The 71204-nt window shown below is 35.1% G+C and overlaps 8 protein-coding genes across 9 annotated transcripts in view; 5 read left to right on the plus strand and 3 right to left on the minus strand.

Annotated features, from left to right (window-relative positions):
- Positions 1 to 865: 865 nt before the first annotated feature.
- LOC145604958 (amino-acid permease BAT1-like) lies at positions 866 to 7756 on the minus strand. The gene is made up of 8 exons (XM_081660989.1): positions 7338 to 7756; positions 6977 to 7237; positions 5665 to 5683; positions 5322 to 5541; positions 5023 to 5204; positions 4347 to 4636; positions 4126 to 4255; positions 866 to 1461 (listed from the first exon to the last, which is right to left on the minus strand). Exons 1-8 carry the CDS (start codon positions 7436 to 7438, stop codon positions 1114 to 1116), a joined length of 1551 nt encoding a protein of 516 aa, XP_081517115.1. The 5' UTR covers positions 7439 to 7756; the 3' UTR covers positions 866 to 1113.
- Positions 7757 to 17528: 9772 nt separating this feature from the next.
- LOC145605046 (tetraketide alpha-pyrone reductase 2-like) lies at positions 17529 to 23686 on the plus strand. Of its 2 annotated transcripts, none has more exons than XM_081661163.1 (7): positions 17529 to 17678; positions 17843 to 18018; positions 19553 to 19741; positions 19841 to 20003; positions 21121 to 21310; positions 21399 to 21543; positions 23414 to 23686. In XM_081661163.1, exons 1-6 carry the CDS (start codon positions 17573 to 17575, stop codon positions 21538 to 21540), a joined length of 966 nt encoding a protein of 321 aa, XP_081517289.1. In that variant the 5' UTR covers positions 17529 to 17572; the 3' UTR covers positions 21541 to 21543; positions 23414 to 23686. The 2 variants fall into 2 exon arrangements, with proteins under 2 accessions (XP_081517289.1, XP_081517219.1); XM_081661093.1 differs by having other exon boundaries at positions 21399 to 21542; positions 23324 to 23686.
- Positions 23687 to 24619: 933 nt separating this feature from the next.
- LOC145635946 (uncharacterized) lies at positions 24620 to 25688 on the plus strand. The gene is made up of 2 exons (XM_081687345.1): positions 24620 to 25112; positions 25213 to 25688. The coding sequence occupies exons 1-2, from the start codon at positions 24620 to 24622 to the stop codon at positions 25686 to 25688; spliced, it is 969 nt and encodes a 322-aa protein (XP_081543471.1).
- A 317-nt stretch (positions 25689 to 26005) lies between these two features.
- Positions 26006 to 31627, plus strand: LOC145635949 (uncharacterized). The gene is made up of 3 exons (XM_081687347.1): positions 26006 to 26325; positions 30822 to 31158; positions 31205 to 31627. Exons 1-3 carry the CDS (start codon positions 26006 to 26008, stop codon positions 31625 to 31627), a joined length of 1080 nt encoding a protein of 359 aa, XP_081543473.1.
- Positions 31628 to 35860: 4233 nt separating this feature from the next.
- LOC145605199 (tetraketide alpha-pyrone reductase 2-like) lies at positions 35861 to 41251 on the plus strand. Its single transcript, XM_081661270.1, has 6 exons — positions 35861 to 35976; positions 39545 to 39720; positions 40070 to 40258; positions 40463 to 40625; positions 40715 to 40904; positions 41063 to 41251. Exons 1-6 carry the CDS (start codon positions 35871 to 35873, stop codon positions 41214 to 41216), a joined length of 978 nt encoding a protein of 325 aa, XP_081517396.1. The 5' UTR covers positions 35861 to 35870; the 3' UTR covers positions 41217 to 41251.
- A 1516-nt stretch (positions 41252 to 42767) lies between these two features.
- LOC145635955 (putative glutathione peroxidase 4) lies at positions 42768 to 44275 on the plus strand. The gene is made up of 6 exons (XM_081687373.1): positions 42768 to 42821; positions 42948 to 43024; positions 43232 to 43293; positions 43523 to 43641; positions 43757 to 43933; positions 44219 to 44275. The coding sequence occupies exons 1-6, from the start codon at positions 42768 to 42770 to the stop codon at positions 44273 to 44275; spliced, it is 546 nt and encodes a 181-aa protein (XP_081543499.1).
- A 10954-nt stretch (positions 44276 to 55229) lies between these two features.
- Positions 55230 to 56733, minus strand: LOC145635963 (PKS-NRPS hybrid synthetase cheA-like). Its single transcript, XM_081687385.1, has 4 exons — positions 56061 to 56733; positions 55571 to 55952; positions 55427 to 55521; positions 55230 to 55363 (listed from the first exon to the last, which is right to left on the minus strand). Exons 1-4 carry the CDS (start codon positions 56731 to 56733, stop codon positions 55230 to 55232), a joined length of 1284 nt encoding a protein of 427 aa, XP_081543511.1.
- Positions 56734 to 69879: 13146 nt separating this feature from the next.
- The window catches only part of LOC145558027 (ethylene-responsive transcription factor ERF118-like), a 2439-nt gene continuing 1114 nt past the window's right edge, over positions 69880 to 71204 (minus strand). The window contains exon 3 of the mRNA XM_081619184.1: positions 69880 to 71204. This exon is cut by the window's right edge and continues 283 nt beyond it. Coding sequence (XP_081475310.1) covers positions 70284 to 71204 — 921 coding nt within the window. The 3' untranslated portion in view covers positions 69880 to 70283.

A 71204-nucleotide genomic window follows, 5' to 3' on the forward strand; every position in this document is an offset into this window, starting at 1 on the left:
GATCAAGCATTATTAATCCAGGGTCTTCTCCTTTACTAAGTCAATGCGCACCATACCTTAATCAGTTTTCAAATGCATCATCAGATAATTATGTTGAATCTTTTATGCAGAATCCTAGCAACTTACACAGCTTACAGGTCGAAACAACAGGATTACTTCAGACTCCAGATGTTCCCAATTTTAACAGTAATAACAACAGCCTTTTGCCTTCTTATGGTTTAGATAATCAGGCTATACAACCTACAAATGATTTAGTTGGGAATATACTTCAAGATGCTGGAGTTACAGGTTCTACTGAAGAGATCCCGAATACTGCAGACCCAAGCCGCACTTATCAGCTTACTGATGAAGACGATATCTTTGAAGCATTTTTAGCCGAGGTTAAACATACATCTTATCAGAACTTCTCATTGCTTATATAAGAAAAAATCTACAAAAGCTGTAAGCCTGTAACATATTATTTTGGGTGGTTTATTCGTTTATATAACTTACCAGTTGCTATTGTTGGGTGTTTACAGATAAACAATGATCCAGGCAGTGATTTCTCGAGCTTGGGCTTCAACACTGGCAATGATGCATGAAGGGGAAGATACTTCATCAGGATGGAACTGATATGAACCTTGATGATACATGCTTACAAAAATAGTTGGCCTTTTTCTTGATTTGTTTTGGCTGTCAAACTTTAGTTTGCGCATTCAGACATGTGCGCCACAATATTGACTTGTTATTGAGACAATTAGACCAGTTTATTTGCTGAATTTGGTGCTTATGAATCCTGTGCTTGTTCTCAAGCTCAACGATGCATATACTTCATTATATTGTGCTGCAAATTGTTCTACAAAATAATCATCTGTCTTCAGACCAATCCAATAAAAACTAGTCACCTAAAAATAGATTTACAGTATATCTTACAAAGTTATCTTCTGCTTTCACATATAAGATGTTGAACAGTATTTATAACCAATCTTATGGCCTATCAATGAAGATGATGGGAAAAGAAATAAGAGAAAATGTAAATGAGGCAAAATCAAACTATCATAGGAAGACATAAACCTGCTAGTAATTGAGACTGTGTTGTCATTCATATTACAAAGAGAGAACACAATTCATGAATCAATTAAGTATATTTGTAATAGGACCTGTAAACCAATGCCTTGCTCGTAAAATCCATGAAGAAACTGTGAGGATCAACAAACCACCGACAGCCACAGGTGTATAATTAAGGTTCTCTGTGTCAATGGGATAGGCAACAGGCAAGGAGAACAAAACAGAAATGGTGATTACCCAGAGTACAGCAATCCATCCAACAAGTATACCATATCGTCCCAGATTGAAAGGTCCCGGGATGAAAGAATTGCGAGCCAAGGTGACTCTGAAGAAGATGGGCAAGGCATAAGCTATATACAGCCCAATGGTTGCTATTGATACCATCGCTTCAAATGCCACCAGGCTTCCAAGAGACTGCCAGAGGAGAAGACAAAACGAAAAGAAAAAGAACAAACAATTAATAGATTAATGAATGGTGGTTGTACTGCAATAGTTGAAAGTCACATGGTTTTTTTTGGCTATTAATGTTATAGTCTAATGCCAGAAGCTGATAAACAGCAATGAGCATGCCATAGAGAGAGTTGAATCCTTAACATAAACACAATATACTTATCAACTTTACATTAATGTACAAACCATGCCTAATCCAGTAATCCTACAACTGATAAATTTGGAAAAGGACTAGGATGCAGCATGAGCACTTTATAAGTCATCCAACTAGTTATAATGTTTATACTCCTGTGAAAGCATATTTAACTACAAGTTTTAGAACTTAAATTGTAGCCAAAAAAATGGAAAATTCAACTGAATCTCCTATCATGGTGTCAGATCAGAACTTCAAAACTAAAAGGGAAGAGATCTATAATGATGCAATACTGCAAAAGGGGTAAGTGCTGACATGGATAACTTTCACTGTGGATATAAACAGCAAATTGAAAGCAGTGGCTTCAATAGGTTGAAGTGCAATAGGAATCTTAGAGGCAATGTGCAAAAATATAGTGAAATGAGGAAGAGGAGAGCTGTGCCAGGTTGCTTTATCTGAAGACGAAGACTTGAATGAGGCGGAATAGGGTTCATATAATTGGTGATGGATCTAGGTAAGCCCTAGTAGAGCCTTTTATCAACATGCTTTTGTGGCATCACATTTTCTAGGAATGATAATCTCAAGCTCATAGATACATCAGTACATTGATCGGATGGAGCAGGGTAGAAAGAAGGGGGTGGGGGGTGGTGCACTTAAAATCACTTTAAGGCATATAAAAAAATCAGTTGAAAATTCAAGGAGACCGAACTATTTTCTTTTGAAATTTATTTGTTTGTGGATATTGAGTTTCCCTTTCGAGTTTTGACAAAAATGTGGGTTGCAACAGGGTCCCCAGATTCCCCTCTCTCCGTATCCCAGGTAAAAGTGAAGGTGTAGGAATTTTCTTTTTTGTTATGTATATTTGAACTTTCCTGTTTGGTTAACGCGGTTTTGTTCAACCATTCCACTTTATGTAACCCTTCACCACCCCAGCCCTTCACTACGTTGGGTATTACCCTTACCCTCCCATCATAAAGCTGTAATCAAACTCTGAATACGATTGAAGAATATTGAATGGCAGTAAAAAATATTGATATAACATGTGAGCCATCGCAACCACGACAGCATTAGCCTAAATTATTCTTCCTGCCAGTAATAAACTTATATGATTCCAATCACCAGACCACCACTTATATCAAACTCTGAATCTGTTTGAAGAATTTTGAGAGGCAGTAAAAAAGCATTGGTATAACATGTGATTCATCGCAACCAAGACAGCATTAACCTAAATTATTCTTCCTGCCAGTAATAAATATGTATTATTCCAATTACTAGTCCACCAGTCTGTTTAGTTTCATTTTCTACTTGAAACTAATATGATTTTTACTTGTTTCTTCACAATCACACAGGCAGTTTCACAAGACTTTATTGCTGATTTGTCCAAAGTAATGATTTTAAATGGAAGGAGATTATGGTAAGCAAGTGAAACATGGTTGCATAGGGCCAAGTTAAACTTGAAGTCCAACAGTACCATAGAGATAATGGCTGCAGGTTATATATGTGCTGAAACTAGACAATGCAAAGTTGAAGTGATAACAATAACTTAAGTTTACTACTGCAAATGCTATAATGGCATACCTAAGATATAGGATATATAGGTGCTTATTCTGTAATCTGTATGATTGGGAGATGCTTTTTTCGATCTCAGAACTATCTTGATAAAAACTAATCCTAGGATGAGGCTATCAGAATTCGAAAAAATTCAAGATGGATGCTGTTTGCTTGGAAAGTTGTTAATAAAGGGATTCCTACTTTTGAAGATTTGAAAGGCTGAAATTCTGTCCTTATAGGTTCAGATGCAATCATTAATTTTGATACTGTCCATTAGCAAGTGTGCAGAGTGGCATGCCTAGCAAGCTCTTGGCTGAGGTATGAGTGACTGAGGTATTTTAACTTTATTGTATTTACTAAATAACCCTGCCAGTTTATAATTTTTCAACAAATTTTTTTTTTCTTTTTCTGTTGTTTAAGTCTTGCTTCTGTTTTAGGTGCAAGAGGTTTTATCTAATGGCTGATGAAGCTGGATTAAGGGCTTGGCTTATTTATTTCCAGAAGGGAAGGATAGAGCAAGGAAGTTCATCAATATCCTTTAGAGTGTATGAATTCATTGAGATCATGTTCTTACTCAAGGAAAAAACCTTCTGGTGAATCTTTTAGACTTTTAAAATATGCACTGAATTATTTGTTAATTTCATTTCTCACAGCTTCTTTTTGGACTAAAGTGGTATTGCAAGTGTACGATCATTGTGCCATTCAAGATAGTTCCTCCCTTAATGCATAGTACACAAACAAAGTAACATTATTATTGTTAAGATATTGTCACAATTCACAAACTACCTTTTATATTATTAAGATATCATCGCAAGTCCATAACATGTCAATGCATAAGTAGGAGCATGTAATACGCATATTTTCTAGTCAGAGAAATTATTTCAGCTTGATATTATTAATGTGCACTTTAACTAAAAGATTCGTGGACATTTTTCAGTGCATACCGTCAATGCCATGCAGAAGGAGATGAAAGTAGACATCCACACCGCATTGATAGGAACTTCTTGGTGGTTCACTTTATGCCATACTGATGAAAAAGGCATGGCACCATCTCTTGAGAATGCATAAGCCATTCTGGGTAGAAATATTAGATTTTGTGAGATTTCGTCTATCCAGGTTAATAAAAACAGGAGAAAGAATTTTCATGATCAAGAAAAGTGTATACCTAGAATTGCTGGTAACTGAACTCATGCCACAGAAAAATATGGCCACAGCAACTATGCACAGGCAAATTATTCCTCCAATTCCAGTTCCATATCTGCTCTTGAATGCTTGGTAGAATACTTGAGCTATGGCATAACCGCCAGCATCATTTTCGCTACTTAAAAGGTAAGGAATATCAGTGACTGCAAAGGTGATCCCAATGATGTAAGCCCAACCAAAGATTATTGATATACCAATGGCACTAATAATTCCTTTAGGTCCATTCGTATCTGCATCCTTAGTTTCCTCTGTCTGCCATTCAAGTTGAATTAAGTTAATGTATGCAGAGATGGTGTCTATTTTCCATTTTCCATAAGGAGAAAAATGTTGAAAAGACAATACGTATAATACAAGTTTATGCAATTAGTGTCCATATTGGCTTTCGTATAAAGTTGAAAGAAAGGCTATAGCGCAAATTGTCTGTAACTCAAAGTACTGTCATATTTACTGTAAGAATTCAAAGTTATTGTACTTTCTTCTTGTTGAAACAAGCAAAACAAATAGAATTATCTTATTTTGGATCATTAATTGGCAGTGAATGTGGTAATTGGAACAAAAGATAAAACCAGGTTATATGCTCATAAGACTATGATGCTTGACATCAGTTTCTCTTTTATAAGGAAGGACATACTCCTTACCATATGTGCAGATGCATCATAACCTGTCAGCGTATATTGACTCATCAGGAGTCCAATAAGGAAGATATAAGGCCTACTGCTGATACCATTTCCATTATCAGTGTTGAAATGCGTAAAAACAAACTCAGCACTGGCTTTTTCCTTGGCAGCCAGGGGAATGGCAATCATAAGGACAACAACACCTAGAAGAACATTTCATAAGAATGGCAATCATGTAGAAATTTGATGCTCCAATATAGGGGTTTCTACATTCTAAAACATTTCATAATAATCATTGATAATAGAGGAGATTATTATACCTCCAACATTCCAGGCTGCTGCAATCTGCCCCAAGAATGATAACAATGAAATAGGAAGGCTGTTCAAGATAGCGTGCAAAAGTAAAATTCCGCCATGGAAACCAATTACAACATATTTCGATGCCTCATAACCACCGCCATTTTTCCCACCAGTGCTAAGTAGAATAATAACTTGAATCAGCTGTGCCAGAGAGAAATCCACACTAGCTGTGACAGCCCACTGCCAATGAAAGATGATATAACCAAAGGTAAAGCCTTACTGCATAAAACGTTGAATATCTAATAGCAAATGGAGTGTTCTAGCTTAGCCATCTGAGATTCAGAGCATCATTCTTAGAATTACCTGACCAACAATGTTGAACCTGCAAGATGTAAAGGTGACATTCATTCTTTATCTTGGAGTAATGAATATGAAATATACTCATGGAGTAATAAATTTGAAAATATAATACATTCAATTAAAACAATGACAAAAAAACAAAAGCCCTAATGATTTAACTACTACTTTAAAGGGAAACATATCCGAGTAATGAAACAGAAAGTTTAAGATAGGATCATGATGAACTTTATAGAGTTAGGATACACATACACCATTGATCATACTATACTATACTAAACTATGATTTCATTGCCCTGTAAAACTGCTTATCTAAGGTGAGTATGACATTAGTCATGAACATCATAAAACAGCTAATTCCTCTGAAACCATAAATTAGAAGAAATAACCAGGACAGTATAAGTATGTTGTCCTCTATAATCAATGCATCCATTATTAAGATTAGAAGTGTAAATGTGGCGATTTTGTTTAACCGTACTTAGCCGGTCTTCCCTACATATACAGACTACTACACAACTACACAAGGGAATTAAAATAATTCTACACTGCACATTAGAGTGATGTATATTGACATTGAGAGTTACTGCACGTCTGCACTTATAATGTCCAGATAAAGATTATGCTTAAGCTTTCTCTTTCGTAACCATGCAAGTGACAGAAGCAAAGACTTACACCACTAAATATTGCCAAATTTGGCAAGAATAGCTATTTGTAGAAAGTAGCTCAAGTTCTTCTATCATTCCCTATTTGAACATTGACCAAAAATAGCTTTGCTAACTCTTATGCATATATAAACATAACGTACACAAATATTCCTCATTGATTAAACATGTTCTGTTATTGGTACTCCGTCTTATTTAAGACAAAGCCATTGCTATTAATTGATAAACTTTTGGACAGAAAAAAGCACCACAAAATCACATATAGGCCTCACGTAGCCAAAAAAGGGCAATATCTAAATGCAATCTCAAGTTTCATCCCTTGAGACTTAACCAATTAAGCTAGTTAACATTTACGAGAACATACGAGCTTTTATGACGACAAAAATGCATAGGATGGACCATGATACATTAAATTCCAATGATTTCCATCAATCAATACTTAATTTGCCAAAATAAAATAACAATAATAAATACCAATACATGAATTTCTTTCAAAAGTTACTTTTGATTAGATTTACTCCCCCACCCACCCCACCCACCAACCATCCTTAAAAAAAATACAATTATAACCGTTATGAAGTCGACAACCCCACAAAAACTAGAAAACTATAAGTACAACACTTTAATAGTTTTTTAATACAAGTGTAAAGAATTACCAGCCGGTGAGCCAAGAAGCAAAGGGAGCCCAAGAAGGACCAGCAAGCTTAGCACTCCAATAATACAGCCCCCCAGAAGTAGGATAAGACGAACAAATCTCTGCCATCGATAAACCCACAAACATGGTAAACAACCCCGCGATAAACCATCCATACACCATCACCGCCGGTCCTCCGAACTGCAACCCATTATTATACAACGTCGTAACTCCGGTTAATATCGATATTATTGAGAACGAGATTGCAAAATTCGACACCACCCTGCAAACATATTTTTATATCACATTAAATAATTAATTTGAACCCACCAAATAAAATGCAATAAAGTTTCATAGAAAAGTGCAATAGTAATTGAAATTACGAGAGATCACGCTTGAGTTCTTGTTTGTAACCAAGTTGATTGAGTCGAGCATGGCCTGAATCTACTGGAACGACGTCGTTTGTTGTTCCTGCTACTACCATGATTATTGCTCTGTAATTTTCTTTTATTTATTTTTTCCAAGATCTTGGGAAAAAGATAGCTAATGAGTGGAGAAGTGGGCGTTGACTAAAATGAAATGGGTAATTTTTTAATTCTTTTTTTGTCACTCTAATCTTGCTACTTTGCAAGATGCAAGAATTTGAGCAACAGAAAGAAGAGAAGAGGAGAGAGAAAAAAAGGGAAGAAATGAGTAGAGAATTAGAGATGGAAAATGGTGGAGTAGACAACGCAACTGAAATGAGAATGTGTTGGCTGATTTCGTATTTTCTTGACAAATTTGCCAACCTTCTTTGTTGACGAATTTTGCCCATCAGAGAAAAAATAAATTAAAAAAGTATTTATACAATTGAAATTTTGAAAATGATTGGATATAATCTTTCCTTTTCATTTAATGTGCCCAATTTCCTTTTTTTGTCCTAAATTATTCACCGGGTTTTGGTTGCCCCTAGTCACATGGTGCAACAAAATGTCACATCATTAACCCCTATGTTAACATCAATTAAGTAATCTCTCAAATAACCTCTTAAAAAGAGTCTGTTCATATTTACTGAGTTGAGCTGAACTGAATTGATTGGAGCTGAACTGAATAGAGATAAAATGAATATTTTTTTAGAGAGGGGAATTAGGAGCTAAATTGATTAGAGCTAAACTAGACTGAACTGAACTGAAATTAAATTGAAGTGAAGAGGCCCTAACCCCTCTATTATTAACCCCAATTAAGTAATTCCTCAAGTAACCCCCTAACAATCCCTTTAGTAACCCCACTTAAATAACCCCTCTATTAACCCTTTTAATAATCCCCTACGGCCTCTAGTAACCCTTAACCAAGTAAGTAACCCCTAGCAACCCCTTATTATTCCCTAATCAAGTAAGTAACCCTTAATCCTACACCACCTCAAAGTCTTAAACTCCACGCCACCACCACAATTCACCAAAACCATAACACAACCCAGATCCAACCAAACCCATAACCAAACCGTAAAAATAAAAAAAAAATAAAAATAAATAAATAAAATAAATAAATAAAAAAAAAACAAACAAACAAACAAACAAATACCTTAAAAATTAAAAATGACTTCGAATTTTAGTTCAAATATGGCTAAAATAAAAGAGGCTAAATTCGACCATGAAAACTCTAAATCTAGCTAGAATTTACATAGTCGAATTTGGCCTTAAAAACACCACCCATGAAACCACCAAAAAACATCACCACCGACGAATGAACCACCGATAAACAAATTACGCTAGAGAAAGGAAGTTTGAAAGAGAAAATGAAAGGAGAGATGAGAAGAGAGGGCAGATCTTAGAAGAGAATAAGAAAATAGGAGAGAGAGAAAAAAAAAATTAAAAAAAAAAATATTGCGACGTTGCAGCTAGCCGTATATAAAAGTTTGCGTAAATTATTCCTTCCTTTTGACATTAGTTGCAATATTTTGAATGACACATGTACCAAACTAACATTGATATGATCTTAATTTCATTTCAGTTTAGTTCAGCTCCAATCAGTTCAACTCCTAATTTTCCTCTCTCATAAAATATTCTTTTCAGCTCAGTTCAATTCAATTCAATTCAGTTCAGCTCCAATTAGTTTAGTTCAATTCAGCTCCAATCAATTCAACTCGATTCAATAAATGTGAACGGGCCCTTATAATAAAAGGTATAAAAAGTTGATATAGTGATTAACATGTATTCTTATGTGTGGTTGTGTGTGACCATTATAGGGGTTACTTCGTTAGTGTTATAAGGGTTAATTGACCGATGTTATTTCGTTAGTGTTAATGGGATTATTTAGTCAATATGACAAAGATAACTCGATCAGTATTGTGTAGAAATTACTCTGTTCTTTTACAAGCAGTCTTAGGGTGTAATCAAACACATATAAAACGCGTTAAATGATAAAGAAATAGATAGTCTTTTAAAATATATGGAGTATCACATCATCACATGAAAATATTTGGTTTTTATATAATGATAAAATATATAGTCAAAGTAATTAGCTTATAATGATGCAAATATGCAAATGCGGAGTATCACATGATAACATTATTTTCTCTGTGTATAGTTGTATTTTTGAAACTTATCAAAGGCGTGGACTCAACCTAGCTAATAATAATTGAGGTATAAATTCGTTCAACGTACTAGACTAGATCGAACGAATGAACCTTCCTAAGCTCAATCACGACTCGACTCATCAAACACCCGTAGTTAGAAGCAAGATTCAAAATCCCGTCTCTATTACAATTCTAATATCAATCAAGCACCAATTTAATTTTGCCATAAAATATATTTTTAAGAAGTTCATATTATAATACTTCCTCCGTTCTTTTATTATTGCACTACTTGCTTTTTTAGGAAGTTTCACAAATATTGCACTAAAAAATTATTTGGGTTCACACTATAAATACCCAACATACCCTTGCTTTTTCACACTTACTTTTTAATTTATCAATATGTCACATGGACAATTTTGTATTTTTACCTTTCTCTCTCTTACTTTTATCCACTACCAAATATTTATACTCAATCCCTATGGTGCAATAATTAAAAAAAAAAAAAAAAAAAAAAAAAAAAAAAAAAAAAAAAAAACAAAACAAAACGTATTCTTTCTTCTCTTTTTGTAATTAATATCAGGTTTTCTTTTTATAGATGAGTTATGTTGATGTCGCGACTTTCATTGATAAGATAAACCTACACTCTACCACATTGATGATTGAATGAGACTTTCTCTAATCTATGACTTCTTTGAATGTGAATTGTTGTGCATGGGTGCCATACTAATTAAACAATCAATATCTTTATATATTCTATGTATTAATTGTATTGTGCTCATACTATTATAAGTCATTGACTAGAGAAAATCTTCTTTAATATTCTACGGTACGGTGTAGAGCTGTTAATTTGAGAAAACGGATTGAGTTTGAGTCGGATTAGTATGAGTCGGGTCATTTCGATCGGGTCGGGCCAATACGGGTTAATGTCATAACATATGCGAGTCGGATTCAGTTTGGGTCATGCTTGAGTTGGGTTACGTCGGGTCATACATCTTATCGGGTTTGGGTCGGGTTTAGGTCGGGTTAGCAAAAGTTCGGGCTACATTCGGGTCGGGTGAAAAATAGGTCGGGTTAAATTCGGGTCTTTACGCGTTTAAACGAGTTAGGGTAGTTCTCGGGTTCGGTTCAAGTCAATTATTTACGAGTTATAATCAGGTCGGGTCATTCTTGGGTTCAAGTCAGGTTCGGTTCAAGTCAATAATTTGCGGGTTATAATCAAGTCGGGTCATTTCCAAGTCGGGTCATTCTCGGGTTCGAGTCGGGTTCGGTTCAAGTCAATAATTTGCAAAAAACATGTTTCGTCCCTGAAATTCGTCCCTAAAAACATATTGTGAAACTAACCTCTTAAAATTCAAAGTGAAATATTGAAGGAATAGAGTTAGATTCAATTTCTGTTCCAATACCAACATGAGATAACGACCTATACATATTGATTCAATAACAAATTGGGTTGAATTTGGGTCAGGTCAATAACAAGTCGAGTTGATTCGGGTCGGGTTGAAATTCGAGTCGAGTTTGTAGCAGGTCGGGTTAAATTCGAGTCGGGTTAGGAACAGGTCGGGTTGAATTCGGATCGGGTTAGGAATAGATCGGGTTGAATTCGGGTTTTGACGGGTTAAAACGGGTTTGAGTCAATTTTGGTTCAGGTCGGGTTCGGTTCAGGTCAATAATTTATGGGTTCGTTACATTCGGGTCGGGTCGTCTCTAGGTCGGTTAATGTTCGGGTTTGGGTCTCAAATACTCGGGTCAACTCGGTTCTAGGATTGGTTTCAGGTCAGGTTCGGGTCACCATTTTTACGGGTTCAGACGGGTCGATTAATAGGTCGAGTTAGGGTCAGTATTTCGGGTCGGGTCAGCTTTTGACAGCTCTAATACGGTGCATCATATTGTGCATTTTTTTTATTGTTTAGAGAGCCACAAGACTGGTGATGAGAATCGATTCCAAAATCTCTTGAAATCAGGAGAGAAGCTCTAATCACTTGAGGTTCACCGACAACGTGTTGGCTATGTCCACATGCAAGCAAGAGTAATTATTTTATTGATCTTGGAAAACAATTACAAATCTATCTATCTATATATTATACTAAAAGACAAGCGCCTCAATGTGAGGATGACAAATGTCACTCTCTCATTGGCTTATCTTATGTATAAAATATATTTATATAATTACTGTTTACATATTTAAGCAGAGTTATTTTTGTTAAACTTCAAACAATAAAAGCAAGTTTCTATACATGCATAAGATTTTAATGATTTCCTAACATAAATATTGATTTAATTTTTTATAATAAATATATATTTTCCAATACTACAAATAATCCATAAAATCTTTCCAATCTTTATTTATAGTTAAGTTAAAGAATAATAACTAATTTGAAGCAATATGATTAAAGTGGCATAATTAAGGAAACAAATATTTCGTATTTTAAAAGGCTAATATTGTTTTTTTTTTTTATGAAAATTAAATAAAATCGATAATATTTAGTTTGACGTCAATTATGAAATCAATACAAACATTTTAAAAAAATGTACAATAAAATATTGTGCACCTATTATAAAAGATACCCTGTAATGAATGAAAGTTATTTATGCTTTATTGATAAAAGTTACCCAAAATAGTTTACAAGTTATCCTAAATTCAATTCAAGTAACCGGATGAATACAAAAGTTTTTTATAAAGAAACAAAATAGTGTAAAAATTACTTTTATCGTTTGTTGTACTCCTTGAATGCTGAGCCGAAATATTGTCTTGGAAAAAAATACATAATCTTGAACATAAATTTAATTTTAATCGGCTTTTCATTTTCTACACAATGTCTTTTACAATGACCTTTTGTTTTTATTGCATTAAAAAAAAATGAACCAATAACCAATCTAAGCAAGAGGAATAAAAGTTAAATTGAATTAGACATTTGACGGAAAAGGGATAGATATAAAATGTATTATAACTATTACTCATGTTTTAAATTGTAATATTCGTATTAACAATGCTATTACTTATGAATTTTTTTTAGAAAAACTAACATTTTGATTTAAAAATCGTGCATTGCTCGTGTACTATACTAGATATACAACAATCATGTGCAATAATTTATGTTGTTTTATTCATAATAATACTTTTAACTATAATAGTATGTGTATAAAATATAATATTTTTTATAATATAAAAAAGTATACGTATATTATATAATATTTTATAACACGTGTCATCCATACCAAGTGTAGTCCCAATCACCACTACACCAATTGGTTGTTGGTGTAGTGGTGATTGAGACTACACTTGGTAGGGAGGACCTGTGTGCTCCCCTGCAACAACAATCGGAAGGGGAGTGGAACCTAATAACCTAGAACTGATCCTCAAATCTTGATTAGCCCAAAGGGTGAACCGGATAGAACACCCAAAACTCAATGCATATATGACGGGAATTAACTTATCCTTTATCTATCTTATACAAAACTCCAAAGTCTATTTTTTTTTTTTTCAAAATATGATAATAACATTTGTAAATTTTTGTTAATATGAAAGATATAAACCTATCAAAATGTATATATAGTTAAATTGTTTAATAACTTATATCGAATGCATAGTTTTATTAATATAGATTTGCATGTAATCATTAAATGTGTTGGATGTTGTGTAGCTATGCAATGTCCAAAACTTTAGTTGAGCGACTTTGATTTAGTGATTGTACGATAAAAAGATATTGACTTCGATCTTGAAACCTAATAGTCTAATAAATTCTAAATAGAAAAATTAAAACAAAAGGAAATGAAAATAGTAAATGGCTTTAAATATTGAAATAAACATAACCTTTTAAATCAATTTAGCGAATTCAAGAGACAGTTTTAAGGCATTTAAAATTAAATGGGGGAAAATATATGTAAAAAGAACATTTTTAAATATATAAATGTCCATGCACTATTATAAGAGTTTTGTTAACCTTTTTATAATTAAGGTAGGGATAAATCTTAGTAATATATACTCCGTATATTTTATTTATATAAATTTATCAGTATCCATACCTATATACGAAGTATTTGTGTCGTATACTATATTTAATCAGCTGTTGGTTATATATATGACTATTATATAATATATAGTTTTTGGCACAATGTTTAACTTAGGAAAATATATGTTCTGGTAGGTCAAATATAAGGTTATTATTGTGTCTATAGATTTAATGAGTGCGACGGGTAAATAAAACATGTATATATTAGATTGATTGTAGCTACTGATGCGGATGGTATGATAAGAAAATTTTAGTTTTTTCTCAACGGGAGATATAAATAAATTAGTCCACTTCTTATATAGCTATGTGCAGTATTATTCAATTATTTTTCAATTAATAAAATAACATTATAAAAAATTAAAAGAAATTCAAATAACATAAAATACTATTCAAATAACGCTCCTTTAATTTATTTTTTTTTATTGACCATTAGACCATTAGTACAAGTCCTTTAATAGTAAATGAATTACCTTTTTTTTTTTTTAATTTTTCCTACGGGTTTAATAATTTGATTTATAATCCGTGCATCGCACGGGCACTATGCTAGTTCAAGTAATAGTTTTATTGATCTTGGAAAACAATTACAAATTCAGAATAAATTTGAGACCAATCACAGAAAATAGATTTATTGTCTCTCGAATGTCTAATATTATCCAGCTCTCTCACATGTCACATATGAGACACATAAGACTCTTAGATTTCTAAAATAACACCCAATAATGATGACCCTTGTGGCTAGGAAATAACCTAGGGTTGTGTTTGGGAAGATAGATTTCATTTCAAATGCATCATTTGAATTATTGAATTTGAGTATTTCAAATGACATGGTTTACCTTGTCATTTGAAATCCTTACCTTCATGGGTTATTACTTGGTAGTTGTATAATTTGGGCAAATTCTTCATTTGAAATTCTTGGACATCCAAACACTATAATTGTCCCAATTCCGGAATTTCAAATGAAATTCTAGAATCCAAACATACCATAGAGGTATTTTATAATAACCCCTTGACTAGGAAAGAATCAAAGGAATTCCTTAAATAAGGATATAAGTCCCCACACGCAAAATCGAAATAATTCGGCCCAAAAACCCTCATGCACGAATGTGCCTGCTACTGGCATAGATGTGCATCTCCAGGTACCTTTGAAGTCCGTTAAGGCACAGTCGTGCCTTATCGATCTTGGACTCTTCTCAAGTCGTTAAGAAGGCATGGACGTATCTTGCTCCACTTCTTTTTGAGTTCCCAACTCCTAGCTCCAGAGCTCCCGACTCAAGCTTGGCTATAATTCAAGGCACATTTCTTAAACTACCTCCGTTAATTATTATGTGCAACAAAGAAATATTTTAAGTCTCACAAATAATACCCCTTTGTTGCACATAATAATTAACGGAGGTAATAAAAAGAATCGATAGATAATTACCAAACAAAAATGTGTTCAATATATGAACAAACAAGTATACACTTGTTGTAAATCCAAAAACAAGATTTAACTTTTTGTCAATTTAGAAATAACTTTCTTATTGTTGTCCAAGTTAAGATAAAAAAAAATCATCACAAACTTTAAATAAGACGATTGTAAATTATATGTAAAACTATTCAAAAATCTCTACCTTTTAAAGTATGAAAAAACACTTATTATAAATAGTGTAAGGACAATTATTATACATCGAATTATTTTAGGGTAATTTTTAGTCAATTATATTGAGGTAACTTTAAATAAATCTAATATGATTTTAATTTACATAGACAATGGAATAAGTTTTATAGGGTAATATAGTTCAAAAACTTTTATATACAACCTACAATAATAATGACTAGTGCGTGGCCTGAGAGTTGCACCGGGTTGCTACTTAAAAACATAATGTTAATAAAAAAAAAAAAAAGGGGATCTAAAGAGAATATTTCTCCATTATCTTAGAATTGTTAAGGTTATTTGGCTCTTCATTTTTTTCAACCTACATAATTATTTTTAATCATTTTTGTGCTTATATATATATATATATATATATATATATATATATATATATATATATATATATATATATATATATATATATATATATATATATATATATATATATATATATATATATATATATATATATATATATATATATATATATATATTTATGTGTACATAGAGAGCATAAATCACATAAATAAATATCGGCTAAGATTAGGGATGTACACCTGTCCAAAATCGGATCGAACTTGAATGGACCGGGACCTGAATCATTGATTTTTAATGACCGGATAATCAACAGGTCCGGTTCTGGTCCAGACCTGAAAAATCAAGTTCCGGTCCGAATTTGGACCTTAATAGACCTGATTATTGATTTTTTTCATTTTTTTTAAATAATATAAAATTGTTGGAACTTTTTATAGTCATGTTGTTTAGACCTGTTTAGACTTATTTAATAATAAAAAAAAAAGTAGTTTCACCGGTTTCAGGTTCAGACCTGAAAATTCCGGGTTTTACCCAGACCGGACCTGAAACCCAGAATCATGGATTTTTAAAGACCGGGATCGGACCTGAATCCACCGGTCCGGTCCAAACAGGTTCGGTTTAGGTCGATTTTCAAGACCAGGCCAGTTTTTGTACACCCCTAGCTAAGATGGTACAATTGTGATTATATCCATGAGGTTTAGTGTACAATGCTAATGTAGATTTGATAATGCAGATCTATTTACTCCCTCCACCTACGATTATTTGCAACATTTACTATAAATGGGTGCTTTCTATATAGTATCTGCAACAAAAAAATTTCTTTCCACTTAGTAAATTTTAAATAGTAAAATGACCACCTTACCCTTACTTTATTTTTTAACTTTGTTTAACATCTTATAATTACACAACTGACCAACTAATTACCATCGTACCCTAGCCACTTCGCCTCCACTACCACCAGCCCAGAGCATCAGCCCCACCGACTAGCCATTCTCCGACCAGACCCCGGATCGCCCAGACGAGCCCAGAGCACCAGCCATTCTTCGACGTGGGTTTGAGTTCGGTGGGTTTCGTGGTGGCCATCGAGGATTTCGGTGGGTTTCGTGGTGGCCATCGTGGATTTCGGTTTTGAGTTCGTGGCTTTCATGGTGGCCATTGTAGTGGGTTTCGATTCCAGATCTAGGGTGGTAGGTTTCTTGGTGGGTTTCTGTGGTCTGGGTTTCGTGTGGGTTGCGTGGGGGGTTTCAACGGTCTGGGTTTTGGTGGGTTGCGTGGGGGGTTTTGATGGTCTAGGTTTCATGGTGGGTTTCGGTGGGTTGCGTAGGGGGTTTCGGTGGTCTGGGTTTCATGGTGGGTTTGGGTGGGATGGCGTGGGTGTTGGTGGTTCGTGGGATGGCGTGGGTGTTGGTGGTTCGTGGGATGGCGTGGGTTTTGGTGCTTCGTGGGGTTGCGTGGGTGCTGGTGCTTCGTGGGGTGGCAAGGTGGTTCAGCGCTGTCGTGAGTGGTGGTGGTTCTCCTCTACTTAATTGTGTTGTTTTAAAATTTGGATTAATTAACCCTTATCTCTCCTCTTAATTTTCAATAATGTTGTTTAAGAAGTTTTGCCCATTAGTCCGCCAAAAGAACGTTTCGTGCAGATAATCGTGGACGGAGGGAATATTATAAATAACTATTAAGATGATAAAAAAATTTGTGATATTATCCATGAGGTTCAGTATACAATGCTAGCACATATCTACCTGGCATATAAACCTTATACGAGTAGTAATTTTATTTAATGGTATGACATCTACTAGCCAAAATTCGAGATGCTAGATTGCTAGGTACACCCAAGGTATAATTCAACAGTTTGTCTTGTGTGTGACTGACTATACCGTGTAACTGGCCACACCGTGTGACCTCTTTTAAAATAACAAAATAAGCTTTATAATTTTGACAAGTAATTCCTGTAGTAATAATTGGGTAACTCTTATAAAAGTGAAAAAGGCTAAGCGGCCCGTAAAATAAGACTTCTCGTACTTTTCTTGTCAAAAAAATCCAAACAGATTAGACAAGTACACAAACTCACAAAGTCATAAGTAGGACAACTGAGATTGAAGAGTAACAATGCCATCATACTGTGTGACGGGGGCTACCGGCTTCATCGCCTCTTATTTGGTTAAATCTCTCCTCCTTCAAGGCAACACTGTTCGTGCCACTGTCCGAGATCCTGGTATTACTCTCTCTTTTCTCGCTCGAAAATAGACCCCGACCAAACCTCAACTCTCACAATTTTTATAGTCCACGTCTTTCAAATTTTTCATTTAACTTTACTCTTTTAATTTTTAACTTGTTAAAATCTAGCTATGTTAATAATTAATCTTGTTGATTAGCCAGATAATGTTGAAAAGGTGGGATTTTTGTGGGAATTACAAGGAGCCAAAGAAAGGCTAACACTTTATAAAGCTGATTTATTGATTGATGGTAGCTTTGATGATGCTATTAATGGTGTTTTAGGCGTTTTCCACACTGCTTGCCCTGTCTTTCTGCCTAGTCAAACCGATGATGTTCAAGTAAGACTTTAAGTTTTTTTTATTAAATTAATTAACCTGGATTAGTTTTTTTTTTTTTTGCCTAATTTAATATTATTTTATCCATTTAAATTGGTTTTTGGTCTGATGTTTTATGTATTAGGATTTGTAATCTATATATTTCTAGTTGGAACGTGTCTTGAATCAGTTAGCCCCCTTTAATCGAATCACGTAACATATGTATTCTTGTTTGTGTTATTTCGTTAATCTTTGTCGCATCTGTTATAACATTCCTAGCATTATATTCCATAAGGAACTAGCAGCAGGCTATAGAAAATACATTTGTTATAATACATAACTTTTTGATTAGATATTACTAAACATATTTGAAGTGTTACGATTATATTGAAACATTTTAATTAGGCAAGTGTTGTGATTTTAGTGAAACGAAGGAAGTACAATTGTATAATATTCAGTGCCGTATTTGAGGCAGGGCAGCCGGGGCGCCTGCCCAAGGCCCACGACCAGAAGGGCCCCATTTTGCTGAGCTTAAAAGTCTTCAGAATCAATAATATTAATAATTCATGTGCACATGTAAACATAATTCTTTCTGTGTCCTGGTGGTTCCATGATGCTCTAGTGCTCCCGTCCAAATTTTTGTTATAATAGTCTTATTTATCAATTTGTTCTACTACTACGTATTTTTTAAATATAATTGCACCCCACATTAAGACATTTGTATCTAGTCTGACTTTTTCATTACTTAACATAATTTGAATTAAGACTATTAATTCCAAGTAATAAAAATGTTCCTCTCCTACATATATTTAAAAAATATATATATACTTTAACATACTTCCTCCGTCCTTTTTTTACATTCCTATTTGTAAAATTACATGGGAATTAAGGAACTAAGAATAAAACAAATAACAATAAAACAAAACACAATGGGAAGTACGGAGTACAAAACATTAAATGATGTCTTTGAATAAAACAAAGATAGATTAATATTTAATGATGTCATGTCATCAACCCTTTGCAAAAAAAAGGGACCAATAACATGCTCGTATTGGAAATTAAGAACCAATCACATTCATCTAAATTTAGGAGCGAGAATATGAAAGTAAGAGTAAGAAAATAAGAGTGAGCATTAATTACTTCACAAAAAAAGAGGGATAATTTGAGATATTTGGGAAAAAAAATACTTACTAAAAAAGGAAAGGAGAAATGTAATTTTGGAATACCCAAAAAGAAAAACAGGAATGTAAAAAAGGGACGGAGGGAGCGGAATACATCATTATAAAAAAATAAATAAATTGCAACACTTTGACTAAAAATATGAGAGCTTTTTGGATAAAGTGTTGCAATATAAAACCGAAAAAGTATAGATAGGGCCCCATATCTTACTTCGCCCCAGGGCCTCCGAAATCTCAGAAACGGCCTTGATAATATTTATTATCGTAGTTGTTAATTATACCATTGCAAAGTCTTGATTTATTTTGCATGTAAATCTTGGAGATCAATTGGACCTAGCTCAAAAGAACTAAGCTCATAAAATAACTAACAAAAAATGTAGACTTTGTTGATTGATCCAGGTATTAAAGGGACTTTGAATGTGCTTAGTTCATTCAAGAAGGCAAATTCTGTAAAGAGGGTTGTGCTAACATCATCCTGCTCTGCTATACGATACCGAGATGATGCATCTCTAGTGTCTCCCCTGAATGAGTCACATTGGAGTGATCCTGAGTACTGCAAGCGATACAATGTATGGTAACTCGTTCTTTAAGTACTGAATTGTGTAATTACACTCAGCTAGCTTATCAGTGATCTAGTTAAAGTATACTGTTTCCGCTATTGGATGCAGCTGTGGTATGCACATGCAAAGACATTAGGAGAAATGGCGGCATGGGAAGTAGCTAAAGAGAGTGGTCTTGATCTAGTGGCGGTGAATCCATCATTTGTGGTCGGTCCATTGCTAACTTCACAGCCCACAAGCACACTGGAACTCATACTGTCACTTACTAAAGGTGAAATTTCTCTCTTCACTCGAACATATTATGAATCCAAAAGTCCATAACAAAAATATACTGATGCATTTGTACTTTTCAGATAGCCTAGACTATTATCTCCCATGAAAATTCATTAGATTGAAGTAATTTGCCAAAAAAAAAAAGAAGGAATCATCAAAATAGACTGAGATTCTCATGAAAGATCATAAAAGGTTTCATCTATTGCATTCTGCAAGAAAGTAACCTTCCTGTTGTTCAGTATCTAGGTTCAATTCATAGTATCAGGCTATCAGCTGTGTCATGACTGTTAGCTAATCATAAGCGAAACGCATCATTATGAGCCACAATGAAGCACGGAAACTCTTAATTTTAGCCACGTATCGTTTCCGAAACCTCTTACGTTTCGAAACCCGTTTCGAAACGGCTTATGGAGTTTCCTTGTTTTGTGAAGCGTCTCGCATAATTTAACAGTTCGAAAACCTGTGGGAAACTTAATTAAGGATATAAATAAGCGTTTCCCCTTTAATAGAAAGCAATTAAACCCTTATATTCACAAATTACGAGCAGTCAAGCAGCATAGTTATTTGAGTTGTTTCTATAATTGTCGTTTCCATGCTTTGGAGATCCATGTTTGCTGCCATCACCGCCTAGCTAGAACAAAGTCGATCTAACTACCACCAAACGATTTCACTAATTTGATGTTTTTCTTGTAGTTAATTTGGAAAAAAAGGAGTTCTTGCAATTTACAGAGCAAAGTATCTGTTTGTTTTTATTTTTTTGCAAGTTTATTTGGTATTTTATTCTGATTAAATGTATTTATTTATGTATTTTTAATGTGTCCCCGTTTCCCATAATTTTAAAATTTCCGTTTCCCCGATTCTCCGTTTCCCCGTCTCCGTTTCCGTTTTCCGTTTCCGTGCAACCTAGATGAGGCACATTAAGTACATTAGATATGATGTTAAGAAGATAACCTTACGAACATCCAAAGAAATTCTCTGGTACTAAGTTTACAAATCTGAGTGGTGCTGCTTGAGAAACAACCTTTCTGTCTCACTGTCAATCGTTTGCTATAATTTCACTGGATAAATGCAACTTAGCCAGCCTGACCTGTATGTTTTGTGGCTTTTTGAACCAGGTGCTCTAGGAGAGTATCCAAAACTTGTTATAGGATTTGTTCACATAGATGATGTAATCGCTGCACACATTTTAGCAATGGAGGAAACCAAAGCATCAGGACGGTTGATATGTTCGAGCTCAGTTGCTCACTGGTCAGATATCATGAAGATGCTCAAGGATAAGTATCCTATGTATCCATTTGAATGCAAGTAAGTTTAATTGTTGCAAGGACCCCAAATGGCATCTGCTAATCTTAAGGATTTTTTTCATGATAACATTATTTTTATGGTATTTTAGGCAAGGCAGTACTGAAGGAAATGATTTTCCACACAGCATGGACACTAGCAAGATTATGCAGCTAGGATTCCCAGGTTTCAAAAGCATTCCACAAATGTTCGACGATTGCATCAAGAGCTTCCAAGAAAAAGGATTTTTGTAAAGTGTATTATCCTTTGTTCGGATCATTTATAAGATGGCAAAGAGAAGACAAGAGGCAAGGAAGGATATTGGCATGGTGAAGTGTGTCAAAGATAAGAACCAAATGGTCCTAGTGCAAGAGGAGGGCATCAAGGACAGGTGGAAGGGGTACTTCGATGAATTATTTAATGGAAGTAATGGAGTTGTGATAGGAGATACCTCTATGAGTGATGAAGAAATCAACATGGAGTATGTGCGAAGGATTAGGAGAGTAGAGGTGGAGATTGCACTGAGGAAGATGAAACCTAAGAAGGCGGTTGGCCCTGATGGGGTACCGATAGAGGTGTGGAGGTGTTTGGGTAAGATTGGTATTGATTGGTTAACAAACCTTTTCAACAAGATATGGACGGCTACAAGGATCCCACAAGATTGGAGGAAGAGCACCTTGGTCCCGGTTTATAAAAACAAAGGAGACGCTCAAGATTGTTCTAACTATCGAGGAATTAAGCTTATGAGCCATACTATGAAGTTGTGGGAAAGGGTGATTGAACAAAGGTTGAGGGCATGCACAAGCATTTCAGATAACCAATTTGGTTTTATGCCTGGGAGATCTACTATGGAGGCAATCCATTTGATAAGACAAATGATGGAGTTTTATAGGGTAAAGAAGAAAGATCTTCATATGGTCTTTATTGATTTAGAGAAGGCATATGACAAGGTGCCAAGAGAGATACTTTGGTGGGCAATGTTGAAGAAAGGTATCCCACGAAGGTATGTAGACCTAGTTAAGGATATGTATCGGGATGTGTCAACAAATGTGAGGACATGCGGAGGGTTGACAAAAGATTTCCCTATTACAATCGGATTGCATCAAGGGTCTGCATTAAGCCCTTTTCTTTTTGCAACGGTTCTAGATGAATTAACTAGACCAATTCAAGATGAGGTTCCATGGTGTATGCTGTTCGCAGATGATATCGTTTTGGTGGATGAGACTAAGGATGGGGTTAATGTCAAGTTGGAGCAATGGAGGCAAAGGTTGGAATCTAGAGGGTTTAAGCTAAGTCGGAGTAAGACTGAATATTTGGTATGTCGTTTTGGCACTCAGAGGGGGACAAGCAATGAAGTGGTGAGTTTGGATGGAAAGGATTTGACCATGAGTGAATGTTTTAAGTACCTAGGGTCGATCATCCAGAAGAATGGTGACATTGATCAAGACGTGACCCACAGGATTAAGTCAGGGTGGCTTAAATGGAGAGCGGCCACGGGAGTGTTATGCGACCGCAACATTCCCTTAAAGTTGAAGGGAAAATTCTACAGGACTGCCATAAGACCAGTGTTGCTCTATGGTACAGAATGTTGGGCTTCTAAGAAAGAGCATATTAAAAAGATGGAGGTTACGGAAATGCGCATGTTAAGGTGGATGTGTGGAAACACTTTAAGAGATAGAATCAGAAATGAGGTTATTCGCAAGAAAGTAGGTGTGGCGGGCATTGTAGATAAATTAAGGGAAAATCGTCTGCGTTGGTTTGGACATGTAAGACGGAGACCCGAGGGTGCACCGGTGCGAAGAGTGGAAGAGTGGGACCATGGAGGGATTAAACGAGGAAGAGGGAGACCAAAGATGACTTGGTTGGAAGGAGTGAGGAAGGATATGAAGTGCATGGATTTACGTGAGGATGAAGTTTTGGATCGTAAGGGATGGAGGAGAAAGATTTATGTTGATGACTACACGGAATAATCAAATTTGGTTCATGTTAGCCGACCCCACTTTTGGGATTAAGGCTTTGATTGATTGATTGATTGATTGTATTATCCTTTGTTCTCTTCCAGTCAAGTTTAATAATGTCATGATGTCAACAAATCCAATTTAGATTTAGTTTGCTTATTTTTCTCAGTAGAAGGCTTAAATTCTTGATTATAAGATTATTGAGTTGCAAGAGAAGGCGACAATCTATCATTGAGTTACATCAGTTTGAAGTAATATCTTGGACGATGATGTTTCATTCCAATTTCCAAGACGTCGATAAACTTGATTTGCTAAAGATTTACAAAGAGAATAGGAAGGTAAAAGGAGCAAAACAATAAACTCTCTTATAAGTTGTATTGTGATACATTATTGCCAAGACTCGAATCTATATTTGTGAGCGTGGCATAATTCATGTGTTATGAAAAATGCAAGAATAAAACAAAATAAGAACATAGATTTTACGTGGTTCACTAATAATGCGTTAACCATATCCACAAATAAATGAGAAATGAGTTCCATTGATATTAAGGATTGTACATAATGGCTCTATTTGACAACTCATTTTTGTCATCTTATTAAATGATAAGGTGCTGAAATTTTAAGGCACGTTAAATAATTATTTAGTGTTTGGCAAGTACCTTAGATCATTTTGGACTTAAATCAAGTTGGTACTAATGCAAGCACCTTTATTTTCAGATATCAATAGTACTCGTACTACTTTACTTGGCAACTAATGCTACCAAACAATTTGAATTAAAAAAAAAAAAAAAAAAACATGCAGCGGAAGAGTGTTTATACAATTTTGGTTGAAAGAGAGAACCTTTAACCTTTTCCTAGAGGTGATCAATATTAGCCCGGCCCGCTAGCCTGATCTTAAAAAAAAAACGCATTTTTAGTTAAAAAACTCGAAAAGCCCGTTTTGGGCCACCACTTTTTTACGGGTTTGGGCACGAGAAATTGTATTAAGGCCCGGTCCGGCCCGATTTTTTATCACCTCTACCTTTTCCTAAAGTTGAATTTATAACATGTACTGAATTGCCGCTATACTATTAGGAAAGATAAATATTGTGAATATTGGGATATATATCTTAGAATATCTTGTGAATATTTTTAGGTTATTTGGTCTTGCCCTCCAAGTATCCTAGCCTATATATAATTGTATGTGGCCGATTATGTTGAATGTGAATTACAGAGAATATTATTCATTATATTTTAGCATGGTATCAAGAGCCTTGTGAGATCCAAAAAATTTCTTTTCTCTAAAAACATTGTTTTTCATAAAGTTCGTTTGTAGTTGTGAATTGTTTACATGAGTTTCAAATCAAATCAATTTTTTTTCCTTTGTGCGTGAGATATGTCAAGGGGAGATGGAGGAAAATCGAAGGTCGACTTGACTTTTCACCTAGGTTCGAGTGACGCACCAGGCAATGTGATTACCCCTATTCAACTTCGGGGTGATAACTATGATGAATGGGCTAGGGCTGTGAGGACGACTCTAAAAGCTAAGAGAAAGTTCGGTTTCATTGACGGCACCGTTGTGAAACCAACCAAATCTGAGAAACTTGAGGATTGGGTGGCCGTTCATTCCATGTTGGTTTCTTGGTTGTCAAATACCTTGGATCCGATTGTCCGTTCAACAATTGAGGACTATAATGATGCTTGCTTGCTGTGGAATAATTTGAAGAACAGGTTTTGTGTAGTCAGTGGCACTCGAGTGTGTCAATTGAAGCGATCATTGGGTGAATGCAAGCAAGGGTCGAGCGAGCCTGTGGCTGTGTACTTTGGCCGATTGGCTAAAATTTGGGATGAATTGACAACGTATGTGTCCGTCCCACATTGCTCTTGTGGTGAGTGCAAGTGCAACGTTGTGGCTCAGGTAGAGAAAATCAGAGAAGCCGATTATGTGCATCACTTTCTAATCGGCTTAGATGATGCATGCATATGCAGCGATTAGAGGCCAACTTTTGGCCCAAGAGCCTCTCCCGGGTGTTGATAGAGATTATCAACAGCTCGTTAAAGCGGAGCAGCTACGTGGTGGGGAGACGCCTCGTGATAACGCTGTAGCCTTCAAACTCCAGTCAGAACCGAAGGCTAAAGCTCGTGACAACTTTGACAAATTTTGTGTCCATTGTAATCATGAAGGACATGAAGAAGCTACGTGTTTTCAACTTCACGGGTTTTCGGATTGGTGGGGTGACCAGCCTCGAGGGGGCCATGGTCCAGGCAGAGGCGGCTCAGCAGCAGGCCGTGGTGGTGGCCGTGTAGGGGGTCGAGGCAGAGGGTCTACCTCCAATGTGCGTGCGAACAAGACAGGGGGCAGGGTGGTTCGAAACCTAGGAGCAGCTCTGCCCCATCCTCGACTGATGTTGCAGCCCTTGCGGGGGTCTCCGCTGCTCAAATTCAGCATCTTCTTGATCACTTGAACTCCATTAAGCCTAAATTGCATGGTAAGCACGATTTGGGTTGGATAATTGACATTAGAGCCTCAAATCATGTGACTTGTGATCTCTCTTATTTGACGAATGTGAAGAATGTGATTCACTGACCGGTGAGATTGCCGGATGGAAATTATGCTAAGGCTTCTAAGATTGGCACAGTCACATTAGATGGCGGCTTGATGCTTACAAACGTTCTTTATGTGCCTCAATTGAATTGCAATTTAATTTCCGCAACTCAATTAAGTTATGAATCAAATTGCATTATGCAATTTACTAACAAACTTTGTGTTATACAGGACCTAATGACGAGGAAGGTGATTGGAGCGGGTGAACGTGTGAATGGACTTTATTATTTCCAAGGTGTTCCAACAGTGAAGACTTTGAAGACAGATAGGGATCAATCTACAAAGTTGTGGCATCAACGTTTGGGACATCCTTCGGGAAAAGTTCTTGAGCAACTTTCGTTTGTGAGTCGTAGTAGTAAATTTAAATCTTTTGATGTATGTCCTAGGGCAAAACAACATAGGAGTAGTTTTCCTTTGAGTCAGAATAAAGCTAGTCGGATATTTGAACTAGTGCATTTAGATTTGTGGGGGCCTTACAAGACTTCATCGTCCTTTGGGTCTTATTATTTTTTAACTATTGTTGATGATTATTCTAGGGGTGTGTGGACATATTTATTGAGAAATAAAACGGAGGTTGAATACATGTTTTATAATTTTGTTGCTATTGTGAAACGTCAATTTTCTCAAGAAATTAAAATTGTGCGTAGTGACAATGGTACGGAGTTTAATTCTTTGAAGGAGTTTTTTTTAAGCATGGGATATATTTTGAGACATCATGTGTAGGCACGCCTCAACAAAATGGGAGGGTTGAGTGAAAACATCAACACATTTTGAATGTAGCTAGAGTGTAGGGAATAATTTCAAGCCTTAAAAATCCCACTAGCTCGAACCCCACTATGATCATACACTAAAGTACGGTGGCGTCCAAAAGGGAAGAAGATAGAGCAAAAGAGTCACCAACAAGTTTTTAAGGAACTTGTAAACCGTTCACGAGGTGAAGGTTACACCCCTTAACGATCCAAGAGATCGTCAACTCCATAAGGTCATGAACCAAATAAGGGTTCAGGGATGATGGTACAAATCCAACCTAAAAGAGATTGAACCTGCCCTAATAATAGGCCTCTACTTTATTCTGATCGTATTCATGTGCGCTTTCTGACTAACATACAATCAATAGGATTAACCCTAAACCTGTTTAATCTATGTTGGTTGAATTTAATGCACAAACAAACTATTATTGGCGATCACTTGAATTATAATCATAATTAACCTAACAAGATTATTAATTATCTTATTAAGCGTGATTACAAGTACCAAGTTCCCTTTAAACATGCATAAAAAGGTGTGATCAAGCAATAAATAAATAAATCATCAAGCAACATAATAAATAATCATCATCATAAAAATAAATTATAATTGAAATAATCATGATAATAATCATAAAAGAAAATAATCATCATATTAATATTAATTGAAATAATTATCATAAATAAAATAATCATCAAAATAATAATATTCATAATCATTATAACAATTATAATCAATCATTATAACAATTATAATCATAATCATATTCATGTTCATATTAATATTAAAGCACAATGAACATAGCAAGATCCTAGGCATGATACTAACAAGATTAATAACAAACCCTAGCATGTCACTAAGCAATAAAAATCAGATCTTTAACCCTAACATGATACTAACAATCATAAATATTAGGAAGAGAATAAAAGGTATCATAGCAATCATATTTAATATTAAAATTAACCTAGACATGATACTAGGAATATCATAATAACAATATAAACATGATTTCTACATCATAATATCAATTAATCAATTAAAGTACTTACTTTGATGCCTCGTACCTCTTTCTAATAACAAAATACACACGTCAGTAACTTCAAGGAAAATAATAATCAAAGCAATTAAATTAAATAATTGAAATAGAGATTTGGGACCAAACCCTCAGAAATTAAAACCTTTCACGTCTAGGGCGAAGGCAACTTCGAATATGGCTAGGTGTATCAAGATCTTGCGAATGCGGAATTTTGTATTAAAAAGCAAAGTTTAGAAAAGGAAAGAGAGAGAGAATAATCAAGAAAATCTTGATGAGAGTTAGTTATTGAAAAAGGGGAGATATGACCTCTATTTATAGGAAAAAAAGAGGGTCGAAGAATTAAGAAAAGAATCCAAATTCGAATCGAAATAAAACTCGTAGACAGCAGTTTTTGCGGATTTTGTTTTATCATATCTTTTGATCCAGGAATTGGAATAAGATGAATAAGATGTCGTTGGAAATATCTTGAAGTCTACTTTCTAACCCAATTGGAATCAGATTAAAATATATTGTCGAATAAAAAGATATGAACGAAATAGTGAGACGGTGTCAGTTTTGGATAGAGTTTGATATCTTATTCATATCTTTTTCGTGATAGCTCGGATTTAATATTATAATATATCATTGGAAAGATAATTTCAAGATCTATCCAACCATATAAAATTTGGATAAAAATATGAGGTACGAAAATAATATCTGACTGTCTTTGAACATGTTTAAATCCGAATAGAATTAGGACTTTAAAAAAGGAAAGTTTTATAAAAAAAGGAAAGTTTATATTTAAATCAAATTCCTTAATCTTATCTTTTAAAAAAAGGATAATTAAGATATTTTAGAAACTTACAGAAGATTCTAATCAATCCTAATTAGTTTAGGAATAGGATTAAACCTTTGGACCCTCCTCATGATCATTGGGTCGTAAGTAAAATCCGGTTTGGGCCCAGTTTAGTATTTTGGCCATAACTTCCTCAATATTCATCGGAATTGGGCTTATAATATATCGTTGGAAAGGTCTTTTCAAGCCCCATCCAACTACACCATTATTGGACCCTTATCATGGACCAAACTAAACTGGAATGGTCGTTTTCATAAAATAGAGTGAGTTTTCGAAAACAGAAAGAAAGAATTTTAACAAAAACTAACCGCAACACTAGACTTTTCACACGTTCACCTCATTCGATTATGGTTCGACGTGAAAGTAATTCATCACTGGGTTTGGTTTTGGGGAGACACAAATGGGTGTCTACATAGAGCCCTGCGATTTCAAGCTAATTTACCTATCAAATTTTGGGGGGAGTGTGTACAAGCGGCTTGTCACTTAATTAACCGAACTTCTCGTTTACTTGATTATAAAACTCCTTTCCAAATTTTATTCAACAAACAACCTTCATATGAGCATATTCGGGTGTTTGGGTGTTTATATTTTGCATATAATCTACGGAGTAAAGGGGATAAATTTGCTAGTAGAAGTCGGAAGTGTGTCTTTGTTGGGTATCCTTTCGGAAAAAAGGGGTGGAAAGTCTATGATTTAAAGTCCAAAGAATTTTTTGTTTCGAGGGATGTGCGGTTTTTGGAACAAGATTTCCCGTTTATGTCTCCACCTACACACTACTAGAAATCACCTGAATTCCGACGGATTGCTTCCGACGGACATGTAAATCCGTCGGAAAAACTAAAATTTCCGACGGATTTATATTTCGTCGAAAATTTCCGACGAATTCATCAATTTCGTAGGAAAATCTGTCGGAAAATAGGTAATTTACTACGGATTTTATATCCGTCGGAAATTACCTATTTTCCGACGGATTTCAATTCCGTCGGAAAATTAATGATTTTCGGCGGATTTTTCCGTCGGAATCATTAAAATAATATTTTTTTAAAAATATCTCATAACCCTAATAAGTGGGCGCCGCTTCTTTCTTCTTCTTTCCTCCTTCCTTCTCCTCTTTCCTCCTTCTCCTTTTCTCTTTCCTCCTCCTCTGTGGCGCCCTATCTCCTCCTTCTCCGCCGTCTTTCTCTTTCCTCCTCCTCCTCTATCTTTCCTCTTCTTTCTCCTCTGCAGTTCTTCTTCTCTTTCATCTTCTCTTTCCCTCATCTTCTTTCCCCTCTACCAATCAAATGTCGAACATCATCTTCAAGTAATGGTTGTTACGGTCAAATTCGAGCTTGAAATCCTTAGATCTAAAGGTTTCATGGTCGAATTTGACCGTATGAAACCATATTCGAGTGAAATTCAAAGGAAAAATGGTAATATAGGTATGTTTTCTTGGTTTTATTTGTTTTTTTTTTGTTAATTTATGGGCTGTGAATTTGTATGGTTTGTGTTTTTTTTTTTAATTTTTGGGTTTAATTACTATTGAATGTGGTGGATGGGTGGCGGACCGGTGGTTGGTTAGGGTTTGGGGTGGGTGGGTATCTGGGTGTGGGAGGTTTTTATGGGCTAGTAGGTTAGGGTTTGGGGTTGGGTGGGGATCTGGGTGTGTGGGAGGGTGGGCTACTGGGATCGGGTTTGGGGGTTGGGTGGGGATTTGGGGTTGGGTGGGGATCTGGGTGTGTGGGAGGGTGGGCTACTGGGATCGGGTTTGGGGGTTGGGTGGGGATTTGGGATCGGGTTTGAGGGTTGGGCGGGGTCTGAGTGTGTGGGAGGGTGGGGCTACTAGGTTTGGGGTTGTGGTTGGGTGGGCAGTGGCAACTGAACTTGGTGGTGGGTGGTGGTCAGAGTTTGGGTTTAGGTTTGGGTGGTGGGGTTTTGGTTAGTTTTGGTCAGGGTTTAGGTTCGCTTAGGGTGGCCGGTGGTGGTTGTGGGGGCTGATGGTAGTGGGGGTGGTGCAGGCTGATGGTGGTGGGGGTTTAATTTAGTTTTTGTATTTAATTTGTTGTGGTGAAGGTGGCGGTTTAGCGGTGGGGGCTGATGGTGGTGGGGGTGGTGCTGGCTTTTTTTTTTTTGGTTTTTTTAAAAGGATTTTCCGACGGACTTTTCCGTACCTTGAAAACCTCTTCTGATGCTAAAATCTGTCGGAAAAGTGTTTTCGACGGAAATTCCGTAGGAAAAGGTCGATTTTCCGACAAATACTATTACGACGACACGTTCCGAAGGAATTCCGTCGGAAACACGATTTTCGACGGAAAACAGGGTGTTTTCGACGGAATTTTTCCGTCGTAATTAAGCTGTTTTCTTGTAGTGACACCTCCTAATTTTGTTCCTAGCAGCTTAGTGGGTGAAGTTGAGGGGGCATGTGATGATGAAACTGGCAGTGCAATTAATGAGGGACATTTGGGTAATGGTGAGGAGTATGTAGACGGGTATTTGGGAGATGATGCAGCGTGTGAGGACGGGGGATCAGACCACACTGCAAATGACTTGCGGTCTGAAGAGGCTGCCCACAACCAGCTTGCGGAGGAGACTGCCAGCCACACAAATCAGCGTGCTGGGCCCTCTGCCGTAGCTGGTACAGGGGTCTTGGAGGGCGGACTGGGTGATGAGCAAACCCAGCAGCCGCGCCACACTTGCAAGCGTCACAGCTTTGGGAAAAGGCATGAGACCGAAGTATCCCTCGATTAAACTCCGTGATTATGTGACGCTTACTATACAGAATAAAAGTCCATCTACACCAACTCAGAGTTCACTCGTGACATCATCTCCCTCAGGTACTGTTTATCCTATAACACATTTTGTTGATTCTCACCGATTTTCTGTGAAACATAGAAAATATATTGCTGCTATTACAGAAGGGAATGAACCCAAAAGTTTTAGGGAGGCCATGAAACACGAGGGTTGGAGAAAGGCAATGGCAGATGAGATACAGGCATTTGAAGAACAGGGTACTTGGGTGCTAGAAAAATTACCACCTGGTAAAAAGGCACTCTGGAGCAAGTGGGTGTACAAAGAAAAATATGATGAGCATGGGAATTTGCAGAGATTGAAGGCAAGGCTAGTTGTCTTTGGCAATCATCAGGTTGAAGGTCTAGACTACAATGAGACGTTTGCTTCGGTAGCAAAAATTGTTACAGTTTGAACTTTTCTTGCAGTAGCGGCGGTGAAAAATTGGGAAGTCCATCAAATGGACGTCCATAATGCGTTTCTTCATGGTGATTTGGAAGAAGAGGTATATATGAAAATTTCTCCTGGTTTTGAGAAAGATAATTTTGACAAAGTTTGCAGGATGAAGAAATCATTATACGGGCTTAAACAAGCTCCTCGTTGCTGGTTTGCAAAGCTTGCTACAGCTTTGAAACAGTATGGCTTTAAACAGTCATATTATGATTATTCTTTATTTACTCCGACAAAGGGTAAAATGCAGCTTAATGTGTTGGTGTATGTCGATGATTTAATTGTTGCAGACAACGATAAAAATGCTATGCTCAGTTTTAAATCATATCTGGAAGATTGTTTCAAGATGAAAGATCTTGGAGTGTTGAAATATTTTTTGGGGCTAGAGGTAGCCCAGAATAAACAGGAAATTTTTATTTGCCAGAGGAAGTATGCGCTGGATATTATTACTGAAGCTGGTTTACTTGATGCTAAACCTGCAGAGTTCCCTATGGAACAAAATCACAAGTTAGCACTATCACATGGAGAGTATTTTTACGATATTGAGAAATATCGTCACCTCATAGGTCGACTGATTTGTTTGTCTGTTACTAGGCCTGATTTAGCATATTCTGTACACATTTTATCTCAGTTTATGCAAAATCCTGGGATTGAATATTGGGAATAGGGGTGGCAATTTGTGTCAGTGGGTTGGGTTCGGGTCAGATTTCGGGTCGATTTCGGGTTATACTTAAAAACAATAAAAAAAATAGTGTAAAACTAAATATTATTACGAAATATGAAAATTTGGTCAAATCGGGTCGAATTCGGGTTATTCGGGTTCGGGTCGGTTCAGGTTTCTCTCAGTAACTTCGGGTCGGGTTCGTTTGGGTTTTCGGGTCGGATCAGGGATTGCCAGCCCTAATTGGGAAGCAGCTCTGCGAGCTGTTAGATATTTGAAGAAGAGCCCGGGACAGGGAATTTTATTGAGATCTGATAGTGCTTTACAGTTAGAGGGTTGGTGTGATTCAGATTGGGCAGGATGTCCTCTCTCTAGACGATCCTTGAGTGGTTGGTTTGTGCTTCTTGGTTTGTCTCCAGTATCGTGGAAAACCAAGAAGCAACCTACTGTTGCTCTTTCTTCATCAGAAGCAGAATATCGTTGTATGAATGCAACGACTTGTGAATTAAAGTGGTTGAAGCGACTACTTGGTGACTTAGGTGTTAAACATGAGAATGAGATGCACCTTTATTGTGATAGTCAGTCTGCATTATACATTGCGCAGAATCCAGTATTTCATGAACGAACAAAACATATTGAATCGGATTGTCATTTTGTTCGGGATGCGATTACAGATGGGACGATTATACCCTCGTATGGTCCTACGACGGTTCAATTGGCCGACATTTTTACAAGAGCTTTGGGAAAAGCTAAATTTGAGTTTCTACTTCGCAAGTTGGGTGTCCGAGATCCGTACTCTCCAAATTGAGGGGGGTATTAGGAAAGATAAATATTGTGAATATTGGGATATATATCTTATAATATCTTGTGAATATTTTTAGGTTATTTGGTCTTGCCCTCCAAGTATCCTAGCCTATATATAATTGTATGTGGCCGATTATGTTGAATGTGAATTACAGAGAATATTATTCATTATATTTTAGCACTAGTTTTGTGCCCCGTGCGATGCCCGGGTTGTTTATGGACTTTTAAGATAAAATGATATTATAATTTAATTGGATTGAAAATAGAATTCTAAATTAACTTTTTTTTGCTACAAAGTCTATCTAATTTTATCCAACGTGGTACGACACTTGGTGAAAAGTTAAAACGTTATATGATGTTGTCTTGTGGCCTAATTATAAATTTATTAGTTGGTATTTTATCGAAAATAAAACTCCAAACTAACCATCTTATTGTAAAATTCTATCCTAATTTGACTGAAAATAAAATTTTTAACTAACTTTTTTTTTTTATCTTATGAAATCTATTTAAATCTATCCAAGGTGGCGCGACACTTGGCGAAAAGTTAGAATGCTAAGTGTCGCTATTTCGTGACCTGACTAAAAGTTTAGCTTTATATATTAGTTATAGAGTTAATATAAAAAATGGGTACTAAACTTTGGCCAAAGTTGCAGATTGGGTACTCAACTTTGGCTTGTGGCAAATTGGGTACTCTTACCTGCCTAAGTTTACTTTTCCGGCAAGTAACTTGCTACAACAGGTAATTTGCAAGCAAATATATTTATTATTATTATTATTATATATATAATAATCAATTTAGTGGAACTAACACATTAAACTACATTTTAGCTGTAATTTATTGATAATTGAACATTCGAATTCAACAACTAATAACCCAGATCACCATTTGACCAAATTCTCCTAAAATCAGTACAACAAACATAATGATGATCTCTGATCTAAAATCAAAAATATAATCAAACTAAACAAAATCCATATCAAAGTTGTCAAATTCATCATCTACAACAGTCACAAGCACATGAATATCCAACATGCAACTAAACAATAATTAATAATAAAACAACAATTCATAGTAACTAAACTAAACAATAATTCGTAACAAAGCCATCCTTTTTTTTTTTTTTTGAAACATAACAAAAAAAAAACCATCCTTCACAGTAAAAAAACAATTAAATTAAGCAGGAAATTGCTGGAAAAATCTGACCATCACCCAACCCACCATCGCACAACCATCTAGGCACCCACACCGCCTTGCTACCACCACTGCATCCACACTCCCATGAAATTTCCACCTCCATGAGACCCACGCCCACAGATCCAATCACCCTCATGAAAAACCCACGAATTCAACCACTCCCATGAAAGCCCTAAAAAATCCGACCACCATCACAAACCCAGGCCACCACCCTCACGAAACCTAGGCTAACACCCTCGCGAAAATGTCCTCGTAATTCCAACCAACCTTACAAAACCCAAGCCACGAAACCCCCCACAAATTCGACGGAAACTACTACGAAAACCCCACAAATCCGACAAAACCCGCCTTGAATTAATTTCTTAAAGGTTGAGACTTGAGAGAAAGAAAGAAGAGCTAAAAGAGGTTTTTTTTTTTTTTTTTTTTTTTTTTTTTTTTTTTTTTTTTTTTTTTTTTTCCAAACGGGAGCTAAAAGAGGTTGGGAGAGAGAAAATATGGGGAAAGATGAATTTTTTGGTTAATTAATTTAATTGAAGGGTTTTTTTTTTTTTAAAAAAAAAAAAAAAAAAAAAAAAAAAAAAAAATCTGTTAACCTGTTGTTAAAGGTCAAAATTCAGACAGTACCCAAGTTTAGTACCCAACTTGCAACAAAGCAAAGTTGAGTACTCAATCTGCAACTTTGGCCAAAGTTTAGTACCCACATTTTATATTTACTCATTAGTTATATGATATGATATACCCATGATGCCAAAACAAAATTCACTCTATATCATTTAGTTTCTTATACCTATCAATTTTTTTAGGTGAATTTGTGCGAAATATTATCTTTATTTGCAGTGTTTTTGCGAATATTTTGCGTACTGAACATGGGAATTCATCGAAATGTAAAAACAAGAATCTTTTATTAAACATCAGCATGAAGCTTGCCTCTTTTTCTGGTCGCATGCATACAAAACCATTTGATGGTTTCCATGATCACTTCCACTTGCTTGGATGTTCACAAAACACAAAGTATCAAAAAATTATTGCTTGGAAGTTCAATAAACCACACCAAATTTAGTCTGTCATGTGTGTAGATGGCCACATCGTGTAACCACTACTTATAAAAAAACAAAGTAACCACTATAACACTGATGAAATAACTTCTTTAATACAAACCAAATAACTCATATTACACCAACAAAGTAACCCTTATAATAGCTGGTCACACGATGTGACCAACCACATATAAGAATTTGTGGTGATAGTTAGTATATTAATTACGTATGCATATCTCTAACAAATTCTCATGACTTCCTTCACTTATATTAATCATACCATAGTAACCATACATCCAACCCTCTCTGAACGAACACCAATAAACAATTTGGCTGCAGGTTTATTTATTTATTATTCCCTTAAACCACTCCATTTCTATAATTAGTAAAAATAATAATAGCATAACAGCACTAATCATGCACTAAGTCCTATAACCACTCCAAGTTTGACCCTTCTATAATTCCATAATTGCTCTTTAATTTGTTGTCATTTCGCAAGAGAGACACAAAAATGAAAGAATACTGTGTAACAGGGGCGACTGGATTTGTGGCGTCGCACCTTATTAAGGCACTGCTGCAAAATGGCTGCTCCGTACGAGCTACTGTACGAGATCCTGGTACTATTATTTTTCATACCATTTTCTACACCTTGTTTTCTTTATTACTTTACATTTAGTATTTTTTGCATTTATGTTTTGTTTGCTTGAATCAATTTTCAATTATGTGACTCCTTATACACTGATTTTTGCCTTCAAATGAAGAAAAACACATTACTAATCATTAATTAAAAATTGTTTTACATTTTTGTCAAAGATTGAAATGATGTTATAAGGGAAAAAAAAAAAAAAAAAAAACATTATTGTAATCAAGGTAATTTTAGGGGTCGTTTGGTTCATCAGGGAAGTGAAAATTCCCATGAAATTACAATTTGTAGGAATTAAATTTCTTTGTCAAAATCATGGGAATTCATGAAATTTGTTTGGTTAAAAATGGAGGAAGTAAATTCCCATAGGAATTGATTGTAACTTACCAAGGGGGGTTGGGTAAGTTAATTCCCATGTTTTGAAGGAAGTCAAAATTCTCATGAATTGGCATTGCCCCCATTTTTACTTTTTTTGTGTCAACCAAACAAAAAGTCCAAAATGAAATTCATGGGAATTTTAAATGCCCACAAGATATTAAGCCAACCAAACAACACCTAAGGGCTCGTTTGGTTGAATGTAGGAATTGCAAATTCCTTGGAAAATTAATTTCCCATGAAATTGAACTTCCTAGGAAATTCTAAAAAGTGTTTGGTTAACTAAGGGAATGAGAATTTCCACTTACCTAGGTCCCCCTAGGTAATTAACTTTCCCCATATTATGGGAAGTGGAAATTCATGGGAATTTCTACTTCCCGTGAATTTGTCAACCAAACAACTTCAAAGAATTTCAATTACTAGGATTTTCAACTTCCCATGTTTTTATTTGTCAACCAAACAACCCCTTAGTATGTGCAACATTATACTAGTATAAAACAACAAATTTAGCTTTCTTCATTCTATAGTTTTTTAAGTAACATATTATTTCTTTTTAAAAAGAATAATGGGTATCTATGAGTATAGAAAACGAGTTTCTAGAGGAAGGAGGAAAACAAAATTGAATTTGTACCTACATTTGTATTAAAATGCTCATACTATACGCGGTTGGATGAATCAAGATGTACTACCTACATATCTGCCCTCACATAAGAAAGTGTTTTCATGCTTTATTACGTCAATCTTGATTATAGTTGCTAAGAAGATGAGGAGTTATGCGAAATTGCAAAGGCATTGTTTAGTAAAATAATAAATCTATTGTTATCTCCAACAATGCTTTAATAGTAGCTTGATGGAGATCGTTACTAATCCCTCTGTGTTTTAATAAATGTTACAGTTTGACCGACACATAGTTTTAAATAATATAATTGATTTAAATAAAATAAGAGGTAAGTAGACTAGTTGAAGTATTAAAAAATTGTTAAAGAAAAATAAATAAAATAGTGGGTTAGTAGTTTATTGAAGGAAAAATGAAAATTAAAAATCAAACCTTTGCGCGGTCTTCTCTTAAAAATTCAACCTTCACTTAATCTCACAAAAATCCAACCTTTATACCCATCTTCTCCAATAGATCCATTTACTAGTGACCTGATAAACAAGTTTTTTTTTTTTTTTTTTTTTTTTTTTTAATTCTCTCACTTTCCCTTCTCACTCCTCCACTTTCTCTCTCATCTCTCCTCAAAAGCTGAAACCACCAACCCCAATCGTAATTCAGCACGCATCGCCTCCGCCGCTGCCACCACCACTACCCAGACCCAGAGCCGAAACCACCACCCCCACCTAGGCTCGAAATTCACAAACCCCTAACCCATACCTAGGCTCGAATCAGGCAACCAAATCGAAGAACCAACCCCCACCGCCAGAACCACCCCCTCCCCTGCACCAATTTCAACCACCGCATCGGCAAAGTAAGGCCGTTGATCTTCATCAATCTTCGCCGGAATATATAATTCCACCCAACTACAGCATCCCCGATTCTCTTGTGGTTTTAATTTTTGCCGGAAAATTCCGCGTCGATTATGCATTGAATTTGGCTGGTGAATTCGTACAGGGTAAGGGGGAAAGGGGATAGGGGTGGTCGACCGGCGTTTGGGGATTGTGATTGTGATGGCGAATTAATTGGTGATTGTGGTGGCGAATTAATTGGTGATTGTGGGGTGTGTGCCGGGGAGAGGAGTGGTGTGGGTTTTCCGGTGGTGAGGGGAATGGTGCTGCTAGATTTCGGATTTCCGGTGGTCGATGGGCGATGGGGATAGGGTGGTTAGGGAAGGAGTTGGGGGGCTAGCTGGGTTTCCTGATTTTTTTTTATATAATATTTTTAATTTTGTTTTTTAATAATTAATAAAAAAAATTGATCTATTAATAACTAACACGTAGCATATAACTTAAAAAAACCGGTCATCAAACAGGTAAAAAAACTTTAGATGAAGGTGTTGTATAAAGGTTGGATTTTTGTGGGATTACACAAAGGTTGGATTTTTTTGAGAAGATCGCGCAAAAATTGGATTTTAATTTCCATTTTTATTTTATTGAAAAGTAATGAATCTAAGAGGAAAAATATAATAATAAAAAAGTAGTAGTGGTGGGTTTGGGTTTGGATGGGGACCATGAGAGAAGAGAGATATAATATTTAAATGTAAGTCTTTGTAACACTTATTAAAACACGACCAGATTTGGTAAGTGTAACACTTATTAAAACACGGAGGGAATATGTTTAATTTTTGTTAATATAGTAATAAATAGGGGTGAGCATAATAGGGTACCCTATTAAAATCCCCGGAATCGGAATCGACATCTGTTGTAACAAGTTCATCAAAATGAGAATCGGAAACGGAACCTGTTATTCCTGAAAAGTTGGAACCAAAAACGAAATTTGTTGTTCCTGAAAAGTTGGAATAAAAACCGAAGCTCGGAGGTTCCGGTCCGATTTAAGGTATTTTATCTTTTAATATATTTTATACTTTTTTGCAAAATTATTTTAAAATAATTCAAAGGTTCATAAATTTACAAATCTTACAACTTGTATATACAACAAATCAAAAAAGTTCTTTAGCAAATTTATTAAATATATTTACAACTATGTTTTTATATTTTTATTTATTAAAAATTAGGTTTGAATTAATGTATGATATGAGCTTAAATGATACTTTTATCAGGTTACATGGTACCCTACAGGTTTTGATTCCAAAAAATCGAGAACCTGAAACAAAACTTGTTGCAACAGGTTTTCCATTTTTTTTTTACTCGAAACCGGAACCTCTTGCGGTTCCTAATAGGTTCTGATTCCGATTTAGGGTACCTTTATTTTTTGCTCACCCCTAGTAATAGATCAATAGGTATGTATATATATACAACTAAAATAACAAACAAAATTGCAATCCTAAAAATATAGAAGTATTTTTTTTTTTTTTTTTTGAAATAAAAAATATAGAAGTATTAATTTAGTATTGATTTTAGTTATAATTTAATTTTTAGGAATGAAATTGTATATAGTGTGACTAATGAATGGTGAAACTTGTAGTTTTGGTAAGGAACTTCCATAATTTTTATAGAAGTAAAGTGTAAGATGTATGCCCATATTTTGATGTGATCCCATTAAATGTCCCCAGATAATGTGGAAAAGGTTGGCTTTCTATGGGAGATGAATGGGGCTAAAGAGAGACTCAAATTATACAAAGCTGACCTTCTAGTCGATGGAAGCTTTGATGAAGCTATTCAACGAGTTGACGGCGTTTTTCACGTTGCGTCTCCATCAGGATCGTTACGTGATGGTGAAGACGTTCAAGTAAATCTACTCTTTTTATCCCTTACTCTAGTTTAATTATTCTTCTTTCATTTACAATTAATCCATATATATTATATTACATATGTTGATATGTATTTTTTGGTTCAATTTGGTTGATTTCATATTTGATGATAAGTCCTAGTGTTAAGTTGTAAATTTTGTGACATGAATTGTGCAGTTTAACTATCTAGTAAAACTGTATAAGATCTGAGTTACAATACCAAAATTGATGTCTATTACGTATTAGTTGCATACTAGTAGCTTATATGACCTTATTTGACTTATTAATATGCTATTGCTATAATATCAGTAGTGTATCTAATTAACAAGTTAATGTGGTATTTTGTAGACTATGTTGATTGATCCTTGCATTAACGGTATCTTAAACGTGCTGAACTCCTGCTCGAAGGCTAACACGGTGAAGAGAATTGTGTTAACCTCCACCCGGATGGCCATAAAACAACGGGAAGACGTTGAGCAAATTCCATCTTTTAATGAATCTCACTGGAGTGATTTGGAGTACTGCAAACGAAATAATGTAAGCTAACACTTCTTATATTATAACCTTACTACTAGTCCACTTTAAGTTATCTTTTCCTTTATTTGAGTATAATAGATACTACTCTGTAGTATTGTTTTTTCTAAGTGAAATCAGCCTAAGAATTAGTTTTATAGTACAAGAAATAATGTAGATTGATTTTAATCAAGAGGTTGGGTTATTACGTTGTGTACGTATGAGCAGATGTGGTATGCCTATGCTAAGACATTAGGAGAAAAGACGGCATGGAAAGTAGCAGAGGAAAAAAATCTTGATCTTGTGGTTGTACACCCATCCTTTGTAATTGGTCCCTTGCTTGCTCCGTATGTAACGAGCTCACTCAAATATGTACTTGATCTAATCAAAGGTTAGTATCCTTTTTCCATTACAAACCATATGTAATAACTTATAATATATAGCTAGTTGATAATTACTTTTTGAGCATAATATTATTAGGTGCAAAAGGTGCATACCCAAATGGGTATTGCGGATTTGTTCATGTAGAAGATTTAGTAGCAGCTCATATATTAGCTATGGAGGAAAGCAAAGCATCAGGCAGATATATCTGTTCAAGCTCGATAGCTCATTGGTCCGACGTCTTGGCAGGGCTTAGGACTAAGTATCCCATGTACCCGTTTGAAACCAAGTATGATATAGTTTCTTGAAAAACCTTGTTTGTATATAAACTTTCATTATTACATACAAGTACTAGTATGAACATACAAGTACTAGTATATCCCCTCAAAAAAAAAATTCAAGTACTAGTATATTTGTGCTGAATTTTTTACATTGTGTGTTACATAGGCCTAATAACAACGAAGGGGACCGGAATCAGCATAGCATGGATGCTACTAAGATTCTGCAGTTGGGATTACCAAGTTTCAAAAGTATCCCTGAAATGTTTGATGATTGCATCAAAAGTTTCGAAGACAAAGGGATGTTGTCATCGGCCTCTTAGCTTAACTTGTTATCAATATAAGAAATCAGTGGTCCAAAATGATGGCATTCAAGATGCCTCTTTTATATATGTAGCCGATTGTGATCGATCATTTGATTTCTTTTTTCGTTTGATGATTCTATTCCTAATTTCAATGTTCGTGGTTCTCTTTTATATTTCTCTACTTTAAAGAGACTGGATACAAATTTACAATTAGCGCACCTTTTATTTGTCTGGTTTTTTACTCCTGTCATCAAGCACTGGCAATATAGTATGGCATCAAATGCTAATATGATGTATAGTAGTGCAATGATAAGATAGATTTGATGCTCTTCCAAGTAAGAAAAAAGTTTCATGGTGTATTTATTATGAACTCAAAACAAACAGAAATAAAGATACTCCCTCCGTCCTTTTATTAGAGTCTCGTTTCTCTTTATTATGTGAATATGAATGTATTGGAAATTGATGTAAAAGTCAATATTAGTACAAAAAAGTGATGGGAACTCATAAAAAGTGAAGAATATTTTCAAACTATAGGTCCTTAATATAAAAAGGAAAGAGGGAGTATAAATGTACAAGTATATATGTGAAAATCACACCATATTATGGTGTACTAATGTGCACCAAAATATATATATTACGTGTACTAATTATGTTTTTAATTATTGTTTTGTATCATATCGTCCTCAATTAATTATCTATTCAGTCACCTTATATGAAAAACTCATATTATCTATTTTACCAAATTATTAATTACTCTTAATTTTTGTCAAAAAAAAAAAAAAAAATTACTCTTAATATATGCATGCACAAATTGAACTTAGGAGGACATTGATTTGTAAACTATAAAGAGGGTTTTCCATTAAAAAGAAAGTCCTTTCTAAAATCCATTCACCTTAAATGAAAAACTCATATTATCTTTTTTTACCATATTACAGTATTAATTACTTTTAATATATGCATGCATAAATTTAGGAGGACATTAATTTGTATTTGTAAACTGTAAGGAATGTTTTCCATTAAAAAGAAAGTCAATTCTAAAATCCATTCCCCGTCTTAGAAAACTCGTCATGTTTTAACTTTTTTTTTTAACCACACTACTCAAATTAGAAAAACCTTTTATAGATAGAGAAATAATATAATTAAAATACACAATTATGCATGCACTTTTTTATTTTTATTTCTATTTTTTTAGATCAAAAATGCTCAAATTTTGATGAAATACTACGGAGTACCACACAACACAAAATCAATAGCAAAAAGAGTTAGAGACATATATAGTAAAGCCAACCTTTCGCAGCCCGACGTTTTATGTGAACAACACATTTGAAATGGAATCAAAACCCATAATACTACTACCATTCTCAACCATTGTAATTAATTAGCCTTATCCAATTTTAATGCAAGGCATAATTAATATATATTGATCCTTAGTTCGTATTACCTAATTTCACGCCACAATTTATCTAATAAAATCATCATTTTCATATTTCATCTTACTTCACCTGAAAGCCAATTAAGATAAGGGAAAACAAAGGATACGTTTTTTTGTTTTCTCTTATCTGAAATTAAATGGGTGTTGTTGAATCCGTACCTGAAAAATCTGTACACGAGTTTATAGTTAAGGTACTTCGAATTGAATCTCTTTTCTTATGATTAAAAATTTTAATGTTTTGTCTCTTAAAAAAATGTCAAAAATTAACTTTTATGTGTAACGTGTTGAATATAAAATGATATGTTTTGAATGAACAGGATTATAGGGGAAAAGATGTTGATTTGAGTATCTATAAAGGAAAGGTTCTCCTCATTGTTAATGTTGCAACTCAATGGTAAATCCTTTTTATAACATCATTTGTAATTTGGTGATCTTTATCGAATTTATTGTGTTTATTTATCAAATCGTTTGGTAATTATATGATCTATGCCTCGATTTAAACATTGTATTAATCTTCGCACATATACATTTGTAATATACTTGTTATCATGAATTATATAGATAATAATCATTGCTTCTGTTTTGCATTTGTTATAAACAGTGGGTTCACCAATATACAATTACCCCAATTAACAGAACTTTACCGAAAATATAAAGATCAAGGTGTGTTTTTCGTTGTTAAAATAATATTCACGAGCATGAACTTTGGGTTGTTTATAATCAATGACATGAACTTGGCCATACGACATAAATAGCACGTCGTATCCAAACAACATTGCCCTGTTTCTACAAGTTCGTGTCAATGATTGTAAACAACCCTAATGTTATCATATGACGTCGATTGTACTTAAAAGTTAAATTGAAGGTAACACGTACTATTTTATTGTTCCAGGTTTCGAAGTACTAGCATTTCCTTGCAACCAATTTCTTAAGCAAGCTCCAGGAAGTAGTGAAAAAACAAGAAAGGTTGCTTGTGACAGATTCAAGGCTGAGTACCCCGTTTTTCGTAAGGTAATTTGAATTAAGTGGTACATTATAATTATTCTACAATAGTACAATTTTATTGCAAGAAATAAATGTATATATATATATATATATGTCTAGTTACTAAGAAATCGTCTACCAGGTATGTGTGAATGGTCCGAAGACACCACCTCTTTACAAATTCCTCAAAGCAAGTAAAATCAATGGAGAGTCTAAATGGGCTAATCGTGTCAAATGGAACTTCACAAAATTCCTTGTCGATGTGGATGGACAAGTTATTTATCGACGCGGTTTAACGACACCCCCTAAAAAGATGGAGGTAAAATTGACACCCTTTTTTTAAACCTTAACAAATGGGAAAACATGATAACTGTATCGATATTAGATCATACTCTTTTCATTTCATATTATTGTATGCACTTATTTCCATGAAGTTAAAAATATGCGTTAGAACATTAAATTTTTAATTACATACATTTTTAAAAGTTTACATGTTAAATATATACATTGATGCATTACTAATTAATTATGTGACGCTAAAACTATATTAATACGCGTTGTTATAGCATATTGATTATTTCCTTCCCTTGTTCGTGATGTGCAGAGACAAATTGTAAAAGCATTAGAAGAAAGAGCAGCACGACAACAAATTATGTACTAATGCAAAGTTTGAGTAGTATTAAGTCATAAAAGATGAATGAAGCTTTGTTCTTTTGTGGTTTATAACTTTATATGGCTAAGAGGTGCTATTTTTACCGTGGTGTTAATTTGCTAATCAATTAATCTTGGTTTGGTAGATGTAAGTCTTCATACAATTACAGAATATTCAAAGATTAAAAAAAAAAAGTGTTGCCTTGATCTTTTGAAAATGATATTCACAAGATGAGAATAAGGTTGTTATTGCACTCTATGGATTTCATGGTTACATGCCAGTTAACCAATAAATAACTACTAAGAAGTATCGATCAAATAAATTTTGGGAAATACGTTGAGATCTATCCAATAATATATACTACCTCCGTTAACTTTTAGTTGCTACTTTTGCGTGTTATTTGTGAGATATAAAATATTCCAAAGTTGCAACTAAAAGTTAACGGAGGTAGTAAAAACAAATTGTCGACATTAGTGAAAGGTTATAATTCAAAAATAATAGGAGAGCAAAGCAAGGTTTTCCCAATTTGGATCAGACGTGAGCCTTCTAGATGTCATGTTACTCATGCTAAAGGCCCATACAATGTGCCCAAACTACATCAAAAATAAACAATGAATACGACGTGAAACTACACATATTGATTAATCAAGCAAACTGGCATCAATGAAACCGAAAAAAACTGGTTTACATTAACACAATCCTAACAATGACAATTCAATCACCAAAAGTACACACACTTGAAGAGAGAACAAGCATTGCAGATTTGCCACAAGACTCCTAAACTCCTAATAGGCTAAATAGTATATCAGGAAATTCCTAAATATGTACAACAGAAGGCAAAGGTACCGAACCAAAACAGACATCTCTCTCCAACGGCAATACCTCTATCATTTGAACCTGCAAGGAATTCACCAAGCATTCTTTTCCCTGATGGGGGCTCCAGAACTTATTCTCGAAATAAAAATACAACAGTTCAATGGTGCAGCATACCACTGTCGGTCCTCAAAAGTAGTATGTGGCGTCCTCATCTTCATCATCATTGCTTAGCCACTCCGGTTCATCATACTTACTGTATACACCGAGAAGTTCTCCATATTCATTCATAATGCCCAGCCTTACTGCTTCATCAAAAGTACTGAAAGGCACAAAGGGTTGCTTCTGATTTTCAGAGCTAATGTCACTTGCCTTGCTTTCCTGAACACTGACAGACCCACAGTTGACCGACTCAACTTCAAGAACTGAAGTAGGCGATCCATGAACTACTCCATATTCAAGTTCCATTGGATCATGAACCACTTCATTCTTCACCACACTGTCCATTCCACTGCTCTCATCATCCTCCACATCCATGAAAACTGATGTTGGAGAGCCATAAAGAAACCCGCCTTCACTCTTCTTAGGGGGAACAATCAGTTCATCAGGCCTTACCCTCTTCTTAGACTTAAACTCCTTCTCAAACTCGGCTGTTTTCCTATGAAAAGATTTCAATGCTTCTTCAAGGGTTCCATAAGAACGCAACCAATGTTGAGTCCCCGTCCCTGGATGAGTGACACGAACACCAAATCGACCTGATTTTGTTAACTTAACACCAGCAGGCAAATCCACATCCCCAACTTCTTCACCATCACCGGCCTTAACAAACTCAGAATTAGTAGCTCGTTGTTTCATAGCATCACCTTCACTAGGCAACATAGGAGCAGCCAATCCAATAACAATCTCCTGTCTAACACAACCAACCCCATTACTCGGGTTTTCACTCGAACTTCCAGACTCACATCCAACTCTCAGAGGCCAATCACCACTCTTAACCTTATTCGATGTAATCCTCTTCAAAGACCTATACCTCTTCTTAAACTGACCCTTCTTCATCTTAGCAGCAATCTCAGCATGATCATGACTATCATAAACACCCACAAATACATAACTCCTCAATTTCGGGTGCCAAACTCGAGCCTCAAACCTCCCATCCTCCAACTGTCTAACAACAGAACACACCTTACTCTCAAAACCCTCGCCTCGACGAACCTCCTTACCCTTAAACCTCTCCTCAAACTCCACCTCTTTCATCTTATACACCCTAACAGCTTCTTCAGCAGAATCAAAAGTTCCAAGCCAAACTTTAGCCCCGGTTTTCGGGTGCGTAATCCTAGCAGACCACTTCCCTGAACTAACCCTTTTAACATCAACAGGCAACTCAATACCAACATCAACACCCCCTTTTCCCTCAATTTCACACTTAACATCTTTAACCCTAGAATCCACTAAATCATCAGATTTCAATTCAACAGAATTAGACTTTTCCATAGTAGTTTTTAAAGCATCAAATTCAAGCTTCTTCATATAATAAACTTCATAAGCTTCTTTAGCAGTATCAAAAGTACCTAACCAAATTCTCACCTTGTTAATTGGGTCTCGAATTTCAGCAGCGTACCGACCCCACTTCCGCCGTCGTACTCCCCGGTACTTCACCGCCTTTCCCGGCGTCTCCTCCGCCGGAATTCCGTCAATCACGAGATTCTCCGGCGCTTCTTCGCCGCTTCCAACGGTCACCTCTCTTACAAATCGCTTCTTTTTCGCGGGTTTTTCACCAATTTTCTCATCTTCATCGCTTGAAGATGAATCTGTTGCATCTGGGTCTGTGCAAAAGACTCTAAATTTCTTCATCGATTGTCAAAAAGACACAGAAATTAGGGTTTTTTAAAGGGTGAAAAGATTTTGAAAACAGGGGTTTTGGAAATTTTGGGCAAATGGGTTGTGAATTTTTAGGAAAGAACCTTGAAATTTGAGGAGTATTTCTAGCCTAAGTCTTTGAGATTAATTAGGATTACGAAATCCATTATTTTAGGGAATTTTTACATAAGAGAAAAAGATCAAGATAGATAATTATGGGAAAATGTTAAGACGATATCATCTATGATCTATCCATTTATATTTCTACTCGTATTAACTTGAAGAATCTTTTTGGGACATATTTAAAATATTCCATCCGTTCATATTAATTTTTATTTTTCTTTTTTTTATGTTATTAAAATTAGGTTATTAAACTAACCTTTAATGAATAAGATAAAGTTTGTTTGAAAATATAAGTAATAATTTACAAGTATTGTTATACACCCTCCGATCCCGGAAGAACGACTCATTTGGCCTAATTTTAGTCCCAAAAGGAATGATCCATTAGCATTAAATTAAAATATCCACCAATTTGCAACAATATTTGTGCAAAATATGCTTTCCCATATAAAATTTTATTTTTCCATATACTTTTATTACTATATCTCTCTACTTTTTTGTAAACCCCATATAAATTTATATATACTTTTACTTCTTTTTATTTAACTTTATTAATACCCGCGAAATCAACCCAAAAGGGTCGTTCTTTCGGGGACGAAGGGAGTATTTTTTACACAAAGTCTTAAGGTTTGTTCACATTTACTGATTGGAGCTGAATTGAACTGAACTGATTGGAGCTGAATTAAACTGAACTAACCTGAAATGAATATTTTATGAGAGAGGGAAATTAGGAGCTGAGCTGAACTGAACTGAAGTGATTGGAGGTGAACTGAACTGGAATGAACTGAAATTAAGTAAGTGTACGTGAACAGGCCCTTATATGTGGCTGGCCACACCATGTGGTCAATCACTATAGGGGTTACTTCTCTAGTAAATGGGGGTTATTTCGTCATTGTTATAGAGTTACTCGGTCAGTGTTATAGGGGTTACTTAGTCGATATTATAAGGGTTACTTAATCAACTTTAAAGGGGTTACTTTAAGTGGCCACACGGTGTGACCGGCCGCACACAAGATGGGCTGTATTTTTTATGGTTGGCAACTTCGTGATCCCTCTGTTTTTTTAAGTGTATCAGTTTAATCGGCACAATTGCCCAGATATAACTTTAACCATTAATATCTTTAATTGTCTATTAGTAAAATTGTAATAAAATTACATTATGAAAGTAGACATTGTGAAAAATCTAATGATATATTATATAATACGAAGGAACATTTATTTATTTTATAATAACCAAAAAATTAAGTCAAACATGACATGTAAATAGTGCAAAAGTCAAACTAATGCATTTAAAAAAAAAATTGCTAATTGCAACCATTTAAAGTTCGTATTTTGCAAATTGCAGCCATTTAAATTTTTTTTTGCAAATTGCAGCCCAAAAGTTCGTATAAATTGTAAATTGCAGCCCAATTTAACTTTTTCATCGATTTACATGTCGAAAAATCTTCGTTTAAGTTTTAGAGGCCAATTTAGCCCTTAAGAGACCGAATTAAGCTTGGAATTAGCAAAAAAATAATGTAAGTGTGTCACTTTTACATTTTCCCACAAATCGATATATTTTTGTTACGCAAAACGAGGCACTTATGTTATTTCTTTTGCTAATATCGAGCTCAATTCGGATCCTTAGGAGTTAAAATGACCCCTAAAATTTTAACCAAAGAGTTTTCGACATGTAAATAATGTAAAAGTTGAATTGAGCTGCAATTTACAATTTATACTAAATTTTAGGCTAAAATTTGCCAAAAAAAAAAAATAAATGGCTGCAATTTGCAAAATACAAAATTTCAATGGTTGCAATTTGCAAATTTTCCTTAAACAAACAAAGGGAGTTTAAAAAAAAATGTAATTTTAAAAAAGTTACACTTCTCATAAAGTGAGCAAAATTTTTTAAATTCAAAAGATGAGCGAAACTTCTAAATGCAAAAATTGCAAAAAAAAGCACATGAGATTCCAGTGTTTAAGGTTTGAAATGCCTTGGCCATAACCCATAACGGCCATAAGTCATGTGGAAAGCGCCGTCTATGTTAAAGTTCTCGCTCACCAATGTTTTTGAATTCGAGTTTATGTTAGGAGGTGGCAAAGTTCCAATCATAATTTTTGTATTCATGAAAATCAATTGAATTTTTACAAGGGGAAAAAAAAAAAAATCTTTTATGAGTATGCTGACTTGTTTAGGGAGAGTTTCTATTACTTATACACGTGCAGTTAGAATCGTTAGCCTGAAAGCATCTTTTGTTCCAGGCTTGGAAATTTTTAATTTACCACCCAAATTTCATCGTGACTAAATTCCATCGGAAATTCAAATTGGGTGGTAATTTAAGTGAATAATTAAATTATTGGATGGTAATTTAAAATAAAAAAAAAATTGGGTGGTAAGTTAGAAATTAGGTATATTTTTGGGTGGTAAATTAAAAATTTTCCTTTTTTTTTTATGAAGGGATAAATTTCATAATGTCCTTGCGAAAACTACAATCAGTAGTAATTGTGTAAAATCCTCACGAGTAATGGATGATGAATTTTAAAACAATATGAAATGGGTATGGGCAACCCGAACAAGGAGGAGGAGAATTTGGTCCACAAACAAGGCTTTGGAGCTTCCATACTAAAACCAATTGGCTATAGTAGGAGTAACTCCTCTAACTTATAAAGTGGAACCACCTCTCCTCTTTCTCTAATGTGGGACACTCACAAGTGGGCTACAATGGATTTCAACAATGGAAACAATCTCGTCCTAGTATTCCATTATAACCAGTTTCTCTATATCTAAATGAAATCCTGTGGTATTGAAGTTTTAGATCTTTTATTTGCTTTTTCCATGTTAACAAAATTAACATTAAAGCCGACTATATATTAATCTAAACAGAGCTTTTTTGGTGCAGCAGGTCACACCGTGTGGCCTGCTGCCAAGTCAGTTAAATAACGGATTCTGACGCGCGTATAACGAGGTTACTGTTCACGCGCATAACGGGGTTACTGATTTTGTCAGGGTTACTTGTATTTTTCAAAGGTTACTTGTATTTTTTTTTTCAAGAGTTACTTGTAATTTCTTTTTTAGGGGTTACTCGTGTTTTTTTTTTTTCAGGAGTTACTTGTATTTTTTTTTTCAGGAGCTACTTGTATTTTTTTTTGTGGAATGCTAAATACCGCCGTCCATTTTTATCATCGCCGCCATCATTTGAAGCAAGTTGACAATTTTATCCTTAGTAAACCCTAACCCAATTTTCACCCTTATTTTTTCACCCTTATATTTTCACTCTAAAGCTAATAATTTTTTTTATCTCAATCATCCACCTTTACCACACAACCTCCACAAACAACCAAAAGCAGGGCCACTTTAGGCAGCAGCTGCGGCGGCGGCGCTAATTGCGGTGGTGGAGGCGGCGCGGATTCAAGTACCGGCGGCAGCGACGTCAGAATGAGTGGCAAGGAGGTGTGGAGTTTCTGAATTTTTATTTTTTTTCTGTTTCGTTTTTTTTATTTAATGAAATGCTGGTAACCGGCGGCGAAATCCGGTTACCGCTGCTAGCAACCGGCGACCAAATCCGGTTACCGGTGCTGGTTATCGGATTTGGACTCCGGTTACCAGCAGCGGTAAACGGATTTCGCCGCCGGTTACCTGCAGCGTTGAAACTCGCGGCGGTGTAATGTGCTGCGCTGGTAACCGGATTTTCCCTCCGGTAACCGCTGTTCACCGGATTTGACCACCGGTTGTCACGGTGACCGGATTCGGTTACCAGGTTTTAAAATTTAAATTTTTTTGAATTTTTTTTTTTAAAAAAACGTTATTATTATTTTTTTAATTATGCTTATATTTTTATTTATTTGTAATTAATTATTATTAGTAATGTCCCTAAAAAAAATGAATTATTTTTAGTAATGTTAATTTTGTTGGTATTAATTCTGTCAAAAAAATATATAAAAAAATAATTGTTGTTGTTGTTTTTTGTTGTTATTATTATTATTATTATTATTATTATTATTATTATTATTATTATTGGTTGTAAATTATTAGTTAATTTGGTTATGACAGTTGGCTAGACTCAAAATGACGTTCGATCGTATTGATGGGTCGGGTGAGCGACATACTAATTCTCGTGTAGTGACTGCTTCGGCTAGAAGACAAAGGTCATTTGTTGCTATAGCCGAGGAAGCGTGTGTTGAAGATGATTTTGAGGAGGGACGAGAGGGGGAGGATATGGAGGAGGAGTGGCACAAGGACCAAATTACGGCTTTGATGGGTGATGATGGGTGATGTGTCCGTTTTATATAGTATTTTACCCCCGTCCCTTGGTCATAATTAGTAGTGTTTTTGGCTCTTTAGAGCCACTTTTATTACTAATTGGTGTTTTCTAGTGTTTTCGTAGATTTGGTTGACTTTTGCAGGGATTTATGCTTTTGGAGTATTTTCCCGAGATATTTTGGAGCAATCACGAACATTGGAGAAGCACGACCAGAGTTTATAGCCCAGGGCCGGTTAGAGACATCGAACCGGTGATTAAGGGCTCGGTATAGGTGATACCGGGGCATTTGGACCGAGTATTCAAGACCCAAAGAGGAAACCCAGATTGGCCCGAAGAATTGGAGCCCAATCGAAGTCCAAATAGTGGCCCAAATGATCCGCCCGGCCAAAAAGGCTGGTGCCCGGAAGCGCGCCCGGCCGGGCGGGAGAAGCGCCCGGTGACGCGCCCGGCCGGGCGCGAGATTGTTATTAGAGGTGAAAAAAAGGCGCGCCCGATCGGGCGGTGCCTCGCCCGATCGGGCGCGTGTATTTTTAGGGGACGATTAGCGTCGTTTTAATTTGTTTTAGTTTAGGATTTTTGTACGGAGTATAAATACTCCTCCGTAATACGTTTTTAGATCGTCTCTTCTTTTGGGGAGATCTTCTTCTCTCTACTACTTCTTCTTCTTCTCTTAATCTTTTCTCTTAGACTTTCTCTCTCTACTTAGTTTTCTCTCTCTAAACTCTCTCCCTAAACCTTTGTTCTTATTTCTTTGATTAATTCCAAATTTATTTTGGTGACGATTTCTCTTCCCTTAATCTTAGTTATTTATTTTATTCCTTTGATCATGATTTATTTTATTGCTTTGCTTAGTTTATATTTAATTATGTGTGAGTAGTTTAATTTCTAGGGTTTATGGGGATCTAATAAATGATATGAAGGGGTAAATTATTGTTGTTGATTATCAATGCTAGATTAATTTCCTATTGATTGATTTAATGCTCTGTGACTAGATTAGGCCTATCTTTTATGCATGAGTTTGACAATATTGATTCAAGAGTCGAGAGATGAGAATTAATGTTTAGGTCTAGTTTCAATAGGCAAGTTAATTCATAAATGGTTAAGTCAAGATTCGTGAGATGAGATTTAATACCGGTAAATTAATCGTGTGATTGTAATAAGTAGCGTGAGCCCTTTACAATCTGGTTAATTGATGCATTGATGATTGACTATTATTGATTGTTGGTATTGCATGATGATTTCTTATTGGATTGTTTTAATGTTTTACAATTGCGGCTTGTAAAAGTATAGCAATATTAAATTGATGAATCGAGCAGATGTTAATTTGATATTAAAGGCTATTTTCGATAAGAACTTAGATCTAGTAAATTGCGAGAGCCTGTTAGGTCTATGTTGGTTAATAAATTGCGAGAGCCTGTTAATCATGTTATTTATGCAATGTCAATGATTGATTACCCTATTTTACCCCGGAGTATTATTTATTGGTGAACCTATGCCCTAGATCCTTTTATATATTATTTTCTCCCTTTTCCTACTCTTTTTAGTTTAGTTTCATATTCAACTTTTAATATTGGTTACTTAAATAATTTAGATTATAATATTTAATTAGGAGTGACTTGTTTCCCTGTGGAGATCGACCCTACTTCCCTATCTACTTTAGTTAGTGAATTAGGTAATTATTTTTGATTAGGGGATACGACTTTTCCCTGTCAATGGGAGTTCCAAACATGTTCGACGTCGGCGAGGTAGAGAGCAAGGCCAGGTGTCATCTGGGGCTACTTTGAGGAGAGGTGCTGATGGTAGATTTCAGAGTACAGGAGCTGTTGCTTCCCAGACTCGTAGACCTCGTAGTGGTCGAGCATCGACTGATACTATGTGGCTTGTTCAGGGTGAAATGCCTGGTGGTCCCAAGGATGGTAGTGTCATTCCTAGTTACGCAGGTCACATCGCCGCACAGATTTGGATGGGGAGTGGTGCCAGAGATCTTCAGATTTTGAGGTGTCATCCTAGAACTCAGTGGTGCCTAGATTTGCAGGAGATGTACAAAAATATGACAGACGATGTGCGTAGCCGAGTAGATAGTACTGGTTTGAGTAGACTAGCTCACATCATGCATCACTACATTGATTGGGCCCTGATTTCAGCATTTGTAGAGCGCTGGCAGCCGGATACAAACACTTTTCACTTTCCTTTCGGCGAGATGACTATTATGCTCCATGATGTCCAGTACATACTTGGGTTACCTGTGGAGGGTGCTCCTATTGTGGAGCGTAGCGATGTTGCGTCTTTGAGGGTTGACTTTCAGAACTTTTTGGGGGTAGGAGCAGCAGCTCTTGTTGCCAAGCAAGGAGCTATTTGGAATAATGGGGGGGTATCATGTCAGGCCATACATGAGAGGTGCCTGGCAGAGAGGGGAGACGTTGATATCCAGGTGCAGGGTTACTTGATGTTAGTTCTTGGCAACACTCTCTTTGTCGATAAGAGTGGTAGTCGTATTATTCCTTCTTGCATCCTAGAGGTGAAGAAGGAGGATGCTCGACTTTCTCATTATTCATGGGGTTCAGCTACCCTTGTTTATCTGTATCGGCAGTTAGGCATTGCCTCGCGGATAGATTGCAAATAGATTGCCGGGTGTTTGACGTTGCTACAGTCTTGGATTTACGAGTATTTTCCCGCATTTCGACCTATTCAGGGCTGTTTAGCCGTAGCACCGACTGATGGTCGGGCCGCAACTTGGATATGTTCAGCAGATTCCTCATCCCATTCTTAGACCTGATTATGCTTACCGGCCAGGGTATGAGACGCGGAGTTACGTGGTTAGCTCCGCAAGTGCACCTCAGTTCTGGGACATATTTCACTCTGGGTCTTATTGTATACCCTTATCGAATTATTTGCCGTTGCTGGACGAGGAGCCTACTTGTTCTGATGATTACTTGGAATGGTTCTATACGTACTCACATCCATGTCTTATGAGTACTGATGAAGTGCTTCGCCCACCACCTCGACCCGATAGGACAAACGTGGATTACGTAAGTTTATTTAAGTATTTAATTTCATTTCCTTCGTTAATTCAATTATCTTAATTAAATTTGACTCAATTAAATTTTTAATTTCATTTGTGTAGTGGGTGCAAAGATTCATGTCTCCATTGTGCAAGTTCATAGCTGAGCAGGGAGGCAACATCACCCCCACGGTGATCGAGGCGCAGGAAGCAATCATGGAGTGGAATGCCATGTTAGAAGATTGATATGTTTTATTATATTATTAGATTTGGTTTTAGTATTCTAAGTGTTATTAGATTTGGTGGTTTGATGCAATTTTAAGAGTTTTAATATTCTAAGTGTTATTAGATTTGGAGCAAACAATTATTAGATTCAATGTCATGTTTTAAATGTTATTATAATAGTATTTCAAACTAAGTAGTAGGAAAACAATACATATCCTATTAACATCATTCACTACCAGATAGATTTTTCCATGTAGCACGCCTATCTTGATATCGATCCTCCCAACCTATAACGGTATCATCACGTATACGGAACCAAGGAGTAGCAATAGGAGGAACTGGCAAATTATCTTCGAACTCCAATCGCACGAAATGCCACCCTAATGATAGTATGCAAAACTCCCTATACGGACCAGTGGCAGTTGATGGAGCAATCCAAGGTAGTACAGTGAGGCATGGGTAGACACTACAACCGTCCCTACCAATACCAAAACACATAACAGCGGCATTATAAAAGTTGGCAACCGGAAACAAGTCATCAATAGCAATCATCCAATGGTCCATGCCGCATCTCCCTCCAGTCCATGTGATACGATGTATTGCTCCATCTAACTCTCCAGCAGTGTATACTTGAGAATAAATGTCGCGGTGAGCAGCAACCTCATTTGCAATCGAACGTCGAGCTAACATCCATTCATTGTGGTTACCTATGAAGAAATCGGCAACACATCGAATCCGCAGCTTCCATCACCAAGCGGATCACTCCACCCTTGTAAGAACGGAAGCATGAAGGCTGGAATTTTGTCCAAATATGTAAATTCCTCCAAGTTCAAATCATTCCCTACAAGTTAGGAAAAATTTAGAAAAAATAACAACAACAATAGCAAAAAGAATAACAATGAACCTGAAGGTGTAAAAATGGGTGGTCTACGACCACCACGACGACCACCCCTATGCCCACCTCGACGGCCACGAGAACCCAAAATATGCTCAAATCCGCTACGATTACGTCTAGTAGACATAAACCATTGGCCTGTCGGTGGCCGACCCCGGCCTTGTAGTCTCGTTGATCTCTGGATCCGTAAAATCTGTCTGATCTCGGTGTAGCTCCTCAAATAGGACCCGGCTGACACCCCGCATAAAGCTCGGATCACGATCTAAGACCTCATCCACCAAAGACCTAAACAAGGATGCATCCTGCTCTGACTCCTCAGCAAAAACAGGAATATCAACGCCATCACCGATCACTAAGGTCTTCCAAAATGGATGGACCTGATCCAAATACAACCCAGTGCCAGCACAAATTGCTGTCCACATGGTGCACGCACATGGGAGACCATGCATCGTCAGCAACACACACCCACACCTATCAAACACGTCATCAGATAGCTCTCTCATCCTCCTTAACTCTCCTTGTAAAATATCAAGACCTCGAAATGAAAAAAAGCCGTTAAGGTGAAGTAAAGGCATGACGTTGTGCTACGAACCCATTCGCCGTCTCGAGTCCTCTAATTGGTGATGAATCTCGATCAGCATACCCTCAATATTGCTATGCACACGGCGGAAGATAGTGTCTAACGCTCCCGTAGAACTGTCGAACCATTGTTTAAGCACGGAATGTTGGCTCTCTACTCTACATGTGTTGACGTTGCCGAAATGCATAACCAAATTCGTCCAACAACGTACGAATTTATCCTTGTGGACCAACCATTGCTCCTCAACGTATTTCACCAGTGGTGGGTTCGATGCTCCCCATGCCGCTTTCATAGTTTGCAACTCTAACTCATACTCGGCAACAGTGGTCGAACACATTACTCTTCTCCATCTACCATTTCGAAATCTCTCGGCCATTACCATATCCTTCCCACACAAATAGTGCGCCTTTGCCAACACATCCTTGTTAATGTGCCACCCGCATAGTAAATGCGCGCACTCTGGGAAGACCTCTTTCAATGCCTTCATTAACCCCAACTCACAATCAGTTACAAAAAATTTTGGAGCCACCTCATATCCAATGTACAACTTTAATCTTTCCAAAACCCACTTGTAGCTATCATAAGTTTCACTCTTCAATATAGCATATCCGATCAGAAAGTTTTGGTTTGTAGGCGTGACACCAACGAGCTCGAAGAATGGCATGTTATATCTGTTCGTCTTGTAAGTAGAATCCATCCCAATGACATGTGGATATGTACGTAGCATATTGGCCATCTCTGGGTGGGCCAAAAAAGCATGGGTGATAGCACGGGTATCCGGGTCGACATTTATCCAAGTGACATACTTGTGCTCATTTGCCAAGCTAAGTGAACAAATTGGTGGGCAACATCTCGACCTTCACAAGCATCTAGCCGAACACGATTTCTCACATTGTAGATATGTCTCTTGTTAGGGTTCTCGTTCGGGAACTTCTCTTTCACGGCTGCCATAATGTGACGGGGCTTGGCTGCAGCAGAAGTCATGTCGATAACAAGTGCTTTTGCAGCTGGACTAAGACCACTAACTTGTTGGTGACCCTCTTGATATACCATGAGCGGATGGTTATGCATGCCTTTTAAACCCTTTCTTGATATAAGGACCCATCCTTCCATGTCCCTCAAACATCGAGCCGAGATTTGAAACGTACATTTACAACCCTTACTCTTCGTGTTCTTGCGTATAGCATTCTCTCTATCCCGATTTTCCCCTCTGTTCCTCTCCCCTCGATCAAATTTCATATAATTAATTGGAAGCCCGTTTCTCTGTTTCTTATACGATGAATTTGTTAAAAAAAATCCTAATGGAGTGGCAATCTCTCTTGCCCAATCAAGAGCTGCTTTGTAGGTCGGGAACACTTCTCTAGTCTGAAAATGCGGACTATAATCAACACCATCACCGCCGTAGTTCGGTAATGACGCCTGATACAAATAATTATTTTTTTAATTAATAATAACATTGATTATTTAATATTAATAACAATAATTTTAAAAAAAAATATTGGTCAACCGGAATCCATGGTAACCGGATTTGATCTCCGGTTACCGTGGACCGTTACCGGATTTCACCTCCGTTTACCATGATCAACCGGAGGGCAAATCCGGTTACCATCCACGGTAACCGGAGGGCAAATCCGGTTACCATCCACGGTAACCGGAGGGCAAATCCGGTTACCATCCACGGTAACCGGAGATCAAATCCGGTTACCGTGATATCCACTAACGGTTATGCACGGTAACCGGAGGCCAAATCCGATTACCGTGACAATAATCGGAGACAAAACCCGGTTACCGCAAAGGTTAACCAGTTTTTGTCTCCGGTTGACGTCGTCAGTCGATTTCTCCGATCAATATTTCGAATCACAACAACCGGAGAAAAAGTCATACCTGTTCTAAACGTGAGGGTGGCGTCACCGGTTCATTCTCCGTCGAGCCACCACGATCACTATCCATTTATCGTCGACTTTTACCGTCGTTGTGGCTGTCCGGTGTAGAAGGTGGTGGTTGAGATGGTTGTTGATTAGAGAAAGAAAATGAGAAAGAAAAGTTACTAAGGGCAGATTTGTCGGTTTGCTTGAAATGATGGCGGTGGCGATAAATTTGGACGGCGGTATTTAACAACCCCCATTTTTTTAGGGGTTACTTGTATGGGTTAATTCAAGGGTTACTTGTATGAGTTACTTCAAAGGTTACTTGTATGAATTACTTATTCAATGGTTACTTGTTACTTATTCAAGGGTTGCTTGTAGGTTGGTTTAAAAAAAAAGGTTGCTTGTAGGCCCCATACCAAACCAGTAACACCCTACAAGTAACCCTTGACCAAAACTAGTAACCCCCGACCAAAACCAGTAACACCCTACAAGTAACCCTTGACCAAACTAGTAACACCCTACAAGTAACCCTTGACCAAAACCAATAAAACCCTACAAGTAACCCCTGACCAATCCAGTAACACCCTACAAGTAACCTAACCCCTGACCAAAACCAGTAACACCCTACAAGTAACCCCTGACCAAAACCAGTAACACCCTATAAGTAACCCCTGACCAAACCAGTAACACCCTACATGTAACCCCTAACCAAACCAGTAACACCCTACATGTAACCCTTGACCAAACTAGTAACACCCTACAATTTTTGACGTAGAATGTTCGATCTAAGATTCCACAAAGAAAAGGAGCTCAAATTTCTTTGGTTCTCATCGATTTCACTACTTCAAATGTTGTTCATGATCTTAAGGATAAGTAATCACATTTTTTCACAACAATTTGATACCTAATTTCTACAATTTCGGGCTTTGATTGTAGCATTTTAGCAAAGAGGAGAGAGAAAATGGGTAGAGTAGAGATATGGTTGTTGGTGATGTGTGGTTTGGCTTGAAGAAGAAGCTAAGAAAAGAGGAGAGAGAAAATGGGTGGAGTAGAGATATGATTGTTGGTGATGTGTGATTTGGCTTGGAGAAGAAGCTAAGAAAAAAGGAGAGAGAAGAGTTGTGGTATTTTTAAAAAAATAAAAAATAAAAATTGTGGCTCGCCAGCCACATACAAAAATTTGTGTAATCTAAATACTCAGCGCTTTTCTCATCAATGCTAGTCTATATCACTAGGATATATATATTTCCTAAGCAATTTTATCAATGGAGGATCTTGAAACTTTCTCTATGGATAGCCAATTTTTTGCAATATAACTATAAATATGTAAATTCATAAGAAGAGTTAAACAAATAACAAAATTACACTAATTGACTCAAAACATGACTCAACTTAAACTATAGACACAAAATTGTCAAATTTATAAATTGATTTGAGGATGGACACTAAATACACCCCGTGACATGAATTTAATAAAAAAAAATGAAATTAATATTGTCATAAGAAATATCAATGTGTACAATGTTTTTAATTACCTACTAAGTTAATGTCAATCGGTTTATGATAAAATTTCATGTTAATGGTTATACTTCGATCTTAGTTCATATTAATGAGTGTTATTAACAAATGTCATATCAAAAATAAAAAACACAATCTCATTATCTAGCCAAAAATTAAAGTAAGGCTTGTAAATCTTTAATTTTAATAATAAAAAATCATCAATTAAAACTCTTATAAATTTTTTATTTTAAATATATATATATATATATATATATATATATATATATATATATATATATATATATATATATATATATATATATATATATTATATAGAAAATAAAAAAAATTTCTCATTAAACCTTAAAAAGTTATTATCACCATAATTTTTTGTAAAAAAATTTCCTCATTAAACTTTAAAAAAAATTCCTCATTAAACTTTAAAAAGTTATTATCACCACAACTCTTCTCTCTCCTCTTTTCTTATCTTCTTTTTCAAGCCAAACCACACATCACCAACAACCATATTTCTACTCCACCCATTTTCTCTCTCCTCTTTTCTTAGCTTCATCTACAAACCAAACCACACATCACCAACAACCATATCTCTACTCCACCCATTTTCTCTCTCCTCTTTGCCAAATTGCTGCAATTAAAGCCAAAAATTGTAGAAATTGGGTGTCAAATTGCTATGAAAAATTGTGATTAATTATCCTTAAGATCACAACAATATTTGAAGTAGTGAAATCGATGAGAACCAAAGAAATGTGAGCTCGTTTTCTTCGTGGAATCTTAAAACGAATATTCTACGTAAAAAAATTGTAGGGTGTTACTAGTTTGGTGGGTATTTGTAGGGTGTTACTGGTTTGGTCAAGGGTTACATGTAATGTGTTACTGGTTTAGCGAGGGTGTTACTTGTAGGGTGTTATTGGTTTTGGTCAAGGGTTACTTGTAGGGTGTTACTGGTTTGGTTAGGGATTACTTATAGGGTGTTACTAGTTTTGCTCAAGGGTTACTTGTAGGGTGTTACTGGTTTGGTATGGGCCTTACAAGCAACCCTTGAATAAGTGACAAGTAACCCTTGAATAAGTAATTCATACAAGTAACCTTTGAAGTAACTCATATAAGTAACCCTTGAATAAGTAACTTATACAAGTTATCCCTGAAAAAAATAAATATAGGTAACCCCTGAAAAAAAAAATACAAGTAACTCTTGAAAAAAAAAAATACAAGTAACCCCTGAAAAAAAAAATACAAGTAACCCCTGAATAAATAATCCATACAAGTAACCCCTAAAATAAAATACAAGTAACCCCTGAATAATACAAGTAACCTCTGAATAAGTAATCCATACAAGTAACCCTGAAAAAAAAAAACAAGTAACCCCTAAAAAAAAAAATACAAGTAACCCTGACAAAACTAGTAACCCCGAATAAGTAATCCATGCAACTAACCCCTGAAAAAAAAAATACAAGTAACCTTTTAAAAAAAAATACAACCTATGAAAAAAAAATACTAGTAACCCTGACAAAATCAGTAACCCCGTTATACGAGTGAACAGTAACCCCGTTATGTGCGCGTAATCCGTTATTTTTACTGACTTGGAAGCAGGCCGTGTGGCCTGCTGCACCAAAAAAGCTATGTATATCCTCTAATATGATAATATCTCTTTAGTGGGCTTAGTTGAAGTTTAACAAGTATTTTACAATGTTATAGACTTATAGTTCAACTAATTTTTTTTCACAAATGTTTTGGGGGGCCAAGCCCTATGAACATAACAAAAGGTCCGCCCCTAATCTTAATTATATTTCATGTTCAAATATAAAATCACCTCTTTCTCTAAAGTAACGATATATTCCGTTGTTACATTTTTTACTACTCCGTAATATGTAATTCACGATATTTAGATTAAAGTCTTGCATTGACAAATGTGTAGGTTTTAATGAGAAGAACTTTTGAAAATAAGGAGAGTATAAAAGTGTCACAGGATAAACACAGGTGATTAACAGGATACTTCTCCATTCTTTAGCTTTTAATAATTGAGTTGAAGGTTGACCTATCCCACTCATAGACTCACTAGTAGAATCAAATTTAGTCAATTGGGCTACGATAACAATGGTGACCTGATGGGCTTAGAAGCCCAATAATGGAGTTTGGTTGGGGGGGGGGGGGTTATATAACTATAATCATAATTACTTTATCAAATATGGCCCATGATACATCTTGATTTTTTGTTTAATATACTAATTTAGTGAATTTTTTCTTACTAATCTTGTTTTAGATTTTGGACCCACATTTTTTTCATGTATTTAGAAGAAATCCGTCATAACATCAATGCATGCTTACACTAAGAACATTTGCATGCATTAATAATCTTAAAAAGGCAACTTTCACCAAACCAATAAATAAATCTAAAAAGGCAACTAATAAAAGATTAACTCATTTTCCTCAAAAAAAAAAAAAAAAAAAAAAGGGGTACGTAACTAACGTAAGGGAGTTGCTTTAGCCAGAAGCTACTACTACTATGAAGCACAGAAGAAGTGCATGCAATAAGAGATACACACCAGGTGAACATTACGGAATATTTATTTATTTATCTTATTAAGTATTCAGGTTTTAGACAAGCAAAGGTTTATAGAATAATGTTTCATGAGATACCCACGAAATCTAAGTAGTTTATTATTAGATATTAGATGCTACTATTCCAACTAATCATAATTCTTAAAAGTCGCTTCCATGTGCTTTGTCTATAATCGAAGGTCACGCGACCATATCAATTTATCAGGATTATCATTTGACAAAAACCTAATCATGCTACTTTTTAACTAATGTCTCTAGAGGAATAGTAGCCTTCTAACTTTTAGATTCTTAGGATGACTTGTAAAAACATGTTTTATGACTAAGTTGTAATAATAGATTTATTTGCTATTTTGCCTATTTATAAATTCTTGGCCAAGGATTTTCTCTTATGATGGAGTGTATATGCATTATTGCGCAATCGCATTTTATAAGTGCATGTATATGTGACACACTACTATTTAAATGCATATAGTATTACACGTGTCACCTTATGACCTTAATTTAGAGCATTTGTTAGATAGTAAAAGTTTCACAACTTATTTTTGTATGTATGTGTGATTTTATCATATCATGTTCTTATGTGATTATATGGTTCTATCCTATATTCCTATCATATGCACATATTATTTATGGTCGAACTCATATTACAAGTCTTTTAACAAAATCTCAATGCGATACGAGAAATAAATTTGTGTTTGTTGATGCCACCTAGCATCCTTTTAAGCAGTAATTGCATCATCCTAACCATTAAAAAAAAAAGTGTTGGATTAGTATTAAAAGACACACTGACACAGTCACACTATCAATATGTTGTGGGCAAGTAATGGCAATAAATAAATTGTGACAACAAAGACTTTCGTATTTAAGCAAGATATAATTTCTAAGCCCCACTACCACAGTAGCTACCTGACCACCTTCAAGGGGCTTCAACCACTCTTACCAAAACGTACGTGGTGTAAATTGAATATGTAAGCACTTACTCGTACGTCCTAAATTTCCATTATTAACTACTACCAATAGTACTATAATTTCTATCAAGTCAACGCATCCAAGTTAAATACTCCACTGTAGTACTCTTGATGATTATTATTGTTGTTGTTATTACTTCGTAATCCGTATTTGATATTAGGGTCTGTTCTAATTGATTAAAATGAGTTAAACTAAACTAATTCATTGGAGCTGAACTGAACTGAATATTTTATAAGAGAAGTAAATTTAAGTTAAAAACTGAACAGAACTGAAAAAAGCTGAAGAGAACAGACCCTAAGTATCAATAATAACAATAATGATGATGAGGATAATAATAATAGTAATAATGGTAATAGTGTGACAGTGAAGACATAGTTGTACAAGTATGATCATCCAGTCATCCAAATTAAATGCCTCTTGTGGTTAGTCAATCCAAGCAAATGTCAGTTCGTCATCTTTGCAAAGTCCATCATACAAGCTTTGTATTTCATATCAAACCTTCAAATTCAAGCCCTAGTCAACATTATTCTCAATTGGTCGTCTCTTATTGTTAATAGTAAGTTTTAACATAATAATTAAAACTCTAAAAACTAAAAACTACAAACATCATTTTATGAACATAGCGATGGTAAATTTAATTAGCTAGGTTTATTTTCATCAATACTACGGAGTACGAAGCATTTTATAAAGGAAATTACGAGCTACACATTATCCTTTCATCTAAGTCTTACTTGACCAGTTGAACTCCATCAGAGATATTCATAGTACAATTGGCCTCAAACTCTCAACGTGCTAATTAAATGTCTTATGAAATGTTTCATCCAATTTATAAAATTCGAAGGAATAGTGAATGAGATACAAATAGTTAATTGAGTTGCATGATTAATTTTCATATTCTCTTGCAATAAAAACCTAGAAACAGAACATCTTTATGAAACATAATAAAGAATAATATTCTCTCCTACTAAATTTAAGATGATTTTTTCTACCTAAATACTACTCCGTAATATTTCTTTACTATGTCAAGATTCCAAACATAGTTAATTAGTAGACTTAGGACTATAAATTTAAATGACACAATGATAGTGATACACAATTCTTTATCGGATTAGTGCCTTTAAAAAGAAGGGAAATTCACTTAAACATATTCAAAGAAAATGACACTGAATTTCATTGCGGACTTTCTTCATAGCAAGTTTGTTCACTTAAACATGTGCAGGACTTCAATTCATGACTCATGTCCTAGTCGTTGTCTCGTTGACATTACGTTGGGGGCAACTACAAGAGTCAAGACTACATTTGATTAATTAAATTATTTAAATTAATGACAAAGCTAAGGTTGTTAGCTATATTCCATATATATTAAGTTGCTTGTTTTGAAGACTTTACACGAAAAAATTTGCTTAAATTTTATGTTACATAGTTTGAAAGCACGTAATCCTTCCGTCTTTAAATATAGTTTCCTTTTGACTTTTCATTGTCTCTTAAATGTTTAAACGCCAATATCATCTCTATTTTCATACGCGTAAAAATTATAAAAAATTAAAATTAATAAAATATACAATGTGAAGAATCAAACAAGATCCCACATGGACATATAATCTCTTATAAATTAACAGGTTTTTATGGTCAAAGTTTTTTGAGTTTGAGCCAAATAAGTCAAATGAGAACTATATTTAGGTACTAATGGATTATTGATTAATGAAAAACTCCCCGATCACATAATTTTAGTGTTTTACTCCCTCCGTTTTTATATACTTCACTTTCTTTTTTCGGTCGGGTTTAAATACTTGCTTCATTTCTTTATTTTGAAATCTTTTACAATATTTAATTCATTTCTCTCACCTACTAATTCTTAAATGAACTTGGTTCACACTAATTTATCGTGGACCACTAATATCAGAGAAACTATGTTTATTTTATTAATAAAAAAAAGGGTTACTATAATAAAAATAAGGTCACTATGTTGAAATAAAAGTCATTTTGGTAATATATAGGCTATTTAATGAAATATTTGTATACACTGGTCAGTATGAATAATAATGGTCACTATGTTAAAATTAGGGTCATAACGTCGTATTCAAGTACATAATAATGTTAAACGTTACACAAGTTATAATAAAGGTTACTATGTTAAAAATAAGGTTACTATGTTTAAAATAAGGGTCACTATGTTCAATATAATGTCGGTTGTGTGTGTATAACTTTCGGGTCCACAATAATATTATTGTGGACCAGGTCCATGCAAGACTCTTCTTCAATTCTCTCTACTATTTTTGCTTTTACAATTTTTTATTCTTCCCCTACCCCACTACCTCCATATTTTATTATTTTTTTCCAATTTCTCCTAAAACTCCGCGTACGGAGAAATGGAGCAAGTATGTAAAAACGGATGGAGTACAATCTAAAAAGGATCTATTCTGCTCAGCTTAATTTCAGTTCAGTTCAGCTCCAATCAGCTCGGTTCAATTCAATTCAATTTAGTTCCTAATTTCCTTCTCTCATAAATAATTCATTTCATCTATATTCTCAGTTCCTAATTTCTTTCTCTCATAAATAATCCGTTTCAACTATATTCAATTCAGTTTAGCCCCAATTAGTTCAGTTCAATTGTTTTCAGTAAATCGGAACAAGCCCTAATTCTCATGAAAGTCATGATTAATTTTATACTCTATCAATAAAAACTAGAAAGAGAAACATCTCTATAAAATGTGATTTTAAAACATAATGAAACATTATTAAATTATTAAATTGGGTAGTACTATAAGTAGCTCTTAGGAGGACTATAAATAAGTATTTAATATATTTTCTTTTTTGATATAAATTTAGTGAAAAAAAAGCATGACAAAATCACGTGCAGATCAGTGTAATTAATGATATATTTCATTATTAATTCCTCTTTTAACTCCTTATAATACATCCCTTACGACTACCTATACTATCTTCCTACTAAATCTGTGGGAATAACTGAAATATACATACTTTCCAATTGATTCATCTTATATCAGGAGGGTATAGGAGATAGTGTACTCAATTCTTTATCGAATTAATTCATTTAAAATGAAAGAAGGAAATTTCATTAACATCTTCAAAGACATCATGGACTTCATAGCAAGGTTTACTAAAGACTTCATGTCCTAGAAGGCTAGAACTTTGTCGTCGTTGTCTCGTTGACATCACGTCGGAGACAAGTATAAGTAAAGATGGCCCTAGGTGGGCCGACTCGAAGCCCGACACAGTAAAAAAAAGCACGACACGACACGGACACGAAAAAAACACTGCACAACAAGGCAGTATTGTGCATGTGGGCCGTTATTATTTAGGAGAAGCACGATAAGACTCGGCACTATCGGCCCGACACGACAAAGCATTCTAAAATCAATGCAACACGTGGGCCTGGACCATACAAGGGCCAACCTTTTGAATACTTTGGCGGTTTGGCCCGACCCAGCATGACATAAAACTCGTGGATCGAGCCTAACTAATACCAAAGCACGTGGACCTGATACGACTTAAAGTCATTTTAAGTACAAGAGAAATATTTTAATTAGTTTAAGGGTATTTATTTTTTTTACACAAATTAGTTTAATTATTCAATTAACTAAAATTTGTTGACTATGATGATTATAGAAATAATCTTTAAAGTGTTAATTTGTGCTACAATCTACCCGTGTTAATTTATGAGATATATCAATTTTCTAAGGAGGATAATATAATATTTAAATCTTTTTTATTTTCTCTATTGAAATCTTCTGAAAATATTTTGTTGTTTGATTAATACTTATAAAGATAATTTCCTCTTTTTTTTTTTTTTTTAACTAGATTGATATGTTAGTAAAAGTAAAAACGTTATAATAAAAGAGGGCATTTGGCGTTTGCTCTCCGCTTTTTAACCCCCACTTTTAATTAATTGTATATTTGTATAGATAATGATTTAGGCTCTATTTAGGGCTTGTTCACATTTACAGAATTGAGCTGAACTGAACTGATTAGAGCTGAACTAAAATGAACTTAACTAAGTGAAATGAATATTTTATGAGAGAGAAAAATTAGGAGCTGAACTGAACTAAACTGAACTAATTGGAACTGAACTGAACTGATTTGAACTGAACTAAACTGATAAGTAAATGTGAACATGCCCTTACTTCATCTTTAAAAAAATAATAATTAGTAAAAATCGATTTTGTTCAGCAAAAAAATTCCAGTTCAGTAAAAATCAGTAACTATAAAAGAAGAAATATAATAGAGAATCAGTAAAAATAATTTCAGTTCATCAAAAATAATTTCAATTCATTAAAAATTATTTAAGTTCAGCAAAAGTAATTACAGTTCAGTAAAAATAATTTAGTTTTGGATATATAAAAGGCAATCAAGTGATTTAGTTTGTATTTTCTGTAATACGAAGTACTATTTAGTCTTTGTAATACGGAGTACTATTCGGTAAAAATATAATAGAGAATCGGTAAAAATAATTTCAGTTCAATCCTTATACTATAGTTAGCTTGTATTTTTTTGTAATACGGAGTACTATTTAGTTTTGGAAATAGAATAATCCGCGTATCATAATAGCAACCAGTATGTATGGAAGAAATCTTGATTTCCTTTGCATATATTTGGTCAATAATATTTGCATCAATCAATATGAAAAAATCTTGATTTCTTTTGCATATATTTGGTCAATAAAAAAATTTGATTTCCTTTTGCATATATTGGCCAATAATATCCGCATAATTAGAAATTTTAGGATTTGATGTTTTGTACTCCAAAAGACCAAAACCATCCTTTATAGAAAGAGAATACTCATACTTTGTATTCAACTACCTTAATTTCTTTCGAAGTATAAACATGATCTATCCGAAGAATATGAACATAGAATGATTAAAGTACTTTGACAATTTTCATGATGCATAATTCCATAGTCCATTCTCATAATAATGCATTTCATATGCATTTTTTTTTTTTTTTGTTCTTTTCAAGATCTAATAATTTAATGAGATAAGCTACTACACATCATATGCATATATACTTTGAAGTCTATTTTCATAAAAGGGAGAGGATAGCTCAACTAGTTAGAGCTTCTTTCCCGATTACAAATGATTTAGTGACTCAAGGAATGAAAGGATTTATAATACTTGTAATTAATGCAGGGTGGATTTTCCAGGCGAGTCATCGCCTGGTGCTCATTCTTACGGACAATCTCGTAGCATGTCAAGTCAATATTTTGCTTAGACCATGCCAAATTGTAGGAACACTAATCATTATTCTTAAAAAACATTTTAAACGTGTGCTTAACTAAACTTTGATACTTAAACTCTCATCATACAAGTGTTAATCAAAACTTAAGTTGGATCTCATTGTACAAGTGTTAAAACTAAATTCAACACATTCGGAGTCTAATAGGTTCTGAATCATCGCCCAAATACTCTCAAAAAAATCAGAAAACATAGGCATTATTATTGGGAGGAAGTTTCAATGAAAAAAAAAGAGGAGCACATGAAGGTTCCTCACCCAACTCTACCGAAAGGCAAGTTGACAGAAAACACGACAGGTGTGTGAAATATAAGGGGCCGAATAAAAATGCAAATGCAAATGCCGCATGATATTTGGAATACTAGCCTTTGCTTACAAAGTATATCTAACTTCTTAAGCTCAACACTAGTAGATTTTTATTCAAGTGAATATAGCCCACCATTACCCTTTTTTGTTCCTCTTATTCAAGATATGTTCCCCATTTTCTTTTTATTATTCTCTTTCTTTTTCCTTTTTTTGGCTCACTATATACGACCATACTCCTATACTATTTGCACATGTACTCAATAAATCCAAGAAATGAGGAAAATTATACTTTACATCACTAAATCTCATTAGATACTAATCAAACATGATACTAATCAAACAAATATGCAAATTTAGTAGAAATGATTGAGAACTCGTCTTATAATTTTAAACTCTTCGCTTTTGTATATAAAAAAAGGCAATTAAGTGGTCGGGATAAATTAAATATTTATTAATCTTAAAATTATAATTTACTACTCTATACAAATTAATTTATTTTATATGTTAATATATCTCTATTATTTGTTTATTTATTTTTTAAAAAAAAGGTGTTACCCCTCAATTAAAAAGGTAACAAATTGTTTTATATCTTTATTTAAAAAAAAAAATCAAATTCAAAATTTGCATCTAATTCATTGGGATATAATACAAATAATATTGTTTATATGATGACTTTTAAAATTATTCAAATCTAAATTTTGCTAATCAATTTTTACGAAAAAAAATAATTAAAATACAACATTATTAATAACATTATAATTGACATCAAAATAGTACTCCCTCCGTCCCTTAATACAATGCTTCTTTCTCTTTATTATGTGAGAAATAAATGCTCAAAAGAGGCATTGTATTAAGGGACAGAGGGAATACTAATAAGATCATTATTAATTCAAAATCTAATATTCGTATATAATTAGAAATTTTCCATTCAACATAACGATTTTGGTAATCACTTCATAACCATTTCCTATTTTTAAGATTTTGTTGATGAAAACAAGTGGGATTTTATTTCTTTCAGAAAAAGGTGGGGTTTTATTAAGCATTTTCTAATTTGATCCTTTTGCAAAATTACATGTAAATATGTAATACGGAGTATAATAAATACGACTATACGAGTAATTAATTAAAAATACGAAGCAAATAAAAAACGCCGAGGAATGATATGAAATTACAGTCACATAATAAAATACTGGAGTGGTACCAGTAGCAACCAAAACAATTTTATTCTCAAATCCCGCCTACAGAATCCAACTGAAAAGACCTTTGAGAATAAAGCCACTCAATATAAAAGCTTATGTTCCTTTAATTTAGATTCTCAATTCAACAAGAATCAAATCCAAAAATAAAAATTCAACGCAAATAATATACTGACTAAATTAAAGAATAACAAATAAAATTAATAGCATAAATAAATTCAAACTTGCTTATTATTATTCATGCATATAATAAGATACTGAAAATGAGCATTATATGATAATAACATTTTTATGGATGATATAAGCATTGTTTGTTTCCTAGAGGAAGATGAACAACAATGGACTGCTCTAACAGCACAGGAAAACCCATTGAATTCATCTCCCACTTTTACATCAAAAAAGAAGCTCATTTCTTGCTCACTTACATCTTTGATACTCACTCAATAACAAGATTTAAACTCGAAAATTCGAAAATTAAACAGAAAACCAGATCTTAAGAGTGTGTTTTCATTCAAGCTCTTAAGATCTGTTTATCAAAACTGCTTACTTCCCTATATAATACGAAGTAGTTCTTCTATAGATTAGCTAGTACTCTCTCTACTAGTTACTACTACTAATTAATTACTCGCTACAAAACTTAGTGGCTGCGGTGCAGCTGCTGTTGCTGCTGCAGCAACGTTCCGGGGTTCTTCAATCCAGGTAAACTCCTCGTTACTCAAGTTAAAATCGAACTCGAACCCAGGTAGATCAGATGGCTCGAGGGAATCGAACCCATGAACTTCGAGGCCATTGAATGCATCAAAGTCTGCAAAGATATCACCAAAATCATTAAACATGAGGGACGAATCGAGCTCCATTTGTAAGTCGAAATCACTGCGTTGGAATTCCTCTTCGATTGAGCTCATTACAGGAACAATGTCATCAGACTCCTTAACATCAATGCCAACAGACTCAACACATTTACTCTTTCCAATTTCAATATCAACTGTACTGTCAACATTGCTGGTTAATTTAATCTGCGATGCAGAGGTATCGATTTCGAGCACTGAGGCAGGAGAGTTATGCGATACAACACTCTCCGAATCCTCGGAAACAGCAGGGTTTTGCACTGCAGTAGCAGCAGAACAAGAAGCATTCTGGCTTTTCTCAGCCATCAGAATCTGAAATTCAATTCTCTTTTGTTCATAAGCCAGTGCAGCTTCTTCAGCAGTATTGTAAGTTCCCAACCAGATTCGATCCCCTCGAATCGGGTCTCGAATCTCCGCTGCCCATTTCCCCCATTTCCTCTGCCTCACACCCTTATACTTCGATGAAGCGGGTTTTCGAGTGGTAGAGGATTTATCAGACGACTTTCTTTTCCTCTTACAACCATTGTTATCATCTTGGCAAGAACTCTCAGTTTCGGCAACCGGGTTGTTAAAACCCGTATTTACGGGCAGGATAATCTCTTGGACTATCCGTTTTTTAGACCCAGATGGTCTTTTTCTCCTGTTTTCACTCTCATCATCAGATGAAGAATCAGTCATATCCGGATCAAG

This window comes from Chenopodium album, chromosome 1, assembly GCF_948465745.1.
Source record: "Chenopodium album chromosome 1, dcCheAlbu1.1, whole genome shotgun sequence".
Lineage (NCBI taxonomy): Eukaryota > Viridiplantae > Streptophyta > Magnoliopsida > Caryophyllales > Amaranthaceae > Chenopodium > Chenopodium album.

What these genes read in the sequence shown, in the direction of transcription:
- LOC145604958 (XM_081660989.1), bottom strand. Translation starts at nt 7,438, where the DNA reads ATGGTAGTAGCAGGAACAACAAACGACGTCGTTCCAGTAGATTCAGGC. An exon ending in GAACTCAAGCGTGATCTCTC is followed by an intron (nt 7,238 to 7,337) that starts GTAATTTCAATT and finishes ATATGTTTGCAG; the next exon opens with GGTGGTGTCGAATTTTGCAA. An exon ending in CCTTCTGCATGGCATTGACG is followed by an intron (nt 1,462 to 4,125) that starts GTATGCACTGAA and finishes CTCCTCTGGCAG; the next exon opens with TCTCTTGGAAGCCTGGTGGC.
- LOC145605046 (XM_081661163.1), top strand. Translation starts at nt 17,573, where the DNA reads ATGCCATCATACTGTGTGACGGGGGCTACCGGCTTCATCGCCTCTTAT. An exon ending in GTCAAACCGATGATGTTCAA is followed by an intron (nt 18,019 to 19,552) that starts GTAAGACTTTAA and finishes CAAAAAATGTAG; the next exon opens with ACTTTGTTGATTGATCCAGG. An exon ending in AGTACTGCAAGCGATACAAT is followed by an intron (nt 19,742 to 19,840) that starts GTATGGTAACTC and finishes TATTGGATGCAG; the next exon opens with CTGTGGTATGCACATGCAAA.
- LOC145635946 (XM_081687345.1), top strand. Translation starts at nt 24,620, where the DNA reads ATGTCAAGGGGAGATGGAGGAAAATCGAAGGTCGACTTGACTTTTCAC. An exon ending in CGTCCCACATTGCTCTTGTG is followed by an intron (nt 25,113 to 25,212) that starts GTGAGTGCAAGT and finishes ATGCATATGCAG; the next exon opens with CGATTAGAGGCCAACTTTTG.
- LOC145635949 (XM_081687347.1), top strand. Translation starts at nt 26,006, where the DNA reads ATGACGAGGAAGGTGATTGGAGCGGGTGAACGTGTGAATGGACTTTAT. An exon ending in AAGACTTCATCGTCCTTTGG is followed by an intron (nt 26,326 to 30,821) that starts GTCTTATTATTT and finishes TGTTCCTAGCAG; the next exon opens with CTTAGTGGGTGAAGTTGAGG. An exon ending in GGAAAAGGCATGAGACCGAA is followed by an intron (nt 31,159 to 31,204) that starts GTATCCCTCGAT and finishes CTTACTATACAG; the next exon opens with AATAAAAGTCCATCTACACC.
- LOC145605199 (XM_081661270.1), top strand. Translation starts at nt 35,871, where the DNA reads ATGAAAGAATACTGTGTAACAGGGGCGACTGGATTTGTGGCGTCGCAC. An exon ending in GTGATGGTGAAGACGTTCAA is followed by an intron (nt 39,721 to 40,069) that starts GTAAATCTACTC and finishes GGTATTTTGTAG; the next exon opens with ACTATGTTGATTGATCCTTG. An exon ending in TGTACTTGATCTAATCAAAG is followed by an intron (nt 40,626 to 40,714) that starts GTTAGTATCCTT and finishes TAATATTATTAG; the next exon opens with GTGCAAAAGGTGCATACCCA.
- LOC145635955 (XM_081687373.1), top strand. Translation starts at nt 42,768, where the DNA reads ATGGGTGTTGTTGAATCCGTACCTGAAAAATCTGTACACGAGTTTATA. An exon ending in TACACGAGTTTATAGTTAAG is followed by an intron (nt 42,822 to 42,947) that starts GTACTTCGAATT and finishes TTGAATGAACAG; the next exon opens with GATTATAGGGGAAAAGATGT. An exon ending in CACCCCCTAAAAAGATGGAG is followed by an intron (nt 43,934 to 44,218) that starts GTAAAATTGACA and finishes CGTGATGTGCAG; the next exon opens with AGACAAATTGTAAAAGCATT.
- LOC145635963 (XM_081687385.1), bottom strand. Translation starts at nt 56,733, where the DNA reads ATGGCCAATATGCTACGTACATATCCACATGTCATTGGGATGGATTCT. An exon ending in TGTGCATAGCAATATTGAGG is followed by an intron (nt 55,953 to 56,060) that starts GTATGCTGATCG and finishes TTTCATTTCGAG; the next exon opens with GTCTTGATATTTTACAAGGA. An exon ending in ACCCATTTTTACACCTTCAG is followed by an intron (nt 55,364 to 55,426) that starts GTTCATTGTTAT and finishes CCTAACTTGTAG; the next exon opens with GGAATGATTTGAACTTGGAG.